Source organism: Lactuca virosa, chromosome 6 (genome assembly GCF_052849685.1).
Source record: "Lactuca virosa cultivar CGN04683 chromosome 6, Lactuca_virosa_CGN04683_v6, whole genome shotgun sequence".
Lineage (NCBI taxonomy): Eukaryota > Viridiplantae > Streptophyta > Magnoliopsida > Asterales > Asteraceae > Lactuca > Lactuca virosa.
In genome coordinates this window covers 196,945,692-197,017,780 of record NC_136431.1, presented here as the reverse complement: position 1 = coordinate 197,017,780, position 72,089 = coordinate 196,945,692, and the positions used below count along the sequence as shown (strand labels likewise).

The 72,089-nt window shown below is 35.3% G+C and overlaps 4 protein-coding genes and 1 long non-coding RNA gene across 5 annotated transcripts; 1 reads left to right on the top strand and 4 right to left on the bottom strand.

Annotated features, from left to right (window-relative positions):
* Positions 1-30,302: 30,302 nt before the first annotated feature.
* Positions 30,303-31,338, bottom strand: LOC145118939 (uncharacterized). Its single transcript, XR_013713551.1, has 4 exons — positions 31,208-31,338; positions 30,956-31,108; positions 30,805-30,855; positions 30,303-30,733 (listed from the first exon to the last, which is right to left on the bottom strand). It is a non-coding gene; the product is annotated as an uncharacterized LOC145118939 (long non-coding RNA).
* Positions 31,339-32,197: 859 nt separating this feature from the next.
* LOC145118558 (SMAD/FHA domain-containing protein) lies at positions 32,198-33,718 on the bottom strand. The gene is made up of 5 exons (XM_079054248.1): positions 33,361-33,718; positions 33,204-33,268; positions 33,066-33,126; positions 32,692-32,838; positions 32,198-32,582 (listed from the first exon to the last, which is right to left on the bottom strand). The coding sequence occupies exons 1-5, from the start codon at positions 33,611-33,613 to the stop codon at positions 32,455-32,457; spliced, it is 654 nt and encodes a 217-aa protein (XP_078910374.1). The 5' UTR covers positions 33,614-33,718; the 3' UTR covers positions 32,198-32,454.
* Positions 33,719-35,920: 2,202 nt separating this feature from the next.
* Positions 35,921-40,605, bottom strand: LOC145119904 (protein SPA1-RELATED 2-like). The gene is made up of 8 exons (XM_079055670.1): positions 40,415-40,605; positions 38,425-39,481; positions 38,194-38,351; positions 37,433-38,114; positions 37,188-37,334; positions 36,803-37,120; positions 36,612-36,671; positions 35,921-36,407 (listed from the first exon to the last, which is right to left on the bottom strand). Exons 2-8 carry the CDS (start codon positions 39,430-39,432, stop codon positions 36,216-36,218), a joined length of 2,565 nt encoding a protein of 854 aa, XP_078911796.1. The 5' UTR covers positions 39,433-39,481; positions 40,415-40,605; the 3' UTR covers positions 35,921-36,215.
* An 11,217-nt stretch (positions 40,606-51,822) lies between these two features.
* On the top strand, positions 51,823-55,172 carry LOC145120363 (uncharacterized). The gene is made up of 4 exons (XM_079056190.1): positions 51,823-52,017; positions 52,102-52,164; positions 53,107-53,290; positions 53,367-55,172. The coding sequence occupies exons 3-4, from the start codon at positions 53,197-53,199 to the stop codon at positions 54,767-54,769; spliced, it is 1,497 nt and encodes a 498-aa protein (XP_078912316.1). The 5' UTR covers positions 51,823-52,017; positions 52,102-52,164; positions 53,107-53,196; the 3' UTR covers positions 54,770-55,172.
* Positions 55,173-57,151: 1,979 nt separating this feature from the next.
* On the bottom strand, positions 57,152-60,870 carry LOC145120364 (mitochondrial adenine nucleotide transporter ADNT1-like). The gene is made up of 8 exons (XM_079056191.1): positions 60,545-60,870; positions 59,599-59,647; positions 59,255-59,418; positions 59,137-59,174; positions 58,420-58,532; positions 58,164-58,277; positions 57,737-58,075; positions 57,152-57,597 (listed from the first exon to the last, which is right to left on the bottom strand). Exons 1-8 carry the CDS (start codon positions 60,697-60,699, stop codon positions 57,514-57,516), a joined length of 1,056 nt encoding a protein of 351 aa, XP_078912317.1. The 5' UTR covers positions 60,700-60,870; the 3' UTR covers positions 57,152-57,513.
* Between the last annotated feature and the right edge of the window lie 11,219 nt (positions 60,871-72,089).

Here is a 72,089-nt window from a genome sequence, read left to right as displayed (position 1 = left end):
GATCATGAGACGATAATATCTTATATTCTTGAAACCAATACTGTGAGTTGTAATTTACAAGTCAGTTGCACATTGACATATGTAAATGCATCAGTAACTTGGTGTTATAAAACATATCGTTGTGTGTGATTTGATGAGTAAGTACAGAAGTTTATCCGTTCCTTTTACCCCATGTGGATAAAAGCGATATTTGTGGGCCCCTCGATGATTTAGTGATGACACCAGGCCTGGACTGATTTGATTTGTTCAATTAGTCGGTCGTCATAAATCGTAAATCAGGAAACAACAGATGGACAGAGAGAATGATCATAATCCATGTCTCAGTCCATATGATATCTAGAATGGAGGAATATATGATCCCTTATCTAATGGACACGTCATTGACTAGGTTAGAGTTCGACATCGGCTTTTAAGAGCTACGATTGCTAGTCGGGTTGGAGTCATGCTTGCAATAATATTTATTAGACTTATCCAAGTAGGAGACTGTTGGATTAGGTGTCTAAGCCCATAACTATTATTGGTATATACTTGACCCGAGAGTAGCATGGTCCATTTGGGTTGCATGGCATCAGAACAATTTGGATAGACTTTTGTGAGAAGAGGATATTTATGATTTATTAATATATTATAAGTTCTAATATATTAATATGAAATCATATTATCTAACTAGTATTGATCAAGAATTAGTTTGGAATTAATTTTGTGATCAAAAGAGACTAATTAAATAAATGGGGATTGATTTGGTAAATCATTCATTCTTATAAAGTGGACTTATGATCCATAGTTCTTCATGTTGGGCTAAACCCATGAGGTGACCCATGGATACTCCATGGAGGTTAAAACCCATGGATCATGAGGAATGTGGAAATTCATGAGTTACATGGTGTAACCCTAATGTGCACACTATATAAGAAGCCTCATAGCTCATGAAATGGCACCTTTTTAAGGGACAAAAGGTGAGGGCTGGCCGATTTGTGAATCAAGTGTTCTTCTCTCAAGTTATTCCAATTGTTGGTGGTGTTGTGTGATTCCATTTGAGGTGCAACACTTGGGGCACTAAGTTCTTAAAGGTCCAAGGCTTCCAACTACAACAAAAGGTATGTCTTCCAACTTGTTTAATTACCCAAGTATCAAAGTTTTGTATGCTAGTTAGGGTAATACCTTGGATAGATCAAGTTTGCATGTATAATAGAGAAAACATAGATCCAAGGTACTTAGGGTTGCAAGTACACCTTAGGAGTGTTAGAATGCTCAAAACCCAACAGGATTGACATGTGGTTTTTTTCCAATTTGTAGTTTAGAGTTTGTACATGATTTTAGACTATAATTTTCTCATTTTTTTTGTTTAATATTCAATGACTTACAGTCCCCCGAAGTCGGGATATCAAAGCTGAAACTTTTCAACTTTTCAGTTAATTGTTTTTGTACTTTGAATTCTGTGAAAACGTTAACACATGCATATCTCATTCTAAGTCGGATTGACATGCGGTTTTTTCCAGAGTGTAGTTTAGAGTTTGTACATGATTTTAGACTATAATTTTGTCAATTTTGGTCTCATATTCAATGAGTTAGGTCCCCTGAAGTCAGGATATCAATATGATATTTTTTAAAGTTCAACCCACTAAGTAGTAAGTAATTACCAAAAAATTATGGTTTTTTCGGGTTTTCCGGTTCTAAACCTACTTTATCCGGTTCCAACCTACCCCAATTTGATGTTTCCGGTTTTCCGGTTCTAGACCCGCTTTACCTGGTAACGTACCTGGAACCGGTTCCTATATACCGGTCCGGTTTCCGGTTCTACAAAATCTCGTTAACCGGTTCCGGTTTTTCCCGATCCAAGTCCATCTGGTCCGGGTTTGGACTCACTTTCATCCCTAGTCCTAGGGTAGGTATTGAGTAGATCCAGTGAGATGATTTCATGGATTTACTGAAGCATTGTCGGCTGCAGCATATTGTTAAGTCATATTTTATGTTGTGTCAAATAGTTGATTTCGGAATTATGTCTTGCTCCGATTCCAAAATGGGGCATATCCATTTTCGGAATCGTTATCTTATTTGGTCTTTATATAGAGTCTGTATTTGTCTTTTATGTAACAACTTTTGTATCGTTCTCTTCCAGCTAGAAAGAATAGTTCCTCCTTACGAACTGTTCTATTGCTGAGATTAATGGAGTTCATCTTCTGTTTAATCATCATCGTTCCATTTCATTGATTCAGTTTCGTAATATAGAATCTATCGGTCTTTTATTATTTCTATCAATTGATATCAGAGCGGGAGATAGTGTAATCTAATCCCTATTCTTCTGTCGAGTTGAGGGTTTTCCTTGAGGGTTATCCAGTTTTCTCAGATTTATTCTTGTTATCTAAATCATTTCCGCATTTTGCATTCTGTTTGTTGTAAATTGATTGTAGATCTCAAATATAATTCTCTTATTTTCCCTTGAACTCGATTCAAGCTTATACATCTGATTTTATATTTTGTTTCAACGAATTTTTGCTAAAATGCCTAACGACTATCTTCATTCTCTCTAATTCAATCTCCCAAGCAGCATTGGATCAATAACAAGGTTTACTATCCTTTTTCCTGAAGATTACGAGGTTTGGGCTTTTCACATCGAAGATTATGTGCCAGGAATCGAAACACATGGATCTAGCATTTTGCATGCTTTGACGGTTGAAACGTATAAGTATTCAGGTATCAGAGAAGCAGTCAAAACTCAAGCTGAATATGATGCAATCATTGCTGAAAATACATAAATTCCAAATGATGAGAAGGACAAGATGTTGTGTAATTTGAAGGCAATGAGAATCATTCGATTTTCTCTTCCCCCTGACACATTTCATCTTGTCAAGTCATACGACACTCCAAAAGGAATATGGGACAGACTAAAGGAATTATATTCAGGTGATGACGACTTGGAACATTCTCTACAAACGACACTTTTGTCAGAGGTTGGATCCTTTGTGCAAAAACCAGATAAGAATCTATATCAGACTGTCAATCGATTTAATCACTTGTTGAGCAGAATGCTTATATACAAGCATAAACGACAAGTTATTGAAGAAAATGTAACATTCATGAATGGTCTCATATCTGAATGGAAATCAATAGTTTCTATTGTTAAGGCTCATGAAGAGTTCAAAAACTATTCTCTGGCAAAACTGGTGGGAATTCTGAAATCTCATGAAGATGTAGTCAAAAAAGAAGTGAAGCTAGTATCTGGTGTTGGATCGTTAGCGTTGGTTGCTAAAGCTGATAAGAAAAAAGAAGTCGGTTGTTGATGATTCCGAATATGACATTTCTGATGATGATCTCTCTAAGGAAGATAAAGCACTGATGGTGTCTAATCCAAAGAAATTCTTTAAGAATAATTTTTCTCATTTCTGAAACAAGTATAAGCAGGGCAATTCCAATTACGAGAAGCCAAGAGAGGAGAGTTATAAGAATTCTCAGAATGACGGTGAGAAGAAAGAGAAGAAGTTGCTAGGTGATTCTGGATATGAATGCAACTATTGTCATGGCAAGAATCATTTCGCAAAAGAGTGCATGCTACGTAAACAGAATGAGAAAAAGGAGAAGGATAAAGACGAAGCTTACTACACTCAGAAAATCGAAGAACCCCAAAAGAAAAATGCAACATCTGCAAAACCTGTGCTGATAGTACAAGAGGATAGTGATGATGGACATGTTAAAGTGTGGTCCACTAACTCAGAAGATGATGAAGTAAGGAAACCTATTGACGGTGAGTGTTTCATGGTGAAATCCGAAGAACAAGTCTATACAGGAAAGAGTTTGATGGTTCAGACTAGCAGTTTAGAAGGGAACGGATATGCAACTAATGGTGGAAAAGCTTCAGATAAGTGTTTTGCTACGAAAACAATCAAGGAGCAAGTGAGTGAATGTGTGAGGTTTGTCGACAAGGTACACTCTATTCTTAAATCTCTTAATATTCCTACATCACGATATGATTCTGAATTGAATGATTTGCGTTATATGATTTCTAATTTTAGTGATAGCTTGAAAAGGACTCGTATCAGTAATTCTAATATGAATGATAATCTTAATAGGATAACACTTAAGAATGAGGAGATACGAATAAGAATAGAAGCCTTGAGGTTGAGCTTAATAGATCTAGAGATGATGTTATTTTGCTTAAGAGAGATAGCAGAGTACTTTTGAAACAACAAAATATTTTCTGTTTAATTGCTAAACATTTGTATTTCAATATAACACAACTTCACTTAGATTGCGAAATAGGTAAAGGTTTGCGTAAAATGATTTTTCCTTTTCTTGAACTGAAAGAAGATGAGATTGATGCTGAATGTTATAAATGTGAATCAATTGTGTCTCCAGATGATGTTTCTAATTCTTACAGAGTTGGACTTGAGAAAATTGAAGAATATATTAAGTCCAAAGAACATAAAAACATGTTGAAAGATATCTTAACTGAAGAAGATAAACAAGAAATCAAAATGAGTGCTATGCAGAAATATGACTTATTATGAAAGAAATTGAATTCGGATAATACTCTTAATTCTAAGAATATTTTTGAATTTGATGAAAGCAAAATGAGTGAAATATCTATAGAAGACAAAATTGATTGTTCTACTTTTGTGAAAAATCTTGATGAACCAAAGAAAAATTTAGTTTCTCAAAACTCAATTGAATTTGTTCAAATTGTTGAAAATAAAGGTTCAAAATTTTTGAAAGAAGAAGCAACAGTTTTTTCAAGAATTCGGAAAACACCAAATAAAGTTTTTGTAAAGAAATGAATGGACAAAAATGACACTTATGAATTAACGTCCATGGTTGCTCTTGATAATGCAAAAGGGTGTGATGAGTATTTCTGGTCAAAGCCAATTGACAATGTTGATGAAACGAAAGGTCTCTTAGAAATGACCTCCTAGAAATTAAAAGGAAAATACGTTTCTGAACCATTGAATCGTGTGTGTTATTGTTATGATGAGGCTGGACCAAGTGGTACAAAAGAAGTTTCAAGTGAAACTTCATTGGAAAAGAATGAAACACCAATTAGAAAAGAAAAACCTAAAGCAAACAATCAGAAATCTGTTGGGGAGTTAATTGCAAAGAAAAGACAAATGAATGTGAGATGCAAAAAGAATTTGATTAAAAGAAAACATGTTTGGAAGAAAACTGGAATGAATTCAAATCAAAGTTCTGTTAATTCATCAAGATCTTTTAATCAAAATAATGATTCATCTCATATTTCGAAACCAAAATCGAGTTATTCACGAAAGTCACAATTTTCAAAACCGATTGCTAAATCAAAAGATTTTAATGTTGAAAACAAAGTTGTTTCGGATCTTGAAATCACTCTTGAAGAATATGAAGCAAAACTGAAAAAGGAAGAAAATGAGTTTTCGGAAAAGATGTGACATCCCCATTTTCACGGCCATAAAAGACCGATTTTGTTTATTCTTTGTTTAAAAATCAGAGTAATATTTTAAGTAAAATTGTTGCGGAATTTGTTCCCAGAAAAACATGATAAATACGTTATCAAAGTATTTCTGAAAATATGTATTTTTATCCATTTTAAAACATTTGGGATGCCATCGTCAATACAGAAACATAAGCATAAACAGAATTTACATTCATTTACACTAGTGATCTACATCTCTTTTAAATCCCTCAGTGTAAAGTAGCTTCATATCGACACCTGTGATATAAATAAGCTTGAGTGGGTCAGGTTGGGAAACCTGGTGAGTACATAGGGTTTTCAACCCACAATAATATAACTATTATGTTAAACATCAAACAATCAACCCAATTACCCATCCCCATTATCTTCTTTACTCTTAAGGATCTACCCTAAGATTCAGCTATTCCTCGTTCATTCATTCCTAAGGAATTGGCACTAAGTCTGCATAGTCGCCAGGGTTTATCTCGTTTATTGACAGTATCGTTTTCGAGAGTCCACTTGTAATACCTGTCAATGGGTTTTTAGAGTACACCGGGTGAACACATCGTTCACAACACCTACAGGTTGCGAGCCTGCTAGTGTTCCACTAGACTGTCTAGAATAGTCCGTGGTTGTCATCCATACTCTGCTAGATGACGGGGCCATCGCTTGGGTCATCGTTTAGCTCATCGTTTGGCTCATCGCTTTGGCTCATCGTTTTGGCTCATCGCTTTGGCACATCGCTTCGCACCCTATTTTATCACTCATATATCATCGCTCATCATTCATCCCATCTTTCATCGCTCATCATTTACTCACCTCTAATCTACCCATGTTTTACCCAACACATTTTGTAGATATAAAATACATATACAGTTTAGATCATTTAAAACATGTATAAAACATTTCATCCAGCATAGACAGCAAGTATTCAGACAGTATACACACATAGCACGTAATTTATATAAAATACTTCATATCTATGTGTAAGATGAAAGTAACTATGCACTCACTTGTTAAAGTGATGATTCCAAACTCGGGCAGCGCTTCGCTTTTAACGATTCTATTTTCCTTCGACAAAACCTAGCATTATTATTGCTAAGTTTTAGTCTAATCTTTATTGCGACTAATTATTAGTCTAGATTCATCATTAAATCAAAGTCTACTTTCATGATATATCAAGTAAGGAACAACCAGGTAGGATCATATCGGAGGTAGGGTCCGTTTGGTATACGAAGTATACTGTTTGGAAGACCCACTTTAAACACCTCACTAAATCACAGCCTAGACATCATTCTCGTAAGTAGATCAATCAGTATAACGACTTTGAATCACTGATAAATCTTATTTATAGGTTCATAATAACAATATTATATTTAAACCACTGTTGTAAAAATCCCAACTAAGTCCCGATTAATCCATAGGCGCTACTCGATCGATTAGAGAGCGCCTAGCGATTAATCCCTGCATAGATAATGAGTGAAACATTATAAAACGATGAAATTTTCACATTTTGAAGAAGTTTTATCTCAATGGAAACTATTTGAGGCATGATTAGTGTTGTATTAATCATATTAACCTATTCTGTTATCATATTAGTGGTATTCACGAACTTTGATATGATATTAGTCATATTTAATTTTTTAAAATTCAACAAATTAGCAATTAATGGTCCCCGATTAATCTCCGCCTAGCGGATTAATCCCTTGACCCCAGTCCACCGACTAGCTAACGTCGATCGTTTTTTACAACCTTTTTTAAACATAATCTATACTTAAAATAGGGTAGGCGTATCTTACTTACAGCGGGTTTTTATTAAAAACCGGGCTTCGCTGGAGCAGCGTTTCCGAACCGAAAAGCTCTTTTTCTCGGAGCCTTCGTGCACTCCGGGGCTTTCTTCTAGCGCTAGGGAAGTTTCATAGGCTTTAGGGGGGTTTAGGGAGTCTAGAGATAAGTTAGAGAGAGAAAGAAAGGCTTATGGTGTAAAGAAAATATGAAGAGTTTATCTCTTATTTATAGGGGTTTTCTCGTAGAGTAGACCCTAAGTTTCGTCTGTATCTTCCGCGTACGAGCTCTGTTTTCTACGTTCTTTATATCCACACGTTGGTATTTACGAGTACTACAACTTTCATTTAGACCTCGTCGGCTAATTCTCATTCTATCTCCTATTTGCAAAATTGTATCGAATTTATCGCGCTCGAAGAGTAGGGACTAAGTTTCGTCCATATCTTTCGCATACGAGCTCTATTATCAATGTTCTTTATATCCACGCGTTGGTATTTACGAGTACTACAACTTTCATTTAGATCCCGTCGGCTAATTCTCACTCTATCTCAGATTTACAAAACTGTATCGAATTCGCCGCGCTCGCAGAGTAGGGATTAAGTTTCATCCATATCTTTCGCATACGAGCTCCGTTTTCGACTGTCTTTTTATTGTTGAGCTCCTATTAACGAGATATTCAATTCTCGTTTAGACTATTTTGGTTAAAAATCAACCGATATAAAATTCGAATTTCGGACTGTGCACTGCTATGCTAAATCTTAGAAAAATCATAACTTCCTCATACGAAGTCAGATTTGGACGTTCTTTTTATGCACACTCTCGGTTTAACATATACTACGACTTTCATTTCGATCGCTAAGGCTAGAAAGTATTATATCGTAATTTCACTTTTTACGATTCCCGGTGTCGTGTCGGTTTTGTCGTAAAACTTCGACGGGTCATAACTTCTTTGTTATAACTCGGATTTCAGCGTTCTTTATATGTACGGAACCCTTGTTACATATACTATAACTTGGTTAATATTAATCCTTCTAAATAATCTTCCATCAAAAAGTCATTTTTGACGCTCATTGTCTCTAAATTGACTAGCCCGAATCTGCGGGCGTTACAAAAGATTGCTTCAAAATACAAAGAAACTATTAAAAGAAAATCTAATTTTGTTGAAATAAATCTTTGTGATAACAAAATTGAAGTGTTTAAAATGGAAAAATGGATGAACAATACTTTGATAAGAAAATCATTTTGGGTTGACAAAACAAAGAGTTTTCCTGTTTAAACGAAATTCTCACATGGGCCCAAATCAGTTTGGATTTCTAAATCTGTTTAAATTTTGCAGGTTATGCGTGATAAGCAGTATGATTTTGAATGGTACATCGATAGTGGTTGTTCTCGTCATATGACAGGAAGGAAATCAGAATTAAGAGAATTTCGGACTTTGAAAGATGGAGGAAAAGTGAAATATGGAAACAATACCACTAGAGAAATAAAGGGGATATGACATGATAACTAATGGAGAATTCACAATTCAGAAGGTAGCTTATGTTGAAGGTTTGCAACACAATCTAATTAGTGTTTCTCGATTGGTTGTAGGTATAGATCTCAAAGTATCTTTTGATGACAAAGGTTCAGAAATCATTCAAAAGGGATCTAAAGCTGTTCTTCTGAAGTCAAAAAGGAAAGGAGAAATGTATCCTCTCAATATAAATCTGATTCAAGGGATTTGCCTGCTTGCGAAAGCGTATTCGGATGATAGTTGGTTGTGGCATAGAAGGCTTTCTCATTTGATCTTCAAGGACATCAACAAGATTGTAATTGGTGATCTAGTTCAAGGACTTCCTCTTCTGAAATTTGAAAAGGGTCGAACACTTATGTGTTGCTTGTGAGCTCGGAAAACAAAGTAGAAAGAGTTGATCTTCCATAATGAATACCAAGATCATTGAACCACTGGAATTATTGCATACTGATCTATGTGGTCCTTCATCTATCGAAAGCATTGGCGGTAACAAATACATTTTGGTTATTGTTGATGATTTTTCTCGATTTACTTGGGTATTCTTTCTTAAATAGAAATCTGAAGCGACTCAGAAGCTGGTTGATTTCATCAAACAATTTGAGCTACAATTGCGAAAGCCAGTTCAGAAAATTCGAAGTGATAACGGTTTGGAAATCAAAAATCATGCATTTGAAGAATTCTTGACAAGCAAAGGAATTTCTCACAATTTCCTTTAGCCTTACACTCTACAGCAGAATGGTGTAGTTGAAAGACAAAATCGTTGCTATCATTTGCGAATCTTCCACTGTATTTCTGGGTTGACGCTATTGCAACTGCTTGTTTTACTCAGAATCGCTCTTATATTAAACAAAGTTTTCAAATAACTCCTTATGAAATTCGGAACAATCGTAAGCCTAATGTTAAATTCTTTCATGTGTTTGGATCCACATGCTTTTTATACAATTCCAAAGAACATCAGAACAAATTTGATGAAAAAGCTGATGAAGGAATCTTTTTGAGATATTCATTGACTTCAAAAGCATATCGTGTTCTGAACAAGAGATCAAAAAAGATAGAACAAAGCTATTACATTACGTTTGATGATAATTACATATAGAAATATCAAAAAAAAAAGATTGTCAATCTGAAGAAATTTTTCCATCAACAAATTCTAAGATTATTCCTCTTATGAATCTATATGAGGATTTTCTAAATTTGTTTGATGAACCTGAAATGGCAAGTTCTTCGGAATCAAATGCCAAGGATAATCATGAGGATGAATTACTAAATATTGTTGATGAAGCTGTTGAAGAAATAGAGAATCGTAATGAGCAACCTATTACGAATGCAACTGACATACCAACTCAATCAGAACCTCATGATGTTCCAATCCAGGGGGAGAGTTGAACTCCAAATATCAATTCAGATCTTCCACTCCAGGGGAAGAGCTCAAATACGAACGATGGGTCACATGCAAATTTCCAAGGGGAGAATTACGAAAATAATGATTCGGATGGTCAATCGGAATTTGAAAAAATCGTTGCTGAAATTGATTCGGTCCACGATCAGAAATTTCCACCACTGACAAAATGGAATAAAGATCATCCTCGGTCTCAAGTGATCGGCGATACTTCTTTAGGGGTTCTCACACATGCTCAACAAAAAGAGGAGCAAACTTCATTATTTTCTAAATTGGAATTTTGCATGTTTAATTCTTTTATTTCAAAATTTGAACCTAAAACCGTTAAAATAGCTCTTGATCATGCAGATTCGGTTCAAGAAATGCAAGAATAACTTAATGAATTTGATCGTAACAAAGTGTGAAGATTGGTTCCCACTCCAAAAAATGCATATGTGGTTGGTATGAAATGGGTTTTCAGAAATAAGATGGACAAAGAAGGGAATGTCATTCGCAATAAAGCACGTTTGGTCGTTAAAGGTTATTGTCAAGAAGAAGGAATCGATTACGAAGAGACGTTCGCTCCGGTGGCTAGACTTGAATCAGTTTGCATATTTTTAGCTTATGTTGCTCACAAAAACCTTGAAGTATATCAAATGGATGTGAAGTGCGCATTACTGAATGGAGAACTTGAAGAAACGGTCTACGTTGAACAACCTCCAGGTTTTGTAAATGAAAAATTTCCGAATCACTGTTCTGGAAAAAGTTGTATATGGTTATAAACAAGCTCCACGGGCATGGTATGAAACTCTGACTCATTTTCTTAAACAGTCTAAATTTAAACAAGGTTATGTTGATCCTACTTTCTTTCAGGAGAAAGAAGGTGACCATTTAATGATAGTTCAGATTTATGTTGATGACATTATTTTCAAGTAAACTAATCCCAACTTAACTGCTGAATTCCAAAAATTAATGGAAACAAAATTTGAAATGAGTTATATGGGTAAAATTAACTTTTTCCTTGGTTTAAATATAAGACAGAGCTCAGAGGGAATATTCATCAATCAAGAAGCTTTCACGAAGACTTTACTGGCCAAATTTGGAATGATGGGGGATTCCAAAGTCAATGTTCCAATGGCGTTCAGAACAAAACTAACTCCTTCATTAGACAAACCAGCAGCAAATATTACATTGTTTCGTCAGATGATCGGATATGTATTGTATCTAACATCTAGTCGTCCATATATAATGTTTGTTGTTTGTTACTGTGTCAGGTTTCAACCAAATCCTCGTGAACCACACATGATGGCAGTAAAGAACATATTTCGATATCTGAAAAGAACATCTTCATTTGGTTTATGGTATCCATCTAATTCGGGATTCTTTGTGCAAGCCTATTCAGATGCTAATCTTGGTGGTGGTGGCCTTGATCGGAAAAGCACATCACGTGGATGTCAATTTCTAGAAGGTAAGCTAGTCAGCTGACAATCTTCGAAGCAAATCTATGTGTCATTATCCACAGCGGAAGCAGAATATATTGCAGCAACATCATCTACATCTCAAGTGGTGTGGATTCAGAATCAACTAAGAGACTACGGAATCAATATGAAACAAATTCCATTATATTGCGATTCCGAAAGTGCCATACAAATCTATCACAATCCAGTACAACACTCCAAGACAAAGCATATAGCACTTCGATATCACTTTATTAAGGACCATGTTGAAGATGGGAATGTGGAAGTTCAATTTGTCCGATCCTCGGATCAGTTAGTTGATATCTTCACTAAAGCTTTACCAGAAGTATCATTCAATCGGATTCTACAAGGTTTCGGAATGATCGAAGCCAAATCAGTTCCTAAATCAACATCGTAATCATCTGTGTTACTGTAGCATTTCGAATGGTTCCGATCTTCGGAAGCTGTCGGAATTAAATGTTCATTTCCGACTTGTTCCGATCTTCGGAATAGGTCTGAAGTAAATGTTCATTCTGATTTCGGAATCTTCTATCTTTATAAGTCTTTTCAGAAAGAAAAAATCCAAAAATATTTTTTTATTCTTTTCAGAAAATCAAATTCCAAAAATATTCGTTTCTGTATTTTCTTTTTCAGAAATTAAAAAATCTCGAAAAGATTTTCTTCATTTTAGTTTTCTGAAATATCAAAAACTCAAAAATATTTTATCTTCATGAAATTGATGGTAAATTCATTCGTGAATTTTAGTCTACAACAAGGAATTGACGGTTGACATTATCATTTCTTTCTACCATATCTTATCACGAATTTCATGTAGTTCCCTTGACTATCGGAACAAAAACCAGTTTCAGTATAGGGCTACAACAATTCTTGTTTATGATCGCAATATCATTGCTAACATGATTGTCGTGAAACTCCCAACCATTCAACTCCCAATCTATTATACTCCATCTATTTCATGTTCACCATAGTAACCCTTTAGACTCTCAGGTATTACCATTGAGGTTTAGGTTACACAACCTCTGTGTTTATGATCTTGAAATCGTTATTACCATGATTTTGAGTGAAACCCAAAATCCGATTACCTTTTCTGAATTGACGGTGAACAAATTTTTGTTCAAGCTTTAACCACTAAATTGACGGTGAGCAATTTATTGTTCTAGATTTTTTTACCCAATGAATTGACAGATAAAACCATTTGGTTTGTACCTTTGCATGTTGAAATCTCATTTTTTTCTTTGTGTGATCTTAATGAAATGTTCTTGACACAAGTCATTTCTTCCCAACAGATCCAGGTTTTTTTTTTTTGAGATTTCTGAATGAACATTTTCCGAAATACCAAGTTACTTCAAAGAATATCCAAAGCTTACTTGTTTTTATGGCTACACTGGCCAAACAAGTACTTCTTTCAGATCTTCGGACTTGTGTTAAGTTTCAGAATCTATTTGAAGCTGAAACCACCCTTCAAGCTTTATAAAATACGCCTTTCATAGTTTCTCAACAAACTCATGATCGTAATTCAATAGGAAACCACACGAGCACTTCAGAGTCTTTCTTGACTCAGAAGGAAGAGATTGTTGCCCGGGATCCACTTGCTTTTCATATCAAACTTGTTTGATATCCCAAATCCCACATTTTTAAATTTGCTTAATTCTTTTTCTTTGGCACACTCTTGCACTAAAATCCTTGTGATTTTACAATGTATGGTTTCTGTTCTGATTGGTTATTTGATTTCTGAAACACAAATCTCGGTCGTAATTCCAATGGATATTGTTCTAGCTTATGCAAAGCTCGAGGGTAGATCAATGATTCCGAACATGATAATTCCGAAATTGGTGATTCCGAAAAGACATTGTCATCATATTGGCTAATTCAAATCTTGGCGCGACTTTTGAATTTCCCTGAAAACCGCGTGTCTGTTATAACGGTTTCTAACAGCAGATTGATGAGCTAGCACATTATTATTGGCTGATTTTTCGGCGCTATGGAAACATGAAACGATAGTTTCTCTCTCCACTCATCGTCCTTTATATATAAGGATTTCAAACGGTTTATTTTCAAGAAAAATCAAATCCATCTACTGTTCATCTTCTTCTTCACTCTTCGATGGCTACCTCTGAACACGTTTCATTTGCAGATCAATCCGCCTCTGTGATCATGTTGAATGTCAAACCAAACCAGAATCTTATCATTAACCTTGATTCTTCTCGATACAACATTCTGATCAGACCTTTGATCGAGTGTTTGAAGTTCTCACCATTGATAAAACCTCTAACAATGTCAGAAGATGTTCCTCTCGTTCATCTCTCCAAAACTTTCTCCACTGTGATCTACAACAAGTCTGAAGATGTCATCAATTTTGAAGTTTCAAACCACAAGACCTCGATCTCGAAGCCAAATTTCTACAAACTTTTAGGGCTAGTAACACCTGAAGTCAGTATTGATCCTGAATCAATTCCTGCCACATACTTGATCGAGATGTTCTTTCAAATGGGCTATACTGGTTGTAACACCCATAAAATTCAAGCCAAATTTAAAGTTTTTAACACATTTTAAAACCATTAAGTTATTACAGGTTGTTTTCAAAATAGTTTAGACATCAGAGTATTCCCAGAATCAATCATAAAAATATGAGGAGGTGCACGATCACGTCTTCTCCTTCCCGCAATCATCCGAAGTGCCTGAAACAAAATCAACAACTGTAAGCCCGAAGCTTAGTGAGTTTCCCCAAAATACCAACGCCATACAAACATAACCATATCATATAACCAATACAGAACAGCATGCATAATGAGTCATCAGCCTGAATGGACCGCCTCACAGGCCTTCAGTCTATCTGGACTGCTCTTCGAGCCTTCGACACGTCTGGACCGCCACGTAGGGCCTACAGCCTATCCGGACAGCTCACCAGGTATGTTGGCCTATAGCACAAAGCAGGACCGCCTCAACCCAACCCTCAATCAAACAAACATGTGCACATAAATATCATACGCTAGCTCATTTCATATAACAGTCAAACCGATCTAACAGATCACCAATCATAGCAACATCCCAATAACCGGGATACAGACCTAACCGGTCACTAACATAGCATCATCCTATAACCAGGACAATCATGTGCACATAGACATCATATAACACTAGCATGTATATATATAACAGTCAAACCGATCTAACAGATCACAAAGCATAGCAACAATCCCATAACCAGGATATCGACCTAACAGGTCACTAACATAGCATCATCCTATATACCAGGATACCGACCCAACCGGGTCACTAAAGCATAGCATATCACCATCCTTACTACCAGGATATAAATCAGTAAGCATAACATGCAATAATCCGAATACAATCCATAAAGGGTCGGCCTTGGTGCCTTAGACCCTGTTGATATAGTGGGGAGAACTCACCTGACACTGCTGAAGTCCCGCATGTACACTCCAGCTGCTGATTGACAGATTTCCGAACTGTCAACATCAAAAAATACCCACTTAATAATTGGGTTCCAAGCCCAAAGTCCAACTCACACCCCAAAACCCAAAAGTCAAATAATGGGCTTAAACCCAACATATGGCCCAATTTTCCAAATTGGGCCCAGACCTCTACATGGTCTTTCTTTAAGGCCCATCCCATTATTCCAATCCAATTCCCATGATCCAATATCACATAATCATGAAGGCCCAATTCAAGGCCCAAGTGAGATTAGGGCTTTCACATGAAATGATGATTAAGGTTAAGTGTTCCTACTTAACCCATTAATGACTTAATCTACTAAGGACTTAATCCATTAAGTCCAATGTTGCTTTTAGGTTAATTTTTCCAATGATTATTATTTAATATTTCAAGTTATTAAATAATCTCGTGTGTCCCGATTAATTCTCAAAATTAGGGTTTTTATGCCATTAGGGTTTTCCACACCCTAATTAAGGTTTCCTACCCAATATTAGCCCATTAATCATATGGTTGGCTTTTTAGGTCCATTAGGGCTTCATTGGGCCCATTAAGGTCTCATTGGGCCCACTAGGGTTTAGCCCCTTTGTCCAAACATCCAAAAGAGTCACAAACCAACAAGGCACATCGCCACCCGACACGGCGGCAGGAGGCGGCAGCCACCACCTCACGGTGGTGGTGCCGGATTTTATTTTCATTATTCCACTTTGTTACAATTTACAATACCATCCAATTAACACAAACACAAACACTAATGACACACACAATCACTAATAAACACACACACACAACCACCTCGTGGTCACCGGTGGTGGCATATGGTGGCAGCCACCACCTCACGGTGGTGGTGGTGGTGGCCTTTTCTTGGTTTTCCGACCAAGAGAACACACACACCCATACTATGTCCTGCGAAATGGACCCTGCCACCCACCTGGTGGCTCACAGCAACGACAGCGACAACACAAACGGCGGTGATGGCGGCGTAGCGGTGGATTGCGGTGATATCCACCACCTCACGGTGGTGGTGGCGGTTCTCTTGATTCTCAGCCGTGCAACCACACTCGAAACACGATCTGAAGACTGCAACACTCCCAACTCCGCCACTATAGGTGGCAACGACGACTAGAAACCCTAAAATGGCGGCCAAAGCCCACCGTCGATTCCAGTCAACACACACGACATCAGGTCACATAACGAACGAAGAAGAAGATGTAGATGGTGGCGGTGGTCCTTACTGTGAGCTCCCTATGCGCTTACGTCTAACACAGCGACGAACGCAACTTGTTCCTTCGGTCTCGGCATTTCTCCGGTGTACACAGCGCCTCCTGCAGCAGAGCAATTATGGTGGCGTTTCATCGACGAGGCAGCAGGCGGAATGGTGGCTGTCGGCCTTGATGATGCAGACATCGGCTAAGGAGGCTCCCATGGTGGTGGCGACTACTGGAAATGAAGAAGGAGGGTGACGGCTGTATAGTGAAGTAGGGTTGGGGTTCACCGGTGGTATTAGGCTTATATACCCGGATTCTTTAAGATCTATCCCATAATTACAGAAGTGGCCCCTCCTTCCATTATTCTTTCGAAATAAGGTCCGGAATTTACCTTTTTAACCCAGCCTCCTGAAATCCTTTACAAATTAAGTCTAATACTTACCAAATAGCCCCTTAGCCTCCAAAACCTTTTCAAAATAAATCCCAAAATTACTTTTTAACCCCGTATAATCCGACTTATAACATTTGGCTATAAAATAATATTAAATTTACATTTCGGGGTTCCGGATTTATTATTTACTTATTTTACTTTAAACGGGATGTTACAACTCTCCTTCACTTAAATTTGATTTCGCCCTCGAAATCATTTCTTATCATTCCTCACACGCCAGACAACTTGAACTACACGGCCACAATCCCAAGCATAACCCCAACCTTTCCAAGGCAACCGTAACCAACCCTTGCAGGGTTCTAAAACCTGAAAATAACGAATCCCTTGCAATATGATCACTTTTACTGGATCCGAAATCTGATGTCTCGAGATGGTCCGACTCTCTGACAGACCTCTCATACCAATCATTATTGTTGAGCCCAGTCCGCTTGTCTCTCATCTAACTATTCAACTCCTGATATATGAGGGTTCCAACATCGAGATACTTCCCATACACCTGAAGACCCAATTTGTCAATACCACCCTAAACACGGAAAATGTCTTAACACTGATCTACCTGAAGCAGTATGCTGCCATATGGCTGCTTTCCAAAATCTACCGAGACCTCCCTGGTCTCATTTCGTTCACCAATCATCTAACATACCGGGTTCCGGCTCGGTCGCGGAGCTAAAGGACTCCCACATAGTTGCCTCACACGACCTCCGAACGAAATCCTTCCCTGGAACTAGTTGCCACTAGTTATCATGCCACTGTGACTTTAACAACCTCTTGATCCAACTAATTGGATCCATGCGTCGAATCCCGTCGTTACCAAATCCACGGCTAAAAGTGATTGCTACATGACCAATGGTAGCCTTACATCACAAGCAACCTTAAGCAATCCATTTCTTCCTTGACCTCATAACTGTAGTGACGTTCCTACAGTCTTATCACTAGCTTAACCAGGTCTAATCCGGTTCCCAGAGCCTGAACGACATAACATTCTAATCCCAAGCCTTCCTAAAACTGACGGATACCCATTCAGATCTACTCCCGGTCACCTAACTGGAGTATTACCTGATCCAAACAGATTAATCCCATGAGACACTCCGAACTGATGAGATCACCAAGATCCACTGTACTCTATCTGATTTCTAATAACAACTCCCGATCAACCCAAAATATACCGGAGTCTTCAGCCTACTCCAGCAACACGTTCGATACTTGGGAACAGACCTACTGATTGATATAGCATAGCAGCATACTCAATACCCGAACATACATCTACAAACACATACAGAGTCTTCAGCATGACTGGACCGCCTCACTAGGCCTTCAGTCATCTGGACCACTCTAAACTATTGAACATCTCCTTGGACCACCCCCTGGTGATCTTTCCCATGCAGACTGTTCTCACCCACTTAGGGTTCCGAACTCCTAATCCATTTCGTGGACTCTAACCCCGGCCTAACCCTAGGCCTCATGTCGATCGTCCATCCCCTCGTAAATCTGTGGTCCGTTCCCTGACCTGCATGTCTACCGCATATGCTAATAACCCACACACCTGTGCTGAATGTACTGTCGAGTCCTGGCAGCTATCAAAACCCTTAACCTATCAATCCAAAACCTTCAGAGTCGAGCACACCCTCGACCGAATACTCGAACTGAACACCATTCATGACTAGAACTCCAACCTGGTTTCCCGACTTCTGCTATCAATCACCAGGAAAACGTGATACACATGCTCAGGAGTTTTACCGAACTCCCAATTCACACCACCCACAAACCAAACAGCCACTTAGGTTGTCTTCCTGCATGACAATGATGCGAAACTTATCCTATTTCCAAAACCAATCCTGCCTCTATATCACGGGACAATTCTCCCCCACTTAGATTCGACTAAGTCTTCACAATACATGAAAATTGGAGAATTTCCAATCTTTCTCACTACCAACGATTGATCCAAATACAACCAACTCTTACCAATTAGTGCTCCATTACCAGCCAATCCCCAGTGATCACACACTTCTAACAACTAGCTGAACACTTTCTGAATCCCACGGACACCAACAGTCCCCAATGCTCGAATGATCCCACTCCCAAATCTTAAAGTCCAAAGATAGATACTCCAACTAATGTCGCAACAACGAGCTACTTCCCTTGGTGTTTTCCTCCGTCAATCAATAACGCTTACTAAACCCACTGAATCCTGACAATGTTGAATAACCATCATGTGGGACCCTGTCCGTAGACCTCGCATATAATACCCTTCTTCCCAAGGTACTCCAACAAATCTCCCGCTCTCGGCTCTAGAATTCATATCATTCAGGGCCTCGCACCCTGACTCACTCACCAGCTCAATCATCCACAGCTGAACTGCAGTAGCTGAAACAACCTTTGCCCTAAACCAGGCTACAACCACTCCCAAGACATAGTCTACAATCCCGAAAGTGCAATAGATCACACAATCAGTCCTTACCGTCCGATACAAGAGATCCAAGGCGAAATGGACCTCCAAAATGCTTATGCCACATCGACCCACCTGCGCTTACCCGCACTAAACCACGGTCGCCAATCCCCACGACCCACTAACCCCGAGTTAGAATACAACCTGATCCTGGGGTCACAAGCCTGCTTAATCCTTCGAGCTCGTAAACTGAAAGGGCACAATCATTACCCTAGAAAACGACATTCCAATCCTATCAATAAACCATTTTTAATTCCAGTTGCATAACACCAGCTGAACACAATCATTACTCCTTTCCGGAGTCCCCGCGACTCACATCCGACCTCGAGCAAAACCCCCGAGCAAAACCCCCGAGCCTCAAATCTAGAAACTAAGGTGTTATCCTCTCCCGCTCACCCGCGTAAATATAATGAGTACAAATTGTCTTCCTGATCCCAGATAACTGTAGCCCTCTGCTCATCAGAATATTTCCCAGTAACAAGTCCCGGTACTGAAAAGCTCGACCAGCTCCTCCCCCTGCCGTCGTTACAGCTGTTGAAGCTGTTACGACAGCCGTCTCAACAATGGCTACATAGCGCTCATCAAGGTATTCAACCATGGCGTTCTTGATAGACCCAAACATCTTCGGAATCTGACCCCGGACAAATCTCGATCACCTCCTCCTGGATGATCTCACTGACACCATCCACTGACAATGCTGGCCTATCCTGGCTGCCAGCAGCCGATCCTAACTCGAATCCGCTCTCAAGACGTCTCGTAACCACCATTCTGGTAACACACCAGAAAGGTCTCTGATAACCCATATAATGACAAAGAGCCAATTCCCAACCAAACCCTAGGGGTTGTGACTTCCTTGCTACGCGTATGGGTCTTGTGCTTTCAGTAGTACGGGCCCATACTACCTTCCACACCTACCCATATTTGTCTCAAGTATCATCACAACGCCCTAACAATATACATAAACATAGCGAGCGGTCAATCCTCACTCCTAGAGGAATGCTAAATATCTCATAACTGGCCTCCCGGCCTCACACAACCCACCCATCCATGAAACTTCCATCAACCCTGCAGCACTAGTGTATGCTAGCCATAAATAACGCTGGACCCCATAGACTTTTGAATATTCGATCCTACCCTAAGCCCTAATCAATAAGAATAGAGCATAAGGCCAAATCAAACATTCTCAGGCTATAAGATCTTAATTATATACAGCCGTGATGCATACACAAGTAACTACAGTAATGATGTCAATCTCATATAAGGAAACCCTAGGCTAGCAGGCATCATGTCATCAGGCAATTCTATCATGCAATTCCTGAAGATCCCTAGCCAAGTACTAGCATGTTGTTCTAACATATCACATAATCAACTAACTGTATGATATTTTGGGGTCTACTTACTGGCTCTGGCTGATCGTACACCCTACATCCTCCTTTACTTATTTTGAAAACCATTTAAAAATTCATTTTAAAATCCTTTCCTTGATTTGAGACTGGATTCACACGAGTGTTCCTCCTATTCACTCAAACCAAGGCTCTGATACCAACTTGTAACACCCATAAAATTCAAGCCAAATTTAAACTTTTTAACACATTTTAAAACCATTAAGTTATTACAGGTTGTTTTCAAAATAGTTTAGACATCAGAGTATTCCCAGAATCAATCATAAAAATATGAGGAGGTGCACGATCACGCCTTCGCCTTCCCGCAATCATCCGAAGTGCCTGAAACAAAATCAACAACTGTAAGCCCGAAGCTTAGTGAGTTTCCCCAAAATACCAACGCCATACAAACATAACCACATCATATAACTGATACAGAACAGCATGCATAATGAGTCATCAGCCTGAATGGACCGCCTCACAGGCCTTCAGTCTATCTGGACTGCTCTTCGAGCCTTCGACACGTCTGGACCGCCACGCAAGGCCTACAACCTATCCGGACCGCTCGCCGGGTATGTTGGCCTACATCACAAAGCAGGACCGCCTCAACCCAACCCTCAATCAAACAAACATGCGCACATAAATATCATACGCTAGCTCATTTCATATAACAGTCAAACCGATCTAACAGATCACCAATCATAGCAACATCCCAATAACCGGGATACAGACCTAACCGGTCACTAACATAGCATCATCCTATAACCAGGACAATCATGTGCACATAGACATCATATAACACTAGCATGTATATATATAACAGTCAAACCGATCTAACAGATCACAAAGCATAGCAACAATCCTATAACCAGGATATCGACCTAACAGGTCACTAACATAGCATCATCCTATATACCAGGATACCGACCCAACCGGGTCACTAAAGCATAGCATATCACCATCCTTACTACCAGGATATAAATCAGTAAGCATAACATGCAATAATCCGAATACAATCCATAAAGGGCCGGCCTTGGTGCCTTAGACCCTGTTGATATAGTGGGGAGAACTCACCTGACACTGCTGAAGTCCCGCAGGTACACTCCAGCTGCTGATTGACAGATTTCCGAACTGTCAACATCAAAAAATACCCAATTAATAATTGGGTTCCAAGCCCAAAGTCCAACTCACACCCCAAAAGCCCAAAAGTCAAATAAAGGGCTTAAAGCCCAACATATGGCCCAATTTTCCAAATTGGGCCCAGACCTCTACATGGTCTTTCTTTAAGGCCCATCCCATTATTCCAATCTAATTCCCATGATCCAATATCACATAATCATGAAGGCCCAATTCAAGGCCCAAGTGACATTAGGACTTTCACATGAAATGATGATTAGGGTTAAGTGTTCCTACTTAACCCATTAATGACTTAATCTACTAAGGACTTAATCCATTAAGTCCAATGTTGCTTTTAGGTTAATTTTTCCAATGATTATTATTTAATATTTCAAGTTATTAAATAATCACGTGTGTCCCGATTAATTCTCAAAATTAGGGTTTTTATGCCATTAGGGTTTTCCACACCCTAATTAAGGTTTCCTACCCAATATTAGCCCATTAATCACATGGTTGGCTTTTTAGGTCCATTAGGGCTTCATTAGGCCCATTAAGGTCTCATTGGGCCCGCTAGGGTTTAGCCCCTTTGTCCAAACATCCAAACGAGTCACAAACCAACAAGGCACATCGCCACCCGACACGGCGGCAGGAGGCGGCAGCCACCACCTCACGGTGGTGGTGCCGGATTTTCTTTTCATTATTCCACTTTGTTACAATTTACAATACCATCCAATTAACACAAACACAAACACTAATGACACACACACTCACTAATAAACGCACACACACAACCACCTCGTGGTGGCCGGTGGTGGCAGCCACAACCTCACGGTGGTGGTGGTGGCCTTTTCTTGGTTTTCCGACCAAGAGAACACACACACCCATACTATGTCCTGCGAAATGGACCCTGCCACCCACCTGGTGGCTCACAGCAACGACAGCGACAACACAAACGGCGGTGATGGCGGCGTAGCGGTGGATTGCGGTGATATCCACCACCTCACGGTGGTGGTGGCGGTTCTCTTGATTCTCAGCCGTGCAACCACAATCGAAACACGATCTGAAGACTGCAACACTCCCAACTCCGCCACTATAGGTGGCAACGACGACTGGAAACCCTAAAATGGCGGCCAAAGCCCACCGTCGATTCCATTCAACACACACGACATCAGGTCACATAACGAACGAAGAAGAAGATGTAGATGGTGGTGGTGGTCCTTACCGTGAGCTCCCTATGCGCTTACGTCTAACACAGTGACGAACGCAACTTGTTCCTTCGGTCTCGGCATTTCTCCGGTGTACACAGCGCCTCCAGCAGCAGAGCAATTATGGTGGCGTTTCATCGACGAGGTAGCAGGCGGAATGGTGGTTGTCGGCCTTGATGATGCAAACAGTGGCTAAGGAGGCTCCCATGGTGGTGGCGGCTACTGGAAATGAAGAAGGAGGGTGACGGCTGCATAGTGAAGTAGGGTTAGGGTTCACCGGTGGTATTAGGCTTATATACCCGGATTCTTTAAGATCTATCCCATAATTACAGAAGTGGCCCCTCCTTCCATTATTCTTTCCAAATAAGGTCCGAAATTTACCTTTTTAACCCAGCCTCCTGAAATCCTTTACAAATTAAGTCTAATACTTACCAAATAGCCCCTTAGCCTCCAAAACCTTTTCAACATAAATCCCAAAATTACTTTTTAACCCCGTATAATTCGACTTATAACATTTGGCTATAAAATAATATTAAATTTACATTTCGGGGTTCCGGATTTATTATTTACTTATTTTACTTTAAACGGGATGTTACACTGGTGATATCTCCTTATTGTCGAAGTTCAGGAAATCATTCTTACCTCCAATATGGAATGGATTATTTACTCTCCTGTTCAAAAGCTTGTCCAAAAGGATTTCGGGTTCTGACAGTGCTAGCACGATCTTCTACACATTGATTTATGGTTATACCATGGTATCAACTTGGATTTTGGGTCAGTAATTTGGGTTCAATTCATTCAAAGCACCAGTTCATCCACCCATCATACGGAGATGCCATGTGCTCGTTTCTGGTCAATCGTTGTCAAAAGAGCACTTACTCACTACAAATTTCCTCAGATGCAAGATTCTCTTATGGCTGAAAATCCAACGCTTCAAACCAATACATTCTTCATGTCGGATCCCAAGAATTTTGAATTCGTTGGTTCAATTCCGGACGCATTGTTGGAGAAAGTTCCGCTTGACAACGTAATTATTAGGGCTTATCGAAAATTACCCTCTTCTCGTGTTCGTCCCATGCCTGCAGAATTAAAGAAGATCATTGATGAAGGTGACAAACCGAAACACGGAGGTAAAAGGAAGGCCAAGGCTGCTCCTTCTGAAGGAATCAAAGTTCCAAAGAAATCAAAGAAGCCGGTTCCAAAACCACAGTCTCCCTCTCCGATGATTCAAGAAGAATCTGAAGAACGAACGAAATCAGATGTTTAGAGGAACACTATTTTACGAAATGATGAGGCGGATACAGCTACAAATTCCAAACCAGCCAGTGTTGAAACTATTTCTAATGTATCTTCTCCTCCAATCTCTTCCATTCCAGAACCTGATATTTTTTAAACTATCATGCAGAATCCACTTCTGAATCTCACCACTCCTCTACCCATCCTACATTCAATCCACCAACATCACAAATGACAACCTCACCAATAACCTCATCAATTCCGATAACCTGAATCCCTCCTCTACCACAAATGAGTTCTATTGAAACATCACTTCCTCCAGTTTCAATCCCAATCTTCATAGACTCAACCATACCTACAACATCAACTATCTCCACTCCACCAGAAGATCCTATTATCAAATTCGTTTTGGAGGAGATTAGGACTTCAGGAATCCCTGGTAACACATCTGACGTGGGGCCAAACGCCAACATTGGTGTGACTTCTGAACGACCTTCTTCTTCTGTTCCTCCTTTTGATGATGATGCTGAAATCATGTTCGGAGATGATTAAGAACCGATTGCAGACTTTGTCTTCAACCCATTCACTGTCAATATCAACAGTGATGATGATGAAGCTCCGATGACGAAAGGCCAGTTCAAACAGCTAAATGAAAAGCTTGATTCCATTTTGGAATATTCAAACGCCTTTTCTTCATCCAAATGGGAATATATGTTGACAACACATAAAGTCATTGTGGAAATGCTTGCATCCACCAATGCAAAAGTGCTTCAAGAAACAACCAAGGCTAATCAAGCTTCTGAACAGAAAACATCTGAAGCTACAGAAAAAGTCCAACAATTGCAACAGGAAGTCAAGGAGTTCATGACTGACTTCCGGACTTCTTCTGACAAGAATGTAGCCGATATGAACAAAGTCATAGAAGGATTTCAAACTTCACTACAAGCTGAAAAAGAAGCTCTCTCATCCCTCCGATCAAACATTCAAAATGACAATGCTGAACTCAATTCGTCCATTTCTGAAAAGCTCACCAATTTACAAAATGACTTGGACGCTGAGAACAAAATCATGGATGCATTGGCTGAGAAAACTTAGAAAACGAAGGTTCTTCAAGAAAAATTGAAAAATGCATCGCTTGATATTGCCAAGCTTGAAGAAGAGAAACTTTTAGTTCAAGGTCGCAATTCTAAAATCAACCAACGATTGTTGCACATCGTTGAGTCTCGAGATGCTCCGTTCTCTGACTTTGTATGTCAGACTCTCTCCGAAAAGCTCAAACTTGTGTTCGCAATGCTGAATCAAATGCAGGGTGTTTCGGGAAGTGGGGCTTCTTCGAAACAAGGGGAGAAGCGGAGGAAAACTTGAAAAATACATCTGATCGGAAGGGTAATGTATCTTCCGGATCAGGAAAAGGCAAAGGCAACATTGAAGATGATATTGAAGAGGACCAAATGATGATTGAATCCGAAAAGGCAGCAAGAGAGAAAAGAGATAAAGATCTTGACGAACTCAATGCCCTCAGGCAAAAACTTGATGCAGAAGAAGCTGAAGTCAAAAATTCAAAATTGATCCTTGAAAATCAGTACCTTATTTCCATCTTGGAATCTTGAGCGAATACAGAAGGAAGCGATCGACGATCCAAATCTGTATTGGTTGGAACCAACAACCTCCTTTAACATAAATAATGATGTAGACTGTCAGTTGGATTTACCCATCACTCCAAGGGCGTTTCTCTTCAGATGCTTTGAAAAGATTGAGAAATCCTTGATCTCCAACAGTGTTGTAAACCGAAAGATCTTCTCTTTTATTTGAAGTATGCAAAACTGCAATACGAGTCATGGAGTCTTAAAAGAATTATCGGACTGAAGGTTGGCTTACAGAATACTTTTTGAATGTACAATTTAAAGGATTCCGATGTTCCAATCATGTTCTTCATGAGATCACTTTGGCTGATCTGCCATTTATGAACCCCTTTGATTGGATCTCGTTCTTTAACATTGTTGCGAAAGATGTGAAGAAATATGAGCCCATCTTTGAACACTTGAAAAGGATGATTAAGTGTTATATTATGGATATTGTGAATATGGATGTTGAAATAGCTTATGTTTTGAAAAAAAAAGACCAATTTGGAAGTCGTTTGATCAACCGGAAGACATCCAACATCTAAAGGGAGGATTCATTGGCAAAAAGCACTGGAGCATCGTCTACAAAATGAAGGAGGGTGAAGAAATTAAGAATTGCATGTTCTTTTTTAGGGATAAGCATTTGTACTCTATAAGTGCTCTGAACTCCATTCTTACAAGGGCAGAAGCGAACAGGTCCAACTCAGTTGCGGATGTAAAATGTGTTTCGGACATGATTTGTTGGTATATATCTGTCTGGGCATCCCTTCTGAAGATCATGCCGAAGATTTTCGACGCTCAAAGGAAATAAAGAAGACCTCCTTCCGATTTGACACAAATTGGGAGATTGTTAAGTCATATTTTGTGTTGTGTCAAATAGCTCTTTTTGGAATTATTTCTTGTTCCGATTCTGAAATGGGGCATGTCCGTTTTTGGAATCGTTATCTTATTTGGTCTTTATATAGCGTTTGTATTTGTCTTTTATGTAACAACTTTTGTATCGTTCTCTTCCAGCTACAAAGAATAGTTCTTCCTTACGAACTGTTCTATTGTTGAGATTAATGGAGTTCATCTTCTATTCAATCATCATCGTTCCATTTCATTGATTCAGTTTCGTAATATAGAATCTATCGGTTTTTTATTATGTCTATCTGATACTCCGGATAGATTGGGTTGGCTCGATGATGTGTCGGATGCTTTTTCGGTTTCTTTAGTTCGTTTTATTATTGATTCTAGTCTCCTTAGTGTGAGTGGTACGGAGACCAGGTGGAACAACAGGGTTCCTATCAAAAATTAACATTCTCATTTGGAGGATCATGTAACATCCCCAAAAATCATGACCAAAAATTTTGTTTTTATTTATTAAATAAACCATAGTTACCAAATCATTCCATCACAAAAACATAAGTCGTAGTATCAAATCAGGGTATCATATCAAAACACAAGTCAACATATCAAAGTAAAACATCCCAGGCTAAAATCATGGTGTGTGCACCGCAGTCATCCCGAGCTCTTCTCCTTGCTACCGGAAGCACCTGAAACCAAAACTGAAACTGTAAGCACGAAGCTTAGTGAGTCTCACCAAACTACCACATACCATACATAATCACATAATCACATAATAACATAATCACATAATAACATAACATGGGCCTTGCCCGCTACATCTGGCCCTACCCAGCATCGGGCCCCACCCGGCATCGAGCGAAGCTCCGTATACATATAACATATCTGCAAATTCACATAAATGGTCACATAGCATAAACATATAAACATTCCTCGGGCCCCGCCCGACATCGGACCGAAATCCGGAAACATACAAGCATTCATCGGGCTTTCCCCGGCATCGGACCGAAGTCCGGAAACATACAAAACAAGCACATGCAAGAATCACAAAGACATCAAGCATACAAACATTCCTCGGGCTTTCCCCGGCATCGGACCGAAGTCCGGAAACATATAAACCTACATCGGGCACTGCCCGACATCGGACCTTAGTCTGGAATATACTAACATACATAAACGGGCCGGCATTGGTGCCTTCGACCCGTTCCTACAGGAGGAAACTCACCTTAAATGCTGAAAGGTAGCTGAACGGTCCTCGGCTCTAAAATCAACCCCTCTCAAACTCCTACATAAAACATTTCCTTTAATTACTCTTTTCATACTCATAACCCCTTGAGGGTCAACTTGGTCAAAGTCAAAGTCAAAGTCAACACTCTGGGTTGACTCAACTCACCGAGTTCCATAAATCATAAAACCCTGAAATCGCGATCCAACTCGTCGAGTTCCTCCTATTACAAAATCGGGACTTTCCAACCCAGCTCGTCGAGTCTGTCCTTGAACTCGTCGAGTCCTTCCTTTTACAGAATTGGGACGTTTCGACCCAACTCGCTGAGTTCCTCTATGAACTCGTCGAGTTCTTCAGTCTGTTAAACTTTCTTAATGTATTAAGCCATTATTCTTCGAGTGTAAGCCCCATATTCTAGATCTGGGCCGAATACACCTCTAGGAGGGTAAAGTTTTCGACTTTACCCAATAAGACATATCCTAGAAGAGATGAGCTCTAACCCTAACTCAAAATGGCTTAGTTTCAACTCCAAAAGCCATCAAAACTCCAAGATAAGCCAAAGGATCATAGATTTGGACTATAGTGACAGTTTGGACACGTAAAGTTCCTATCTTTAGTTGCATGCATGGTCCACTTGGTCCAAAAGACCAAAAAGATGGCCTACAAGTTGCATGGGACTTCCATGGTCATAAAGTTGGCACCTTTATGCCATGAAGTCACCTAAAGACCCTAGATCTAAAGGGTTTGCCCACATGGGGCGTCCAAATCCCAAAATCCCTCATTCTTGGACCAAAAGATGAAGAAAACAACCTAAAACTAGATTTAAGCACACTATACACAAGGTACGAGCTTTATACCTCAGATGAACCAGAAATGAAGCTCAACTTCTGGATCTACTCTTCTCCTACACGACCTTGCTCCTTCTTCAAGTATTATTCTTCTTCAAAATCAAAAAGAATGCACAACAATGGCTCAAAACTCTCAAAAGTGAATTAGGGTTTCGTGGATAGGGTTTGGGACAATGGAGGATGTAAATGAGGCCAGCTTATTGAGGTTAAGATGTTTAAATAGGGTACAAAACCGTGAAAATTAGGGTTTCATTCTACCAGTCCTACTCGTCGAGTCGAGGCTTCTCAACTCGTCGAGTAGACTTCTTAACCCGCGTCCCATTCCATCTCTACTCGATGAGTTTGGGGCCTCCAACTCGTCGAGTTTCTATACAAAAATGAATAAATTATGAATTAAATACATACCAGGAACCAGTTGTTACAGATTAGACTTGGTAGCATCCCGAATAGGGAGAGATTTGTCTATTCGAGGGTTGGAGCTGCATTTGATTATGTGCCCGATTTTCCTTAATGTTGTGGAGACTATTGATCATATTTTTCTAGGGTGTAGGGAGCTGACTGATATATGGAGTAGGATTGCTATTTGGTGGGGAGTACAACTTCCTGATCAGTCTTCTATTACAGATCTTATCTCTTGGTCTGATTCTATTCGGTTGCATGGTGGTCAACAAAAAGCTTTTGAAACAGTGGTGTTTTCAGCCTTTTGGTGCTTGTGGAATTTCATAAATTCATTTATTTTTGGAACGAATTCTCCTAGGAAATCCATTATTTTTTATGAGGTTGTTGAGCGGGTTTTTTTTTTGGATTTCCAGTAGGTGTGGTAAAGCTAAGCTTAAATGGACTGATTGGCTTCACAATCCTGATTTAGCTTCTATTTTGTTGTAATGTGTTCTTCTTAGCACCTTCTTAGTTTTTTAATAAAATCTCTTGCCATTCTAAAAAAATATAACTTAAATAAAATGTATGTTGAAAATATTTTTGAGTCGATTTTGAAAATTTTAAAGATGTTAAAGAATTTGACAAAGTTTGTTATTTTAACCACTAAGACATTAATAAACAAATTAACTAATAAGCATTCTTATATGTTGTAATTATCAAAATTTCCAAAATGATGAAGTTATTTTGAATAAATTCGATCAGTTGTTTGAGGTAAAATTAGAATAGCCATAGAGTGACCAAATTGTATTTAATACGAACAAATAAATTGTCAAAAGCTGTTGTAATTACTTTGAAAGTGAAAAATTACAATTCTGTCATAAGAACAATAATAATAAGGGTAGCAGCTAAAGAAGATTTATATTATCTTAAAGCTAATAAAATTGTATTCTTTTATAATTCATACTAGCTTACAACCTGTGGAAACCACGGATAAGATCCTTAGATCTTCATATAAACACTACTTGCAAGTCCCATCAAAGAAGTTAATACTTTCATTTCATGGATGGGTAGGCAGGCTGTAGATAATGTTCTTTGGGGCTTGGACGATATAAACATAGTGGTACCCGTTATATAAACATCAAATGATGCAACTAAAGATGGAGTTTGAAAATCAAACTAAAATCTGTAAAATCAAACATGAAATATGGGAAAATAATATAAATAAATAAATAAACTGCAATTGTGTTGTTGTCACACAGGAACAAATCTAGAAAATTAAATAAATGGAAAGGTTGTAAAAACAATATAAATAGCTGTTAAATGCTTGAAATAGCAACATATACTCCTTAAATGCTTGACAAAGCAGCATACTGTCAAAATCAAGCATGTAAATAGGTAAAACATTATCACTTTGACATAATGACACATTACAAACATACACACACACCTATACACACAGATACACACACCTGCATACATAGATACCCATTGACAAACGTTATCAAGCCAAGATACCAGAATCTCAATCAAGATTAATACATAAACATAGATTTCTTAATTTTAGTTTTTTAGGTGGTAGAATCAACGATCTATTCAAACCAAAAAATACTATAAAGTGGAGTACAATATACCAACATTAGACATGTCCAGATCCCGAGGTGTTTCTATTGCTGAAATTTCAAAGGTTTTCAGATAGGCATCTAAACAATCCATGCTTGAGAAAAGGAATATGACAATCAACCAGTACCTGAATCACCACAACCTGTGAATTCATGGTTCCCAAAATATCCAAAACTTTAAATTGTTTGATAAGCTTACTCAGGATCCACTTATTCCCTTAATTAACTTCACAATCACACATGGTATCACCTACATCCAATTAATGAGAAAACACTTAGAGAGAAAAAGAAACAAAACAGGAGGAGGAACATGATTGCGAGAAATAAGACGAAGGGAAAGAAGAAGCAACCTTGATTCAAATCAAAAAATAGAATCGTATTCAATGAATTCATGCTCTTTTTTTGTTTTTCTTTCTTTTCACCCATAAATCAATTTTTGGTTTATGGATCTTGATTAATGATGAACCTCCATCGATTATGTATTTTGAATACCCCACAAATCGCTTGAAATAAAAAATAGAAACTTATATAAATCGAAATAAATTGATATAAGGTGGAGAAGAAGATAGATTCATTGATACATATATTAATTAAGGGCTCACCATCTCAGCAACATATCTAGCAGATCTCTAGGTTAGAGAAGAAGATTACCAGCGAATAGAGGTTCAAATGAGATAGGGTGGCGGTGATCGTGATTTACCGAAATTTTGGGTTCAATTGATATAATCCTGATTTTAAGGTGTAACGACATTCGAGTTTAAAAGATCATTAAGGGCATATTAGGTACTTTACTTTTAAAATTTCTTGGCTAGAGGAGATGCCACGTGGCAATAATAGAGTCTTTTAGTAAAATAGGGGATTTTATATTTTTATGCAAATACTTATCATTTACTTGCATCTCTTTGAACATTATCAATTATTTTATTTATTTTCCTTAGATCCTAACTATTTTCCAAATTCATTTAATTCTTATGTTTAAATTAGTTTAATAGTTTGGTTTCTATTACGTTATTTTGTTATTTTTGGATTGGTCTAAGCCCGACCCACCACATGTAGCCCACTCGACTACAACATATTCGTTCTTTCCTTTTTTAAAGTTCTTTTCACTTGGTTCATAACAAACAATACTCTTCTCCAAAAGATAAAACACCATAGGCGATATTTACCTCATTCTTCCATCCACCTCTCATCTAGCTCTAGCCTTGGCCTTTGCTATTGTGTCTTCTCATACATGGAATTACCGAAATGGTCCTCCGTGAATTTCTGTTTTTAATTTTTTAGCATCTAGAACTTTGTATCATGCTCCAACAAAACCTTGCAACTTTGTCATGTTTGTCTACTTATCTTTCTGCTAAAAGGTGTGTCACTAAAACATGGGTTTGTTTAAGCGTATACACTATGATTTATTGACATCTCCTATTGTGAAAATGAGTGGATATAATTTTTTTTTTTTTTTTTTTTATGATTACTTGAATTTCCTATGGGTTTCCTGGTACGTGTAACACTTGAGGCAATCTTGGTGTTATATATTCTAATGATAATTCTCAACACCCCTAGAAGAGCTTTCATATTTTCCCAATGCTCAACAAACATTAGTAATTACAAACATTATAATGGTCATAAGTGGATGTACAAATTTTTTACATAACTCAATTTGTATGCCTCATGTCAAAGGCCATCCGACATTTTGCAATGCCCCCGGTGATTAAGTTTTCTGGATCCAACACAAATTAGGGTTACATCTTTTTGTAAACCTTCTACAAACCAATACAAATGCTAGATTCTTGGCTATAAAGCCTCAACTTATGCACCTTTTTTACATTGACATTTAGGCAAGACATGTATCAACTTAAATGTTTTGAACATTGCTCGCACCTTCCGTCTCTAATTCAACTTGGGATTCGGACTCACTTGATTGTGTGATAGGCTTCACGTTTTTAATCTTTGAAACACGGAAGATTGCTAGATTGGTGTCTCCTGAAGAAAAAAAAATGATCAATGATAATCTTTAACTAATAATCAAATATATATAAAATACCCTCTTATAAAAATTGTAAACCATAAATCTTTTTTAGGAAGATTATACCGAATGTAACGTATCTCCCAGGTGTGACAACTGATTGCACACCAGGCGTAAGCCTTTTTTCATCAATGAACGTCCCATTCGTGCTGCCCAAATCGGTCAACAATAGAGCACCACCCTTCTTCTGAAATCGGGCATGCGTACCGGATACTAACATAAGATACACAAACATTTATCAAAAATAGCAATGTACTTTCAAAAACTGTATTATAGCATCCTACTTTCATATCATTCTATTAAAGCGTGATTCTTTGAAAAATAAATTCTTACAAAGTCGAGTTTTATGTAGATGAAATTGCTATAATTGTTGCTATTTCTTGCATTTAACCCAAGAAAGTATTTTGAATTTTGCCATGTGTGGCATAACTAATAAGTACCTGTAGCAACCGGGATTACTATATCGGCTTTCTCAGGAACACGTCCAACAGTCACCTCCTTCTACCTCATATCATGCCCGAAAACTTTCAAAGTCAGAAGTCGGATTTTCAGATAATGAGTCTAAAGAAACTACTTACAGATGAAATCTCGAATGCAGATGGCATAGCAACCTTAAAACCGATGTGTCTTGAATCTCCATCACCTATTTGACCAAATCCAAAAACCAAATTTTGATTTAAACAAGTATATGCTATAGCGTGGAATTGAACATGAACAAGGGATAAAATTACTCACCCACGGGTTCAAGAAGCCATGTATATTCATCATCGGTTGGATTGGTTTGACCAGCTATGGAAGCGTTTATGGTGGCTCCGAACCTCTTTCGTGAAAACAATTTATCGTTAAAGTGATATTGCAATTTCAGAGAGGATTGAGAAGAGGGGAAATTAGGTCTAAGATGGAAGAACGATTGAGGAGATTGGGATTTTAATGAAGGGTTTTTCAAATTGAGACATGGAATGGAGTGGGATGTGATCAAGGTTTCCATTTTCGCAGAATGTTTGCTGCAATTTTAGTCGAGAATTTTGGAGGGAATGTAAGATAGAAGAAGTAACAAGACAATCAACAATGTGATTGAAAGCTTTTGGGGTAGTCATCAGTCATGGTGTATGTGTGGCAGACATTTAATGATGTGATGACATGGATAATCCCAGAATCCAGATTGATTTATTTATTTAAAAGTAAATTGATTTTCTTTGTAGCTAAAAATCCAAAAAAGAAACAAGTTAATCGTGGTTGAAGTTATTTAGAGGAAAAATCATAAAAATAATCATAACCGGGTGGAGGTTTTAACAACCTGGCCATTTTTTTCTAGCAATTGAATGATTGATCGTATATTTCACAACATTATCAATTGATCGACCATTTTTTTTCTAGCAATTAAAAGTTGTTTTGCAATAATATTGTTACGGATTATCTGCCGGTATGGTCTTGGCCAACATATGTCTCCTGTGGAGTACCGAACTATCATTCGTTACCGCCTCATGATTCTCATATTCTCAATTGACGAGATATGCCCAGTTTGCCGCAAGGCATGTTTGGATACCTTTGGGAAACACGCGGTTCATTGTAGAGAGCTCCCTGGTTTCAAGTACAGACATGATGTGGTTCAGGATGTTCTCTTTGATGCTTGTCGGCGTACTGGTATTTCTGTGAAAAAGAAGCACCAGTGAACTTTTTGACAGACCCGCAGGATGGAAGGTTCACACTTAGACCGGCTGACATTTTGGTCTTTGGATGGATATGAGGGAAGCATGTGTGCGTGGATCTTACTGGGGTCTCTCCTCTCGTTGGTTTGGGGAGCGGAGGTTTCACAGCTGGGCATGCCGCTTTGAAAGCCGCTGCGTGTAGGGGTGGGAATCGGTTCGGTTTTTTGGTTTTTCGGTTTCCTCGAATCGGTTTCTTCGGATTGAAATATTTTTTTGTCCAATTCGAAAACCGAACCAAATCGAATTCAAATTCTCTAGACCAAACCGAAAACCAAATTCTAATTCGGTTTGGTTCGGTTTGAAAACCGAGGAAACCAAATATTAACTTAAAAAAATTCAAACATAAATTAAAATATTTTTAATATAGAAATTTAAAGTTGCAAACAGAAAGATCTAAAGTTTCATACGAAATGATCAAGAGAGTAGATGGGTTAAAATGATTTCTAGTTTATAATTAATACTTTTATTTAATATAAAATATAAAATATATTTTTTAATTAATTGATTTATGAAATTCGGTTTTTCGGTTCGGTTTGATTTAAATTTCATGAGACCGAAACTCGAACCAAAAACCAAATTTACAATTCGGTTTGGTCTCAAACCAAACCAAAAACCGAATTTGAATATGGTTCGGTCTGAAATCGATTTCGGTTCGATTTGGTTTTCGTGTTTTTCGGTTCCGGACCAAATAATTTCCACCCCTAGCTGCGTGTAAAGTGGTAAAGCACGAGAATGCATGTATAGAAAATCAACATGTGTTTGTACCTTTTGCATTCAATACATTTGGTTTTCTCGCACCAGAGGCGGTGGAGCTCCTCAATAGAATCCAACAGGTCATGCATTCTAATGTCATATCTCCTAGATCCACAAATGTTGTTTTCAAAAGAATTGGTTTTGCCATCCAGAAAGGGCTAGCATCACAGCTTGTTGCCCGTTTGCCGTCGATCGATATGTATTGAACTATATGTTTATCAACTGAAACATCATCCTAATCTAAAGTACACTTTAAGAATTTTTTTTAGTATCTTAAAATTAGGTTCCAAAATGGACACTGCAAATGTCCAAGATCATCTTGAAAGCACATATATTTACCTATAAAGGTTATAGATTTAACTTCCGATATATTTTTTGGAATATCTTCATAAAAATCATTATATTTTTGTTTTATATTCGATTTTATTCAATTAAGTTTGAAAAACCGACAATTGTATTAATTTTGCATTTTTACAAGGTCAACAGGTCATTTCACCTTTATATTTTATACTTTTAGCCCGAATTTTAAATTTAATTACAAATTTGGTCTAAAATTTACACTTTTAACCAATATTTCAAAATTTTGTTACAAATTCATCATAAATTTAGTTTTTTTACATCTTTTTGTTTTCTGCCGTATAAAATCATATTACAAAAAAACATATTTCACATAAAAAAAGTCTTCTCTTTTCTTTATAAAAACTTTACTTTTTAAATATTTTTGTATGCAAAATATGAAATGAATATTTTTTTGATGTGACATTAAAATGTATATATACCACTAGACTAACACTTCAACCCAACTATTTAGATACGTAAAACGAATGCTAAAATGTATAAACCTTTCTCAATTGAAAACTATCTGGTATAGTATACATATCAACATCTACCACAACTTACATATATATAAAACTCTACTTCCAAATTTCATCCAAAAAAAAAGCACAAATAATCACCCTATCAATCTCAATTTCAACCATATTCAACACCCAAAAAAAACTGCAAAATTCTCGACCTCATCTCAATGTACACGAGCAATCGAATTAGCCCAAAAGGCTCGGGACTCGAAGTTTTCTTTATTTTCAAAGATTTATATATTTATATACACTTGATGATGTCACAAATGGCTTAAACCATCTGCAACAACTTCAAGCAGCCACTGGAGTTGGCGGCAATAACCATGTCCGACTTCTGCCGCCAGCAAACACTTGAAACAAACTGGTTGTTTGCATGGTCGGTTTCTTTGCCGGAAACCGGATCGATTGAGCCGAATTTGTGGGCGGTGATTGGCATCGGAAGTGATCGGTAATAAGCAAACACCTGTGGCAAAAACGTAATTTTTTTAGCCCTAGATTTTACCCGTAAAAGAGCCCTTAAGGAGAGAGAAGGTAGACTGTAACACATGAGACTGTGTCTAGCTGATGTGAGACACTGACAGTCCTTATTTGACTTTTTAAAGTCAAACATAGACTAATATATAGTTATATAAAATAAGAAAAATATAAAGAATAAACTAAAGGGTACCTCGTTTGTTTCTGAACCACATGCAATGTATCCATCAGCAACAGATAAACCGACAAAATTCTGTAGACAAAGATTTTCCATAAAAGAATAAACAATAAATAAAATATGCAACCAAATTTTAAGTAATAACTTTTACAATAATATTTGAAGTATTAACTATTTATGAAAGCAATTGAGTTAAAAACACGAACCTTCTCATTTGTATGTCCTTTGAAAGTCATGATGCAAGCATCACTCGATAAGCAACCAAATTTTGTTTTCTTGAGATCCCAAAGCTTTAGTGTGTTATCAGTGGATGCTGAAATTACGGTTTCGCCATCCAAAAACTTCACATAGCTAACTGCTCGATCATGTCCTCCCAATATACACAATGGAGTTGTAATATTCCGAAGATCATAACAATATGTTCGATAATCAGCAGACCCAAAACACACCAAATGAGATGAAAACGGAGAGAATTGTACACAACAAACATTTGCAATGTTTCGGATTGTTGATAAACTCTTCTTCTGTATAAGGGTAAAATCGTCATTTACATTTAAAATCTTGAAGACAAAGGAAAAAGAAGAGGCTTACCTCATTAATGCTCCAAAGTTTGACATAACAATCGTCACTCCCACTAGCTAATTTTGTGGGGTCCACCCGAGAAAAGTCAACTGACCATGCTCTTTTTTCATGCTCAATATGATGAGAAACTGTTTGACCAGTTCCTGCATCCCATATCTGGAATCATAGAAAATTAGAAACAAATTAAAGTAAGATGATATAAATTTATAATAAAATAAAAATAAATGAAAGTGTAGAAAGTACAAAGTAGAAACCTTCACTGAGCCATCATAATCTGTAGAAGCGAGATAATTCTTGATATAATTATTCCAAGAAATGCAACTAACTTTTGATTTATTCACCATTTCAATCGCAGGATAATGAATATCAACCGAATCATCCAATAATAAATGAAAATCATAAACTTTAATCTTTTTAGAAACACCCGCAGTTGCAAAATAATCTTCATCTCTATCAAATCCAAGAGAGCATATAACATTTGCAGAATTACTAAAATCACCTCCCCTTAAATTACCACGAACTTCAAATCTACTATACCTTGCATACTTGCATAAACCGTTAAAAAACATTCCAAGTCGATCCAACGGTTTATTATTTTCTTGATCAATCGTGTCCATTGGATCATTCTTGATGCTTGATCTTATAGAAAAGTAAGCACTTTCAAGATGGATTAGATTGGCTTTTAATCTTGATTCATTAATTGGTTGTTTGTTGTTTTCTTGAATTGATTGTCTTGACTCGACCTCTTTGATATCGGATTTTAAGTAGTTGATGTCTTTGATTAAATTTGCGGCTTGTTTTTGTTTTTGGTCTTTTAAAGATGTGAGAAAATGTAATAATAATTCGGATTCGGTGTCTTCTTGAGCTATGGAGGATAATAAATCGTCTGTTGATGTTTCTTCTATTTCACTTATAAGCTTGGATTTTAGAATATCCCTGTTGAATTGAAATCAATATATATAAGGGAAATCTTTTTTTTTTTTAAAGTTGACAACCAAATTAATTTCATAATTACCTAGTGGTTGGTCGAGCTGAGGCTTCAGGGTGAAGTAGCCAAAGACAAAATCCTGCTTCCTTGGGATTTTCAGACAAGAATCTAGGAGGAAGAATCCTTTGTCTTAAATTCATCATTGCAACTGCATGTTCTCTAGAAGTAACAAAAGATCCAAGAATCTGGAACATGGAAACAAATTATAAGATCACTTGAAAAGAAAATTTTATAATCTCAGATTGTTATATTTCACACCTCAAATAGAAGAACACCCAAAGAGTATACATTTGAAGACATCATGCAAGGCCTCTCTTTAACATCCTCAGGGCCCACATACCATTGTTCTTCTAATAAATCACCACCAAAAGAAGTCAACCCTGGTTGAGTTTGAGTTTGAGTTTGAGTTTGACCATGGTTAGAACCAGAACGATTTGGGAACTGTTGCCACATACCAAAAGAGTTCAAATTTTCACCATGTTTTCTTCTTTTCAAGAACTGATTAGACAAAAGAACATCATCTCCTTTGGTTTCTGTTAATTCCTTCATGTATAAAACTTGATTTGAAGGTAGCAATTTGAAGAATGAAGGTCTTAAAGCTTGTAAAGCTTCTCCTTGAGAGTGTGATGAATCCACCAAATCTAATATTTGTTTAAATATATAAAGACTTTTCGATTTATCAACTTTATTCTTTCCCATTTTCAACCATTCTCTCAAATTTACACTTTCATCTTTGGGAGAGTTAGGCTCGGGAATGACAGCTCGGGCATCGGTTTGACCATCTCGAGGTGGACCTCGGAAAATGACGCCTTTGCCCTTGAGTGTACTTTTCACGAAATACTCGGAGAATCCGGATTTAGAAAGAATCTTTGTTCGAATACTTGAAGTGGATCGGTTTTCATCATGGGGTGAATTGTCATTTGTCTCCTTTTGATTTTGATTTTGATTTTCTTGTTTGTTTTCAAGAAATCCTGGGAAGAAAATGGAGTCTGAATCTTCCCAAACATCAGGCTTTGAAGCACCAACTATTTCTAAATTCCCATGGTTGAAATTTCTTACGACTAATTCTTCAACAATACCCCTGGAATTATCATTGTTCTTTCCATCAATGATATTTGTAAATGTGTCGGGATTGTTTTCTTGAAAACTAATATCTTTAATTGGATTCACTACATTGGAACTTGTGGGATTTAGAGAGAATTCTCTTTCTTTGCTTTGTAATCTTGCTCTATTGATGTCTTCAATTGCATTTGCTTCATTATCCATCACTTCATGAAGATCCTTTAAGAAGTTTCATCATCACTTCATGAAGACCCTTTAAGGAATTTCATTAAGTTAGATCATAAAGACAATTAGCCTAATTGTAGGATTATACTTTCATATCTACCAATTATAGAATACTTATTTTAAAGAAAAGAAATGAAAGTAGGATGCTATAATACACAAATATATAAAAGTACATTGTTATTTCTTGTATTTAGCCCTTCCACAAAAATATCAGGAAAAGAAATTAAAGCACAATGATGTAGTTGTGTAGATTCTTCAAAGTACAATGTAGTAATAAGAAGAAAACAGAAGTACCAATTTGTACAGTCAGCATCAACAGTCAACACAAACACTTCCCCACATGATCGAAATATCACCTAAGGTTTCAATTGTCAAAAATCAGGGAAAATGATGCATATGAATGTGTTTGTTTGATGAAGCAGTGTGTGGACCAAATGTAAATCTAGGGCATGTGCAATCTGACCATTTTCATGAATTTCGGTGCCCTAATTACAGAAGCCAATAAAAAACCTAAATTCTCGATCATAAAACATATGAAATCGAACAAAATTGCATACCCAATTGGGAGTAGACAAATAAGGCACGATTTCCCAAAATAATTTCAGAAACCAGGACGAAATAAAACAAAATCAACTGTCATCTTCCGACTCGCTGTGTCAACTCCTTTCGAAACAACTTCCGTTCACAGAGCATATATTCAAATAACAAATAACTTAATTGGAAGTTCCTGTGTTGAACACCTATTTTTAGTCAAAACAATTCAACTCATTTACCCCAAAATTCAACTCGTGAGACCGTTCTACTATCGTGAACTTCAAATTGAGCTTAATCCCAATCCAATTAGAACCCATAAAGTTAAAATTCTAACAAAATGTATAGGAATAGTAGTTACAATCAAAATATAACCAATGCAATTAACTCAAAATCAATCGAACTTGATCTGGATGTGATTAGTTGATACCTTTATTGACCCAGAGAAGAAATCGAGCAACAATGTGCTGAATTAAAAAGGGGAAACGAGTATAAAAGTGAGCGAATTTCTAAAGGATGGAGAAAACAAAACCCCTGGAGAGAAAAGGTGAAATTTTACGGTACTTTTCAACTGTGAAGCGGCAAAGATATATCTCTGCCACTCGATTGCTTCTTCCAAGATTTTCTTTTTTTCAGTTTCTGAAGAACAAACATAACTTTTTAGAGTAAATTACAGAAATAATACTCAAACTTTGATTAAATTTACAATTTCAGTCCAAATTTTATGAACACAACATGGACAGTTCTTGTGTGGTTATATTTTCTTGAATAGTTGATTCCTAGAACGGCCAAATCAATAAAAACTTTACAATGACCAGAACCCCCCAAAAATCAAACATAAAGCTAAAACAATTATAGGGACCAAATAAATAAAACCTCTGACCTAATTCCTATTTTTTTTATTTTTTAAAACGGCAAGTTAGCATATGTATGAGATTGAACTTATGACCTCCTTGTTAAAAACATTTTGCTAGACATCTCGTTAGTCAAGTGAACTAGCTCCAACTTGTTTAACTAATTTTTACTTCCCCCCACAATTGTTATCAAAGACAACCATATATATCTCTCTCTCTCACACATACACATCGTCGCTTCCCCACCCATTATATATTTTTTTCTTTTTTAACCCTCAAACAACATGTCACCATCGTTGTCCATTTAATATCGTTATCTCATCACTACCCATCTCCCAACGCATGGCGTATAACCAAGGCCCACCCCAACGAACCTAACACCAATTCAAATCGAAGTTGAATTTCATACCACCATCATACTAAGACCAAAATTGGAGTTGAATTCCGGATCACCATCGTGTAACGATTATTCATAAAGCTACCATTTATGCTTGATTCCACCAAAGTTAAAACACATCCTCACAATTACCCACAACCAAAACCGAAGTTAAATTGAAGACCACTATCACCTCAAATTTATCCTTATGGTTGATTTAATGTTGATTTAATATGTTAATTGTTATATTCAAATAGATATAGACAATAGTTGCAAGGATAACGGCGGACCATGGTTGGTTGGTCCCTTCGATATTTAAAAAAAAATTAATATAATTAAGAAATATTAAAAAAAAAATTGAGGGTATGTTGGTCAAATTATATGCACTTAAAAAAAATAAAAAATAAAAAATAAAAGAACTAGTGATGCAAGATTTAAAAACCATAAAAATCCAACCTATCAAATTTTTGAAAGTTTGATTGAAAATATAAATTTGAACAAATCATAAGGATTATTTCTCTAATTTACTCTACTTTTATCATTGCCATTTTTTCGCGTCTTTTATTTTGGAAATGTTTTCCTTTATCAAAAATAGTACTTCTGGAAATGTTTTCGTTTATCAAAAATAGTCCTTGCGTTGTCACTCGAATTGCATTCTTCTTCCTTTTCTTTAAAGCTTTATTAATAATAATTAATAATAATTCGACTAAATTACAAAATCGTTCATGTGGCATAGTATAATTTATGGATATTCTCGATATTCATTTTCTGTTTTCGTTTCCATTCATAAAATAAAGTGTTTTGTTATATTAGTTATTTATGGACCATCTAACTTTACAATTTAACATTAAATCAACAAAATACCAACTTTAGGGTACTATCCTTCAACTTCTTGTCTTCTTCAAGCACTTTAGAATCAAAACCATTTACATAATTCAATTTAACCAACCCCCAACCCCCCCCCCCCCCTATATATATATATATATATATATATATATATATATATATATATATATATATATATATATATATATATATATAAAATCAAACATAAAGGTAAAACAATAACTAAGGTTTATTTCTCTAATTTAGGTGGTTTGCTTGACTTTGGTTTTGTAATTAAGTTTGATAATAAGATGTTTAAAAAAGAATTTGAAGCAGACAACATTATAGTAGTTGTTTTCATGGATTTATAGTTGGAACTTAAGTCAAACGGGGCAAGTAAAATAACACAACAAATTCTATTTTATGTTTGAAAACAATAACAAAATTTATAGTATAATTCCGTTTTACTATATAATTTGGTCCGTCAATTTACTAAGGGGTGGTTGTACAAAGTAGTTAAGAAATAGAAGTATCAATGGAGGAGGTGGGGAGTTATGTGAATAATGCTTGTTGTTGACTGGTTGTAGGTTTAGGTGTAGCACCTATCTCGTTGGACCTCAATTTGGGTCCTCCAAAAGATAGCTCAATATGTGTTTCAATTGTGGCCGCGAACGATCATAGTTTGTAAAAAAGATTATAGTCTACTGAAAATTCAACAAACCTTTATATAAACTAGACAAATTCTTAATGTAATCAGTGTATATAAACAACCCAAAGATAGGTTCGGGACCACTAAGATATTACAATACAACTACAATAGGTGTTACTAAGATCGGAGGGTGTACTCAGAGTGTGTACTCATCCTTCACCACTCATTTTTTGAGTATCACATCAACTTTCACTCACCAAAAGACAGGAAATTGTCATCTTTCAGTAATTTTTTTTAAATATATTTTATACAAATGCTATACTCATTTTGTAAGGATTAAAAATCATGAACTTTAATATAATTTTTATAATTTTTTAATATATATATATATATATATATATATATATAATTTTATAAATATTAAAAAACTGAAAAAAAAAATTTAAAAATAATCATAACAGGAGAGAGAGGGCGGGGCAGCCACCCCTCACCGCCTCCCTACGCCAGGTAAACCGCAGTGTCGGTATAGTGTCTTCGGGTGCAATTTCGTCCCCCACACCGCACCTCTCTAACATAACATAAATATAGCAATAAAGGATACGGTTTTCTTTCGATCTTGGCTTAATGATTAACATGTATTGTCATGCTAGCTTGTTACCCTTTCATAATCAAACCACTATTCTCACCCTTTCACGGTCAAACAACCATTCTCAGAATATTAATATAAATGGGTCTCACCCCTTCCTCATCACCACCACTACAACCACAACCAACACCAGTGCTATCTCAACTTCAAATCAAAACAATCCTATAAATTTTTTTTTTTTTTGAAACATATTAAATCCTAACCTCAAATCAAAAGTAAATGGTAAAAAACACCCCATGATGCTCAAATGAAATGTTGAATTTAAAACCTTAAACATAATGGAACAAGGGAAAAGGTGAGTTCGTCTGATTTCATCATTTTCCATTGGGAATCAAAACCTTACACCACCAATGGTAGATTTAATGGAGTTGTTTGCTTTCATTATCATCGCACATAAATCCTTGGTTCAGTAATGGTATAAGAGAGGAGGTGGGTTCGAGATCCACAAATGGTAGATTGGGTAGTGACGACAACAAAGTTTTTTGTGGGATAAACCATAGTGGGAACCACATATTGTTCTAATTCACTTCATGTGTAATATGGAACTACATATGTAGTTTTCGTCGAAAAAGTTAACAGTGGTCGGTGGGTGATCGTGGGGTAGCCAAAGCTTTTCACCGGAGATGGCAGTATCTGGAGAAAGATAATGGCAAAGCACAATGTTGAAGAAAGATAGTGGTGGCCAGAGAAAGATAATGGTGGTAGGTTACAAGATGATAGTGGCAGAGAGATGGGAATGATGGCAGGAAAAAATGAGGTTTTTTAAATTATGATGGTGTGGCAAACAACACAACCAGTAAGACTAGTTAGCTTCCAAATTTAAAGATGAAAACATAAAAAAATTATCATTCTAAAAATTTTCTTGTGAAATTCATTACAACATAACTTGGAAACCTATGATAACAAATAAAAAAATGGTTATAAGGCACATAAAATAATTTTAACTTAAAACACTTTTTTAAAAGAACAAATAATTAAAATCGTCTTTATGGTTTGCCAAAATTTCATATTTGGTCCCTAACTTTATTTTGGCACTTGGACCGTCCTTAGGTTTTGATTTTGTTATGGTGTAAGTTCCTGTCTAATAGGAAATGAATATAATACCCTTAATATTTTCTTTTTCAGTTTTTTTTTATTTTTCTAATTAAAGAAAATGACTTAAGTAATTTAATGGCAAGTGGGACCCACTTGCACTCCCACTCCGGCTCTAATCCTACCACTCCCATTACCACCACCCGTCATCGGCCACCATCAGCCACCTCCAATGTGACATCCCCATTTTCACGGCCATAAAAGACCGATTTTGTTTATGTTTTGTTTAAAAATCAGAGTAACATTTTAAATAAAAGTGTTGCGGAATTTGTTCCCAAAATAAAATATGATAAAGATTTATCAAAGCATTTCCGTAGAAATGTATTTCATTAAAAACCTCGGGATGTCATGTTCGATACAAATCAAAAGCATAAACAGTACAATATAAGCCTTACTACATTTATTCATATCTACAGACCTATATCTGTAATCTCTCATCTCAAACATCATATATATGCTCGTGCACCACTACCTGTAATACAAGAAACTGAGTGGGTCAGGCTTGGGAGCCTGGTGAGCACATAGGATTTTCAACCCATAATAAATAAGTTTATTAATTTCATCAACCAACAATAACCCGATTATCTGTTCCCGTTATCCTCACTTTACGTCCCTAAACACCTATCATAAGGGACCTAGCCTAAGGATCATCACCGGGATGGACACTACTGCTAAGGGGGTTCCTCAGCAATAAATGTCCTAAAGGCAACCATAAGGGGGATGGCGTACACCGGTGAACACATCGTTCACAAACACCTACAGGTTGCGAGCCTGCTAGCGTTCCACTGGACTGTCTAGAGGAGTCTGTGGTTGTCATCCATACTCTGCTAGATGACAGAATCAACAACAACAACATCGAGGCCTCTCATCATTTTATCACACATCGTTTATTACATCTACCCATGTTTTACCCTAACATTTTGTAGATATAAAATACATATACAGTTTAAATCATTCAAAACATGTATAAAAATCTTTCATCGGCATAGACATCAAGTATTCAGTCAATATGCACACATAGCACGTAATTTATATTAAATACTTCATATCTATGTGTAAGATGAAAGTGACTATGCACTCACCTGAAAAGATGGTGACTCTGCACTCTAACAACGCTTCTTTACTCTTAAAACAATTTTCCTCGACAAAACAGCGGGTTTTTATTAAAAACCGGGCTTCGCTGGAGCAGCGTTTCCGAGCCGAAAGCTTTTCTTCTCGGAGCCGTCGGGCGCTCCGGGGCTTCCTTCTCGTGCTAGGGAGGTTCCCTAGACTTGGGAGGGGTTTAGGGAGGCTAGAGAGAAGTTAGAGAGAGAAAGAAAGGCTTATGGTGTGAAGAAAATATGAAGAGTTCACCATTTATTTATAGGGATTTTATAGTAAAGTAGCCCCTAAGTTTCGTCCGTATCTTCCGCGTACGAGCTCCGTTTTCTATGTTCTTTATATCCACGTGTTGGTATTTACGAGTACTACAACTTTCATTTAGACCCCGTCGGCTAATTCTCCTTCTATCTCAGATTTACAAAAATTGTATCGTATTTATCGCGCACGAAGAGTAGCGACTAAGCTTCGTCCATATCTTTCGCATACGAGCTCTGTTCGGACATTATTTATATCCACGCGTTGATAAAAATAAAATCTACAACTTTCCTTTTTACTCCGTCGGCTAATTCTCGACCGATCTTAAATTTAACAGTATGAGGTGATTACACTTTAAATGTCCGCGTAAAATTCATAACTTTTACATACAAACTCCGTTTTCGTTTGTCTTTTTGTCGTTGAGTTCCTATTAATGAGATCTTAAACTCTCATTTAGGTCGCGTAAGCCAAAAACCGCTCGAACTAAAATTCGAGTTTCGGGTCGTGCAATGCTATGTCAAATCTTAGAAAAATCATAACTTCCTCATACGAAGTCAGATTTGGGCGTTCTTTATATCCCCGGAATCCTTGTTTCGACCACCACCACTTTATGTAAAGATATTGGGTTTATCTCACACTTTAATTTTGACGCTTATTTTTATTCTTTATTAATTATACCTTTTTAATTAAGTATAAAGCACATAAATTCACATAATTCACATAATACTCAAATAATTCATTTTTATTACTTCAAAAAGAGTTACAATAGTTGACCTAGACTATTACATCATCTATTAATGTTTAGCCCCGAAACCCGGGCCTTACATCCAACCACCACCATAGTCGAACCTCAAACAATTATCAAACTATAATATACCCAAAAACCTGAAAATCGAACTAGAATTCAAACCTTAATTTGGGTTCCAACAAAGTGAAATTTGCGTTTTTTTTTTTCCAAAAACTTGAAACTTGCTTGTTTGATGGTGTCGGTGATCTTTTAAGAGAGATGTTGAGTAGAGCGAAAGAGAAAGGTTCTCCGACGGCACCTCCACATCTGGCAACCTCCATTTAACAACAATAGTTAACCTCGTTCTGACAGCACCTTAGGCTAACCCTCCTATTTCACCCGGTCACCCAACCAAATCAAAAGAAATAAACCAAAATAAAAAATAAAAATTAAACCCTCCACGACTACTCTCATTAACTAACACCCTAAATCTACTCATAATTTGGGCAAATCGATGGAAAAAGAAGAGAAAAATGCATCAGTGTTTATCGTTTATCGTTGCCTAAATCTAATTAGAAAAACACAAACCATAAATTGGAGTCTACATCTAGGTGTACCGTGGTAGGTTTATTTTGAATGGAGAAAAGAGAAGAAGGTTGATGGCCACGATGGTGTTAACCAAATCGAACCCCATATAGAAAATCATTGTCCAAATCAACGTGCACTTGGGCGGAGCTTTCAATAGGCAGAGTGAGAAGGCAAGGGATAACAACAGAGATCAAAGAAGTCTTAACCTCGCATCTGTCGGCAAATAAACAAATATTGAAAAAATGGAAACCCTAGGGCAACAACGAGTTTAGACTTGTAGTTTTCTAGCGACGACGATGACTCCAACAGAAGAGTTGAGGTGGAGATGTGGCTTCAGGTTTGAGTTTAGAGAAGATGAAGATATGCTTTGAGCAAGTCGATCGTGGATATAAAAGGGAATAAGTGAGAGAGTGTGTGTGTGTGTGTGGGGGGGGGGGGGGGAATGGGGGTATGTGGTACCCAAGCCTAAAATAAAATTTCAATATAATTTTAAATATAAAAAAATATAGTAAGGGTATAACAATCTAATTATGTCGGTAAAGGACGAAAATTATAACAAAAAAACCTAGGATGGTCCGAATGCAAAAAAAAAAAAAAAAAAAAAAATTAGTGATCGAACACGAAAATTTTAGCAAACTACAGAGTCGATTTCAATAATTTGTCTTTTGAAAAACTGTTTGGTTTTGGAAAACTGTTTTCATTTTCTAAGAAAATGTTTTCAGAAAATAGAGTTGAGTTGAGTTTTCAGTTTTCAATGAAAATTTTAGAAAACGTGATTGGTTAGAACCGGTAGAGTTTTCATTTTTCATCTTAGAAATTTGGAAATTTTGAAAAACTATAAAAAATCGTTTTTCTAATTAAATACAATTTAGAAAACTCAAAATTTTCATTTTCTTAGAAAACTGAAAAATTTTCATTTTCTTAGAAAACTTTGAAAAAACTAAACGAAACAAACGCGTTTTCAAAACTTATGTTTTTTTTTATTTTCCTAGAAAACTAAATTTTTTTCCAATGGCCCAAATACAAACCTAAGGGTGCGTTTGGTTGTGAAAAAATGTTTTCATTTTCTAAGAAAATGTTTTCAGAAAATAGAGTTGAGTTTTTATTTTCAGTTTTAAATGAAAAATTAGAAAACACGTTTGGTTGGAAGCGGTGAAGTTTTTATTTTCCAACTTAGAAATTTGGAAAACTTTGAAAAACTGTAAAACTTGTTTTTCTAATTGGGATATATAGACTAAAGTCCCAATATTTTCATCAATTTGACAAGATAGTCTTAAACTTTATTTTTTTTACAGTAAAGTCCAAATTACCTGCAGTTTTTGACACTTTTACCCTTTTTTTTGCGGTTAGCCGGTAATTAGGACTTTTTTGTCAAAAAAATAAAGTTTAGGACTTTCTTGTCAAATCGTCAATTAGGACTTTACTGTCAAAAAAATAAAGTTTAGGAAATTTTTGTCAAATCGTTGAAAATATTGAGACTTTAGTGTATTTTCGTAACCCAAAAACTTTTAATTGTGACTTTTGTTGCAGCACCACTGTTTTTCTTACCATCATCATTTCTACCCTGACACAATCACGATCAGGAGAAACATATGCAAAAGTGAGAGCGAGAAAGGGTGAAAAGACTTGTAAAACTTTCTTCTTGCTTCGCCACCAAATCTTGAACTAAAAAGTGGGGACAGATTATACAAACACAAACAACACATGCCTAGTCAAAAATGTGTGAATGTGGAGAATGGAAAGAAGGGAATTTCGTTTTTTTTTTTCGGTTTCTTATTTCTCCATTTTGGGACTGCAAAAAGCCAACACAACCCTGGTTCTTTCTTTCTTTCTTTCTTGATTATCTCCATTTTTTTCAATGTCGGTTTGTTGAAATTAAAAAAACGATTTAACGAGAAGCAAACATTAAGGATTTCAATAGGATCTAGCTGATTAGAGAAGGTTTCAATAACTCTTATGCTTAAAGAGTATCATACCATTAAATTTCTAACAAAAAAATATGGATATATACACTAAAGTCCCAATGTTTTCAACAATTTTTCAAGAAAGTCCTAAACTTTATTTTTTTGACAGTAAAGTCCTAATTGACAATTTGACAAAAAAAGTCCTAAACTTTATTTTTTTGACAAAAAAATCCTAATTACCGGCTAACCGGAAAAAAAGGATAAAAATGTCAAAAACTGCCGGTAATTTGGACTTTACTGTAAAAAAATAAAGTTTAGGGCTTTTTTGTCAAATCGATGAAAATATTGGGACTTTAGTGTATATATTCATTTCTAATTTACATATAATTTAGAAAACTGAAAATTTTCATTTTCTTAGAAAACTTTGGAAAACTGAACGAAGCAAACGCATTTTTCAAAATTTTTGTTTTTTGGAAAATTTTCCTAAAAAACTAGAATTTTTTTCACAACCAAACGCACCCTAAATGTTTGGATGACATGGATACAAAATTAATCTCGCTCTCAAAAATAAAGATATTCTCACAAGATGCCCAATAAACTGTGGCAAAATTGTAATAATCTTAGGTGCTGTTTGTTTTTTTTGAGGCAAAATGTTTGCAGTCTGCGGACCACATCTGTAGACCTCTGCAGTAGAAGAGGTGGACCAAACGTCTGCAGTCTGAAAAAAGAAGACTGTTTGTTTTTTAACATCTGCGGGCTACTAAAATAAACTGAAATCTAAATAAACTGATTTTTTTTAAACTTCAAAGTGATTTTTTAATATTTTTATGGCTTTGTTATAAATAATTAACGAATCTAGATCAACTTTTATGTATTATTGTATAAAAAATAAAAATAAAAATGGTATGAATTAACGTATATATTTGATAAAAACCAACAACTTTGGTTGCAAAGTTATAACTAAACATTATAATTAGTGATCAAAGAATTTGATACATAAATGGATGGAAATAAACTTCAATTTTTTCAATTAAATCCATTAAAATCGTACCATAAATATTTTCTCGAGAAATTGACGATACTGTATTAAATAATGTTTTACAAAATTTGGCAAAAAAATATAAGAATATATTATGATTTTTTTTTCATATTTATGTACTATTATTATAATAAATATTTATTTATAAATTTGTCAAAAATATCATGTTTGAATCGTCGAACGTTTTTTTTTTAAGTTTTGTAATTTTTTTTTCAAATTGTTTATCATTAATAAAGTTGGAAAAAATATAAATTAAAAAAAAACTTTAAAAAAATAAAGATATATATGTTTTTTTAGGCTAGAAGATATCTGAAGATGTTAGAAGACTCTGGTCCACATCTGCACCAAGAAGAGGGTGCGCAGACATTTTTAGGTCTGCAGTCTTCAAAAAAACAAACAGTCCGCGAATGCTAATGTCTGCGCGTGGTCTGCGCGGCGCAGACAGAAGAGGCCACGCAGATGTAGAGACAAAAAACAAACACTAGCTTAAAGTTGAAGGAGAAATTTCGTGTCCTTAAAATATGTCGCTGTATCACCTCAGTACTGTCTTTGGAGTCTCCGAAGTACGAAGTCTAAATTTGTTTTTGCAAACGAGACAAAACCATTTTTGTCTTCACACCCAAGTTCGCAATTTTTCATCCAGCTCCCCGGAAATTGTATCAAATCTTATTTACACTATTGATAACAAAAACTTCACAATGTGAAACACTATTTTATTTAATTACCTGAAAAAACATGTTGACAGTTATAAATAAATGATCTTATTTACCATAAATGGACGTTTAATAAATAAGTATATAACCAACCAACAATCCAATATATCCATTTTTGTTTACCTTACCAAATTATCTTTAAAGGGTGTTTGAGATTTCATTTTGATCCTTAAAATGACTTTTAGAGAAAATGATTTATTGATTTATGGTGGTTGAAAAAAAAAGTTTTTTAGAAACACGTTTGGATTAGTTTTTGTGATGAAAAAAAATAAGTTAATAAATTGTTTTTTTTAAAAGTGTTTATCTTAACTTAATGGTATTTTAAGGTAATATTGTTTTTTACGATTCAAAAAGTCATAAAGAGTTTAAAAAGTTATAAATTTTAGAAGTTGTTTTAAAAGTCATCTCAAACACCTTCTAATAGTAGCCATGAAAAACCATGTACTTTTTTTTGAATGTATTTTTATGTAATTTTATATATTTCAAAAGTTTAATATTATTTTTAACAAATATTTCTACAACAAAACAACTACAAACTTCAACTTCTAGTTATCAACTATTAGTTACTTTTGCCGAGATACCCTAATTCTCAAGTTGTGCCATGTTTTCCCTGTATGCCTAATTTTATTGTACATATTATATCAATTATCAATTGTTAGAGTCGGTAATTTTGACCAATTTACTTATTGATGATTCATTTTGATTATCTTTTAACTTAATAAGTGAAAATTGATAAAGATGAAAAAATAACCAAATAAAATGAGTCAAAAACCGACAATATAATTTGATGCATATAACCTCATAATTGGTTTTATCCTAAAAAATATTATTATGATTATATATTTCTTGAAATCATGTTTAATATGCTAGATAATTATAAAAAAAATCAACACCATTTTGTTATTTGAATTGATATGATATATATTAGATTTAGTTCTAACTTGGCATTCTATATGTTTGGTGCTTTTATATGACAAACCATAGGGGTGTAAATTGACCATTTTGAATATCCAAGGGGTCTTATTAAATTCATTTAAAATGGTTGGACATAGAAAAACGAAATCTTATCGATTTTTTGACGGGTCAAGACTCAAGGCTTCAAGTTTCACACACTCTCTCTCTCTCTCTCTCTCTCTCTCTCAATCATACACCAAATAGGCAAATATCTTGACGGAGCATTTCAATTCAATCCATTGGAATCTTTGATTCCATGTAGAGTCAGAGATTCAGGAAGTTTTTCAAGCACTGTTCGATTCAACAGTAGGTCGGTTGATTTCTCATCTATTTCTTCATCATTAGTTAGAACTTGTTACCTGATTTCATCACCTAGTTTGTATCACAATTTCAGTTTCTGCAAGCTCCGTGTAGGATCTGAGATTTTCGAGGTTTCAAGCTCGGATTCAGTTCACAGGTAATTCAGTCGAATGTTCATAAACCTCGTCATCGTTAATCTAGCAAATTCTGTGTTTTACTCCGATTAATATCTGAAAATCGTTTCTCAAAACTGGAAACATTTGATCTTCGACCTTTTGGCTTCGCCTTATATGGTTTTAGACTTTTAGTGGAGTGTGACTGGATTTGTAACTCTGTGTCAATCGATTTTGCTGATTGTTCGATTTCAGTTCGGTTGGAGCCCTATCGTTTCTTATTCAATTTTGTTGTATTTGCTTTCGTATTTTGAAGTTAATGAGCTTGAATCATCAGTTGTAAGCAAATTCTAACTTCGTAAATTTATTTGTATGTTGATTTCTTTTCAGACTTCAGAGTTTGGAATTCGATTCTCTATTGAATCTGATTTTCTTACATTTCTGAAGTTAAAAGGCTTGAATCCCCAATTTGCTGCGATCGTTCTTCTGATGATCCTTTTCAGATAGTTTCCAAAAAAAAATAATCCGATCAGATCATTGATCAACAAGGATCATGCCTGTAATTTGAAATTTTAGTTTCCTTATATTTTTCCGTTATTAACCACACAAAATAACGTCATTTCTCTCTCTCTAGCTTCATCATACTATTAAAATTCTTAGCTGTCCTTTTTTAAATTCTAAAATTTCGGCCATTTGTCAAACTCTTAAATATGTTACTATTTAAAAAAACAAAATCCTCCTTTTGCTTTTCCTATAGCCACTTTTCATACATTAGATAAATACCAACAACACTTTTTCTGGTCAAATGTCATACTTTTAGTTTTATTGTAAGAGTATGTTGAAGTTTGTTAACCTATATTTGTTATTCTATACTTTTATTTCCCTCAAGGATATTCATTACTTTATACATAACATCTTTCATCTTTTTGGGTGGGATTCACCTTTCATTTGAGCTTACTTTTCTCATGGATACATACCTTTTTCAGGATCAAACTCAATTGTGTTGAAGATGAAGACCATTTTCTCTTGTTGACAAACCCCACCTCCATTTTCTTCTTCAAGATTTCAAGAGAAAAATGAGGAAGCATCGTTTCAGAAATAGAGTTAAGTCAATTGTTGGAAGTCTCATTGATCCTGACAAAGATGAAGAGCTTAAAAACACTAATATAGGTATATACTAGTATACTTTACTCTACATCTCTTTCCTTTTGTTTTACTTTAAATTGTCTTATTTTTTAATCTGTAGAAACGGAAGACAACTACGAGAAGATTCTAGAGCTTCTAAAAGATGAAAATCCAGATGATAAGAACAAACTCGCTGGATTAATTGAGGAATTCCACACACGTTATCAATCGATCTATCAACGTTATGATAACATCACTGGAAAACTGAAGGAGAAAGTTCGTTCAAAGAAAGAAAAGGAAGACTCTTCTTCTTTATCATCAAGTTCAGATTCAGATTCAGATTCAAATAAAAAAGAAAGTAAAAATGGGAATTTGGACATGGTTGCAGATAGCCTGAAAGTAGAAGTTGAAGCAGCAAATAGAGAGATTGAAGAACTGAATCGAAAGTTGAAAGCTGAAACAGAAGAAAAGGAAGCATTAAATTTACAATATCAGTCTGCTTTAAACAAGGTACAAGAAACAGAGTACATGTTTAATGACTCGAAACTCCAATCTCATAGATTCCATGAAGAAAATTCTAAACTTTTAGCTGAAAAAACACACCTCAATTCCAAAATCGAAGCTATCAACATAGAAAAAATGGAAGCTATAGAAGAATTAAGAGCCATTAAAGAGGAGAAATCAAACGCGATTCAAAAACTAGAAGCCACTGAAGCAGAAAACAAATCTCTATCCCAAAAAGTTTCAGAATTATCAGTAGAAATTAAACGACTAGAGATGAAAATTGAAGAAACAACAGAGGAAATCGAAAATGGTGTGAGGTCAAAAAAACAGATAGTCGATGAACTTGAAGAAGCCATTGAAGACCTGAAAAATGATCTTGAAATCAAAGGAGACGAAGTCAACACATTGACCGAAACAGTCAGAAACCTCGAAGTCAAAATCCGGTTATCAAATCAAAAGCTTCGTATAACAGAACAGCTGTTACACGAAACAGAACACGATCACGCAACAAAAGAACAAAAGCTCCATCAACAAAACAAAACCCTAATCGAAAAAATCTCAACATTATCCGAAACAATCAGTTTCATGAAAAAGGAAGTTCAAGAGAAAGTCAGCGAGACATTGAAAGGGTTTGACTTGTTAACCGTAAAATTTGAGGAGGATTTCGGGCATGTGATGACGCGGGTTTGTGAGATTAGAAACGAAGTGAAAGCTGTTGAGATTCAAGCGAGGGTAAATCGGTCAAATAACGAGTATTTGAAAGGGAAAGTTGAGGAAAGGGTGATGGAATTGAGTGGTTCCTTGGAGGATGTTAAGGGTAGGATTTTGGAAAAAGATGAGAAGATTAAAGAACTTGAAGATGTGATTTGTGTGAAAGATGAAGAGATGTTGTGTGTTTGTGAGGATAAAAGAGAGGCGATAAGGCAGTTGTGTGTTTGGGGTGATTATCAACGTGACCGGTGTGACAGTCTTCTAGAAGTTTTGAAACCGGTACTGGATAACATTAACAGCAGACGGTGAGGTAAGTGTATTGCAATGTTTACTGTCTGACATGCGTTTAGGAACTGCTAAAGCTCTTAAACGCATGTCAGAAAGTAACTGTTTTGATTTTGAAGTAGTCAGCATTTGCATTTTGTGCATGTTGAGGGTTCTGGAGTGTTTGGAGTCGAAGTTATTTGTTTTGGTATTACACCAAATTGGAGGAGATAGTGTGTATAGGAGTTTCACAAGTCATTTTGGTCTTTGTTTTTGTTTGATTTTTGGTTCGTGCTTGTTCAGTAGTGCTACTTTTGGGTATGGTTTGAATAAGAAGCAAAATTGGGGTTGGGGGTTGGGTGGGGGATCTTTTGGGTGTGCATTTTGTGATTATTGCGACGTTCATCAGATAACTTGACTTGTTGTAGTAAAATGATTAAGTAGATAATTATCTAGTTATAAGTAAATGTGTAATTGCAAATTAAGTATTTTTTTATAGTTTCTAATTAAACCATCAAATAGTTATAATTACATTCTCAACTTACGAAACCATGAGCCTTCTTAAAATCAACGTTGAACAACATTAACTTTTTATTTTTCGCCTTATATCACTCAATAATAATTTCGTTAACAATTAAAGGATCACCCAAAAAAAAAAAAAAAAAAAAAAATTACACCACTTGCATATCTTGTTTTTATGTGCGCTTCAACAATCAACATCCCATGAAAAAACGTTGAGTTTTCAACACCCTCCACCTTCAAATGATCTTGACTTTTTGAGCTAAATATGTAGCCTCCAAAGTGATATCATCTCGAAACTGAAGTAACACCACCTTCGGTTCTAGTATCAATCTTATCAATAACCTTCTTTAAATAAACTTTCTTACAAAACTGAAAATGATTCCTATTAACATGCCAAACTTTAAGATCATTTTTGAGACATTGAATCATCTTATTAAAGATAATACTCTTATAAACCATTTATTCATGAGTATTTGCATTCCAAGAACTTTTTACCACCCCATCAAACTCTTCCATAAAAAAAAACCAAGAATGGAAGCGTTTGAAAGGATGTTGGCCTACAATCAATCACCGCCTCTTGTGGCAGTACACATTAATAAACGTGATTCGAACATTACAATTCCACCAAATACCTTCAATTACAACATAGTACTTCGTACATGAAACCCATTGCTTACACAATCTAGATAGATCCCATATAGGTTGAATACCACACCATCTACCACTAGGACTACTACATGCATAATCAAAATCGATGTTACCCCACAAATATCTAAGAACTTGAACTCCCAAAAAAATCACTCCATGAAAAGTCCATAACTTCTGAATCCATCCTCTTTTCCATCTTCCCCCAAATTACAAATATTTATCGAAAACGTATGCATTTAATATATGAATGTCCCTGTCCTACAAACAACGTTTCTTAGATCTTTTTCACACCCCTTCATCGAGTATCCCACGGCTTTATCTGGTTTAATGGTGTTTAACCTTCCATTTATCATCCAAATATCATTTTTTTTCTTTTCTTTTAGAAATCACATTCCTTGCCAACATGAGACATTGCCTAAACTTTGTTGCTTATCTTCCGAACAGGTGTTGTACTGGTGATGTTTGATGTTCAATTTGATCATTTTATGGCCTTAGTGTCACCTTCAGTGCCATTTTGTTGTTTCCCACCTTCATTTACACCATTAGACAATAGATTTTTCAACCAGGTAGGAGAGAATCACGAAGGGAACTCTTGGGTAGCCATTCTTGATTCATCCTTATCAACACCCTCATCGATTTGTTTTGATTTTTTTCTCATATTTTTAAAGATGATATATGATCTCCCAAAGGACAATTATTATCTTCCCCCGATTCCACCTTTTCCTTGAGTTCGTCATCTTTTTCTTGTTAATCGTTCAGATTTTCATAGTTAGAATCATTTGGAATCCCTTCAGAAAAATCATCATCATCAAACTCCTTTTCACTCACAATATCTTTATTCGACCGGTTATTCAAAAATTCACATTTAGAGGCCTTTTCATTGTCTTCGTTAATAGGAGGAACCCAACCCATCCTTCCACCTCCAAAAAACTCACATGAATTTCTTAATATGCTATAACTATCTGATTAGGTACAAATAACTTATCTGACTAAAAATAAACTTCACTAAGTTTTTACTTTTAATTCGAGTAAAATAATTTATTGCTGCTTGTAACTTCACTCAAATAAAAAAGTTATAACCGAATAAAGTCTGTTTGTTTATTTTTATATACTAGCAATATTACCTAAAAACCGCTTTGATGTCATTTATAACACCTCAAGCTCAAAGTTATAAACTAAACAGCTTAAAACCATGATGAAAGTTACTGATATCCCACAACTTAAGTCTTTACTTTATATCGATGTATACAAAAGAAATAAATAAGCAACATAAAAACTTTATATAAATTCACTATCATATGTTAATAATATACTAATCAAACAATAACTTCACTTCCAAGACCAAAAAAAAAAAAAAAAAAAACCACGGGACTCAGCTCTCCAAGCCTATCCTTATTAAATACTGTGGATGTGGGTACAAATACTTTAAAAACCAAACTACTACACCTGGTGCTATGGGTGTTGTTGTATATAAACATGGGCTACTCTTAAATCTCTAGACACTTAGAGAACAAAAAAAATTTCCACTTGGTAGTTTTTACCGTTTTACCCTTTCGCACACAAACTTTAACTTTAACTTTAACTAACATTAAAGTTTAGTAAAGTAGGATGCTATTTCTTTAATCGGATATCCTCATCTCTACATGCAATACGTCCTTCACCACCTCATACGTCACAAACGCAATAGCTATTGATGGTACCACCTAAACAAACAACAAATGCCAATCTACTTTTACTTATTTCTGTATCATTATAATTATACCATTTTACTTTCGATGTTTTTCTTATTAAGACATTGACTTTGAAGTTTGAAAAATTTTAAATGGAATGATGAAGACTGACCTTGACCGAGTTGGGGACGAGGCCTTTGTATAATGCACGGAAGCCCTCATAGCGAACGGTTTTCCTAAAGGCATCGACCATTCCGGTGTACTCGAGTCCTGACTTGCCATCTGCGGTTACAACCGAAGCCGCGTCTTTCCACCCGACCATTTGCATTCTCCGCCGAATCACATCAAGAGGATAAGCCACCGTTTGGCCCACGGTTCCGGCTGCGGCCCCACATGCAAGCTTTGTGGTCACACTCAGCTCCGTGCCTTCCGTTAGCCCAAATGGCCTTGTTTTCACCAACCAATCTTTTAACGATTCGTATACCGCAAAATTAAGCCCCACATATGGTACCTACAAACATCGATACAAATACTGTTACTGTTAGGCACAGGCACAGGCACAGAAGGGAGCCATCGTTTGTATATGAGTTTTAACTTACGACACCAATGACAGAAGGGAGCCATCCTTTGTATAATGCGCGTGGGCCTTCTTCACGGAGTACGGTTTTAAGAGCATGAGCGATTCCTCTATATTGGCTAGGAGATTTATCCGTCTGAAAAGATCTAAAGATTAGTAATGAAAATTTGAAAATAAATAAAAAGTTTTAATTTTTAGTTGGAGATTAAAGAATAAATATATATATATATATATATATATATATATATATATATATATATATATATATATATATATACCTGGACAGTAAGGCGACCACGGACTAAGTCCATTGGGTAGGTTGCTGACATGGCAATTATTCCAGCACAAGCACCGGCTCCAAGGCGTAAGAGAGGGGTGAGTTCAGCATCCTCTGGAAGAAAAAAAGATAAAACATAAAAAATTCTAACAGGGATTTATATTTGACAAAAATTTATGCATGTTTAAGTTAAGTGGTTAAAGGTAAAAGTGAATTTTTATAGAAATATGCAAAGGAACATTTTCATTTTTGGATAAAAAGAGGAGATAGTTTAATGGTAACCTGTTAACTGGTTGGTTGAACTATTGTTGCATAATTTGGTATAAAAAAAGTGTAGATTGTTGCATAAATTGGTAAAAAGGTGAAACATTGTTGCATAAATAGGTAAAACTTGAAATTATGTTAAATCAATTAGTCAAACGGTGATTTTTTTTTTTGCCTATATTGGTGAAAAAAAGTGGAACAAGTTTGTATAAATTGTTTAAAAGGTGAAAAATTATAGCATAAATTGGTAAAAGTAAGCATGGTTGCATAAATAAGCATTTATGAAATTAAATGTGGATGCATATTTCGTTTAAAAACCAAATTGTTACATAAACTGGGAAAATGTAAAACCTTGTTGCATAAATATGCATTTAACACTTAAGTTTAAAAAAGTATGTCCAAGTAACCCATTTCATAAAAATAAAAAAAATAAAAAAAGAATGTATAGTCATACCATTTCCAGGTTGCTGCTTATAGAGCCACAGGATTCCCCTGTTTATGGAAAAAGAAAGATGTTAAAGCAACCAACTTTGACTAAAGAAAGACAATTATGAGCATAAAAAAAGCATTACTTGGATGCCTCTTCATAGCTAAAGAACTTGACAGCAGAGTTTGGGACAATGCGAGCACAATTGGTGCCATTTCCTTTAAACATTCCTCTTAAACCCTCTGTTCTCCATATATACTTCAACCCCTGAATTGTTCCATTGTATTTGATTGCATGTGGATTTTGAACCTGTAATTTAACAAAATCATCTGTGTTTAGTATTCTACATGTATATAAAATCTTTAATTATACTCTAATGCAAGAAGCCATTATTGGGGTTGATTCAAAGACATAAAGATTGATGAATTCACTTTCTTGAACATAAAACAAGTGAGAAATTAAAAGAAAAAGATTAGGTAAGAGATCCACCTGGAGAAGAATTTTCAATCGTTCTAAAGGAGCAACAGCAGTGCGTGATCTGCAACATAAAGAAATCAAATTAACTGAAATCCAAAACTAATATCAATGTTTAGAAGTTAAGACTCACATTAAAGATTATCAAAATGTTGATTCTCATCTTACAAGACATAAATATAAAATATGTGCATGCTTTAAATTATTCAAGTAATTTTTACTTATATTCCCCCCTTTTTGCCTTTGTATTACAGTCACTTGTGTTCTTTCTGTAGTGTACCTCCTACTCCTAGTCATCCATATTAACTTCTTCATATCTTTAACTGACATTCAGTTTCTGAATAGCTTTTTCATAGTTTCAAAATATTCTAAAGTGTAAAGTAGTGGTAGCTCTAACAGCTATCCCACAGAATAATGCTTTTTAAGATACTAAAGCAACCACTTATGCCAAAAGCATAATATCCATTAAAAAGATTTTGCAGGCATCAGAAGTCATTTCCAAGTTCTTGATAGAGGTAAACAATGAACCGAAGATATAATACAACATAAATATGTATAAATTTTAACACTAACACTGATCATTTAATAGCTCCATTTAATAATTGATCTTTGTTTTCAACGTCCGGCCAGTCATCTTTGAATTTTAGTTTTTTTTTTTCCTTAAATAAGAATCAATCAGTCGTTATTCGTTAAAATCATCATGTTTCAGCTATTCAGCTAAAAAGAATTCCCACGGAACAAGTAACTAAAATGAATCAGAAGAAAGATTTCACATTCAAAAATGTAATCTAGAAAACAATCTAATTCACAAATCTTTCTATCTACACTTCTGCACACTCATGATTGATTTAGATTAAATTCAATCAGAAATTTATAGCACAACGTAGGATATAAAAACAAAATCAGTGAAAAACGAACAATTATTGATTGAAAACGAAACAGCGAGAACGGAAGAACTCACACTCCACCAGCAATGCCTCCGGCGGCGAGTGATTTGCAGATGCCAAGTAAAGCGAGACGACTCGGAGCCTTCACACCTTCACTCGCTATCTTTGCTTCTTCAGCGATATTCGCGATCGTAGCGCTCGTTTTCCCGACCACGTCCTCCGACGCCATGTTCAATAGCGCAGCTGTGAAACACAATCAAACGAGATATGGAAATTCACAGGAACCCTAGCCAAACTCAGCTAGATTCGCCGTCGTTCGTTCTCCTCCGGCGATCTTTAATTGAGAGAGATTAAAAGGATAAATAAACGAAAAAATGATCAAACATATAGCGAGTACGCACGTGGTGATGATGGTGGCGCGTGAATATTTTAATTGATTGGGATTGCGGGGAGCTGTAATCGTTGGACTAGAAATAGTGCCAATTGGTCCTATAAAATCGACATAAAAAATTAGGGTTTTCTCGGATTATTTATGGGTCGGGTCAAGTTATACTCGGATTAAAATCGGATCCAATCAGAACTAGGTGAAAAACAAAAAATGATATAATAATATATTTTTAAATAAAAATATTTTAGGACTTCATAAGTATGCAGATACATTTAAGTGATTTATACTGTTTTTATGTTTCTTTTTAACTCATTACCAATAGATTACAAAATAATTGTCGTATACATATGTTGAAATTTTTACTTCTGTGTTTTTTGTTTAGAACCAATTCGATCCCAAATTAACTCTTGAACTAAATGCATATATGAGTTTGTTTTGATTTGAACTATATAAGCGTTAAGCACAAAATAACTTGGTTTGCATCAAAGCTGGTTATAATGGTTTTGAATCTATTTCAAAAGGTGGTTATAAGGAATCTTTGAAATGACTTAAGAGAATAATTCTCGTTCATATTTATTTGTTTTTCTTTTTATAAATCATTTATAAGTAAACTTATTTTTTGTGTTTAAAAAATACAATTACAACTGGTTATCATAAGGGTATTTTTTTAACACAAAGTAAATGCATTAGTAATTATGTACATAAAAATGAAAGTGACTAAATCGAACAAAAGTAAAATTTTGTTACCTCATTTAATTGTTTAATTTTTGTGACCGGTATAAAGAGATTAAAAATGGACTTATGAAATCTTTTTTTTATAAAAATAATTTTTTATAAATTAATATTTTTTAAGTCCATTTTTTAATCTTCTTTTATACCGATTAAAATCAATTACGCAATTAAATGTTTGTTTTAATTTCATTAGAAACTTTAGTTTTCCAAGTTTTTTTACAAACCAGAATATCAAGGAGTTATGAAGATCAAATATTTGCACCAACATTTAAGTAAGACATAAAGTTCTAGGAAAGAAAATAAAAAGTTCTTAAAATTTTAAGATTTTAACAAGTGGTTGAAGTTTGATGTTTTAAAGGAGGAAATTATTTTTCTTGAACTTTTATGTATTACTCAAATATTTGTGCAAGCGTTTGATGTATATATCTATTTAATATCCTCACTTGTGAAACCTTCAAAAGTTTGAAGTTCTAAGTAAATATAATGGTTGAATAATAATCATATTAATTTTCATTTATTATAATTATGGATGTTGGTAAGTTACATTTTAATGTTTAATTATTTTCTATTAATATAAGAAAGTGATTTAAAATAGATTTATAAAATAAAATTTTATAAAAATAAACAGTTTACAAATTAATAGATTTTTTTAATATAATTAAAAAAAGATTAAGAATGAACAATGAATTATGAGATAATAAAATTTTTACTTTTGGTCATGGACATTTTTCTTTTTATAATTTACGTGCAAATTTATTTTTGGTGTTTAGAATATCATTATGACCTACAATAACCGATGATAATAGTATTTTTTTAACATAAAAATTAAATTCACTTTATATGATGTGCAAAAAAGAAGGAATGTAATTAAATACGAACAAAATCAAAAATTAATTATTCTTATAATTCATTATCATTAATTCTTCAACCATATTTTGTATTTAGAAAAGGTCTTGAAATTACAATTTAGAGATTTCGAATAATTTTATATTTAGGAGTTTTAAGCTAATATTTTTATGTTTATCTTAATGTGCATGTAACATTAATGTCCGTCCGATTATTATTGTAAATATAATGTTTAAATAATAATCATAATATTTTTCATTTATTATAAATATGGACGTTGGTAAATTACATTTTAATGTTTACTTATTTTTTATTAATATAAGAAAGGGATTTAAAATAGCTTTATAAAATAAAATTTTACAAAAACAAATATTTTACAAGTTAATAGATTTTTTAATTAAATTAAAAAATAGATTAAGAATGAATAATGAATTATGAGATAATAAAATTTTTACTTTTGGTCATGGTCATGGTCATTTTTCTTTTTATAGTTTACCTGCAAATTTATTTTTTGTGTTTAAAATATACCTACAATAACCACTTTAAATGATGTGAAAAAAGAAGAAATGTAATTAAATACGAACAAAATCAAAAATTAGTTATTCTTATAATTCATTATCATTAATTCTTCATCCATATTTTGTATTTAGAAAAGGTCTTTAAATAAAAAATTGAATCGGATATAGTGGGTTTTTATTGTCTAATTCAACTATTTTATTTTCTTTGTCTATATTGGCTCTCTCATTTTCTCATGATTCGTGGTGATCTTTTGACATTTGTTTCCTAATGATTATTATGTTTAAGAACTAAGAATTGGAAACCAAACAATTAATAAATTACAATTTGGGTAAATGTTCATGTAGCCCAACAAACTTATATGTTTTGGTTTAAAAGGTCTTTTTTTTTTTTTTGCATTCTAGAGGTACAAATTCATGTTTTTAAGATTTAAAAGGTCATTTTGAAAAAAAATGAAGGGGTCATCCGGTGAACCCCTTCCTAGTCAGCAGGTTGAATATGCAAACTCAATTATTAAAGTCTCCCCTCAATTGACACGGTACATGACCTACGATAACCCTAAATTCAATAGCGACGGCCATGAAATCAACGAAGACTCAATCTGCTTCTCGTTTTAGAGAAAACCAATAATCACGTATGAATTGCATCACAACAAATCGGAGGTTTAAATCAGAAAAGATAGCAGCGGTGTCTCTTCCGATTTCAATCAACATTCTTCACTCTGTTCTGCGTCTTCTTTGTTATTGACAGAGTAACCTAATCATGAACATCAAATCTTGATCGACGACGATTCTTCACTCTGTTCTCCGCCTTCCAATTTCAACAAGCCCTAATCATGAACATCAAATCTGATCGACGACGTTGATGCAATTTACCCATTTAGAAAAAAAGGAGTATAAAAGTTATAACCATTTTCCTCCAGATCACACACTATGATATCACTCTCTTTCTACTCCTTCCCTAATTCTTCACCCGCCCTTCTTCTTCTTCTTCCCCATTTTTTTTCTCTGAAATAAACAATGTGTGTATGTGTGTATGTGAGATATTGACCACAAGATGAGGTTCCTCTTCCTCCTACTGCTGTTACAGTGCATTCCTAACTCATTCGCTACCAAATCAAGCCGGTTGTCGGAATACCAAGCACTAATTTCCCCCAAACACGTCGTCTCCGACGACCCTCAGTCCTCCCTTTCCACCTGGGACTTTTCTACCAGCCACTGCACTTGGTCCGGTGTCACCTGCGAACAAACTCACATGCTCCATCCCTCCCAAAATCGGAAACTTAACAAACCTCCAATAGCTCTACCTTGGGTACTACAATGGTTACACTGGTGGTATTCCTCCAGAAATCGGTAATTTATCACGCCTCATTCGCCTCGACGCTGCCAACTGTGGTCTCTCCGGTGAAGTTCCTCCGGAAATCGGGAAGCTTCAAAACCTGGACACGTTGTGGTGATTAGAGGCCACCATTGTTAATGAAATTAAGATTTTTCCATTTCCCTATTTTGAAAAAGATAAAAGAAAAAAGGTGAAATCTTTTTTTTTATGTGAGAAAAAGTGTCAGAGTAGTGCTTAGATAAATTCCCTAAGTTGTTGACGATGCAGAAGTCTACTAGGCTCCAAGTGTTGCTGACGAGGCTACATGTCATCATTTTCTAACCTATTTGGCATATCTAACCGGTTATAATGAGTTGTTTACCCAAATTAGCAGGTAAAACACAAGTTAATGCCCTTAGAAAGCAAAAAAATAAGACGAGGGACCTTTTAAACCAAAACACGTAAGTTTGTTGGGCTACAGTGACATTTACCCTTACAATTTGGGAGCTGATCTGTACACAACAATTTTTCTCCATACACAACAATTGGTGCTTTAAAATGTTGTATTGTACAACTATATAATACATGAATTGTTGTGTATGGCAAAAAACTGTTGTGTACGAATCACTTCCCTTACAATTTAGAGATTTTGAATAATTTTATCTTTTAGGAGTTTTAAGCTAATATTTTTATGTTTATTTTAATGTTCATGTAACATTAATTTCCATCCGATTATTCTTGTTATAAACAATCAAAAACTATTATTATAATTTTCACTTAAAACCTAACTCTTATAATTGATAATCAGTTTATATATACATTCACGTTGTCAAATGGCTAGTGTTACGTGTCAGAGCTACAAAAATTGACACTACACCATAAATCGACACAAAATAAACATGTTTAGATAAGAAATTTTAACATATATCAAGTAAATAAGTTAACCCAACCCGACTCCAAAATTAAATGTGTAAAGTTAATGTTAAACTCTTCCATCGTGTTTTTGTCAACCGAACACGAACCCGACATGTTTACCGGCTCTACCAAGTGCCATACAAAATTGAATAAAGAACATCTAGGGTTTTTGTGTATGGTATATTGATAGGTGATTTAAATGGGAGTGCTTTAATAAACTTTTGAGTCAAATGACACTTTCATGCTTCAAAGCTCTAAGGGTTTTTGGAAGGCCTTTTCGAAATAAAATAATTACTATGAGGTTAAGCAGAAGCATAAATAATAAAAGAATCTCTACGGTTTTTTGTGTATGCTAGATTGGTAGGTGGTTTAAATGGGCATCACTTCAATAAACTTTTGAGTCAAATGACACTTTCATGCTTCAAACCTCTAAGGTTTTTTGGAAGGCTTATCGAAATCGACATAAAATAATCATTATGAGGTCAAGTACAAGCATAAATAATATCCAACTAGTTTAGATAACACAATTTTTTGTAAATAATACAATTGTGAAAACCATTATGTTTTTATGTTTTTAATTGATAAAGACAAACGAAGGAAATAAAAATAGTTAGCGCATTAGTATGTTATTTTTTTATTAACTCATGTTTCATGTCTCTATTAAATTATTTTATATTAATGTTATTCTTATATAACTATAAAAAGGTATTGGTTGACATAAAATATCTTCACCAACCATAATTACTATTAAAAACAATTTCAAGATCAAATGCATGAACTAAAAAATCAAAATACCAAACTAGAGAAACATGATAATTATTAGTAACAACTTACGAGTTAGATATTTGGAAGTAATAAAACACAATATAAAAGTTGAGGAAGTTCTTTGTTTAATGGTTATGTTTGTGTCTATTAGGGAAGAGCGTGAGACGGAACCGGTATCGACCCGTACCATTCCCGATTTCCCAAAAATCGAATTTTATCGAAAGTCAATCTCGAGTACCGAACCGAATTAACATCACTGGTACCGGTACCGGGAATGGTACCGGTTTTCGGTACTAGTACCAGTACCAATTGTACTGAATCCCGAATTTCATGTATTTGGAGTACAAAGTACCGTTCCATATTTTCAAATTCGGTACGGTTCGGTACCGGTTCCGATACGATACCGATACGGGATCGGGATTTGGGATAAACTGCTCATCCCTAGTGCCGATGAAGTGATTAACATCTCATATCTATTTGTTTGACATGTAGTAAAATAGGTCATTGTAGTTACAAAATTATATATATATATATATATATATATATATATATATATATATATAGTTAGGTTCATTTGAGACGGGTCTAATTTTGTAAGACCGTATGACCATTTTTTTCTAGTGAAATATTCTAATATTCTGTAATTTTAAAAAATATAATATATTTAATATTCTGATATTCTAAAACAATATCCCCTAGATTATGCATAGCAATGTTATATCCTCTAGATCTATGAATGTAGTCTTCAAAAGAATTGGTTTTACCATACAAAAGGGTTTAGCGGCGCAACTTGTTGCCCGTTTGCCTTCTCATTCGCTGTATGATGATAACTAAAATTCAAATAAAATAAAAACCATCTCTCAAGTGATTTAATTTGAAAAAAAGAAAAAAAAAGCAGGGATTATTTCGATAAATTTGTTTGATTGGTGTTCTTCTCCTGTCATTTTTATTGTATAATGGAACGTTTTTTATGCCTCTTCCGACGTTCAAAAATATATATACATTTTAAACAATATTTTTAACACATTTTACGTTGAAATATTTTAAAAGCATATAATGTTAGAATATTATACATATTATAAATTTACGATGACTAGATTATTAGAATATTATTTTATTAGAAAAAATTGGTCTTACAGTCTCACAAAATTATGTCCGTCTCAAATGAACTCTTATATATATATATATATATATATATATATATATATATATATATATATATATATATATATATATATATATATATATAGGGAGTGGTTCAAAATGAGAACCCAAAAAAGTTAAGAATCTTGAGAACCATTTTTTAAATGTTTTCATTAAAGACATTTTAGAAATATTAAACATTAATATTATATTAAGCAAAATTTTTCATTCTTTAGTTTACAACTAATTTTCACTTATTGTTTCCACTTGTTGGACAGCCGTCGAACTACTTTCGGGCCGCCGCCGGACCGCTGTCGGACCACCGTTTGACTAACAACAAATCAAATGCATTTCTGGTTGTATTCACAACTTAATAAATAAACATTGTAATTCTCATTTATTTGGTAATACTTTTAATAGATACAACTTTTTGCAGCCAAACATGCAAAAATTTTGTAAAAAAAAATAGATTTATTATTTAACAAATTCAATTTTCTCTTTTTTTCTAAATTGTAGATATAAGATATATTCACAATTTAAAATATTGTATTCACAGTTTAATAAACATATTAATTCAACACTACACAGTTTAATATTTTCATGTATACACTATTTCATATTTTAACACAAAATTTATATAAAATATACAACTTAATTGTAACACCCGGTTCCTGGTACGTATTTTAATTAAAGTAAACTCATGTTTTGCTCTGGGACTCGGCGAGTTGGAGGCCCAACTCATCGAGTAGACTCGACTTTGGATCGGCAGTATAAGTGACCTACTCGACGAGTCGGGAGACAGACTCGACGAGTAGGGCTGTCTGGATGAAACCCTAATATTTGGAGTTTGCCCTCTATTTAAACAACTTATAACGCCCCAACCCAGCCTCCATTGTTCCTCCCAACCCAGAGAAACCCTAACTCGAAACCCTAAGCCTTTATTGAGTGTTCTTGAGCTTTTTGGTGCCTTTTATGTGTGTTTGAAGTTGGAAAAGGAGAAGGAAGCTTGGGAGATCAAGAGAGATCGAGCAAGTAGATCTAGAAGTCTTGGCACATTTCCTGCTCATTTGAGGTATAAAGCTGTTACCTTGGCTATTCATTACTTAGATCTTGATTTGGGGCTATTTTATACCTTTTTCTAAGCTTTAGTGAAGCTATACTCGGATTTGTGTGTATATTTGGAGTTGTACTTCAGATTTGGAACCATTGAGGGTTCCCATGGCATAAAGGTGCCAACTTTATGGCCATGGGAGACCCATGCAACATATAAACCCATTTTTATGGCTTTTTGAGCCAAGAACCCCTTGCATGGACATCAAGTTAGTGACTTTACGTATAATATGGACCCTAGGAGGTCAGATCTATGATTTGGATGCGTTAAGATCGATTAAAATCGACTGTATAGTTTTGGACAAAGAGGGACTCGACGAGTCGCTCGGGTGACTCGGCGAGTCGGGTCGCAGTTTCCCCCAAAACGACTTCTGGAAGTGGTCTTTGGTTGAGTTGAAGGAAAACTCAGCATGTTAGGGTTAGTTATGGACTTGAAGGTCAAAGGACTCGACGAGTGCAAGTAGGAACCCGACGAGTTCAAGACAATGTCCCAACCACATGAAGACAGACTCGACGAGTTCAAGGATGAACTCGGCGAGTCATAGACTGAACACCTTCATACGGATGAAGATGGACTCGACGAGTTCAAGGATGAACTCGACGAGTCGGTTGAAGATAGTCTGATGTGTTGTTGAAGGCGAACTCGTCGAACTCTTGCTAGACTCGACGAGTAGGGACGAGATTGTGGCATTTTGTGGACGTGGGGACTCGACGAGTTAGTAGACCAACTCGGCGAGTCTGGTCAACCAGATGTTGACTTTGACCAAAAGTTGACTTTGACCAGGGTTTTGACTTTGACTTTGACTTGGACTTGAGTGACCATTGTAAGGGTCATGAGTATGAATTGATAACTTAGAAAAGTTGTCGTGTAGGGATTGAGGAGTCGAGGAGAGTCGATTTTCACGCCGAGGACAGTACACACACTACACGACATTGAGGTGAGTTACCTTCCAGTAGAAGTGCGTTTAAGGCACTAAGGCCGGCCCACTGGTAGTTGATTATAGTTAAGATGATTGTCTTTGTGATAATTGTCTGGTTTGCTACTACCTGATATGCTCTATATGCCAGTATGATATGCTATAAGTGTTAGTGGTAGTAGGAGGGGAATAGTCCCATGATTTGGTCGTTAGGACCGAAGGGTAGGTCGGACACCCCATATATGTCTGACAACATGATTATGATATGTTATTATGTGATAGTGGTAGGGGGTGAAATAGTCCCCGTGACCGGGTGCGATAGACCGGAGGGTAGGCAGGCACCCCAGAACGGCCTGACACAGGTAGGTCAGCACCCCAGAATGGCTTGACATGGGTAGGTCAGCACCCCAGAATGGCTTGACACGAGTAGGTTGGGCACCCCAGAATTGCCCGACAGTATGTATGATTGTATGGTATGTGGTATGATGAGGGAACTCACTAAGCTCTGTGCTTACAGTTTTTAGTTTTGGTTTCAGGTACCTCTTCAGCTAAGGGGAAGGAGCCGGCAGGGTAGCAGCGCATCGCACACGCATGATTTCTGCTTTGAGAACCCTGAGATTGTACTCTGACATTTTATTATTTGATGTTATGGTTTTCGAGACTTGTGATTTGTGACTTGATGTTTTGAAATGACAATAACGATGTTTTCCGTAAACTATTTTTATAAGTAATATAATTAAACAAAAAATGTTGGGTCTCGATTTTGGGATGTTACATTAATACAGTCAATTTTTAGTTTAATACATAAAATTTACAACGTAACATAATAAAATTCTTTATACACTAATTCACATATTCAGAGAAGTCAATCCAAACTCTATCACCAATACCACCGCCAACTACTACATGCCGCCATTAACAACCTGCGCCATCGTCACAATCATTCTTCTTTCCAAACCAGATAGTATATAAAGGCATGAATTCACAGCTTAAATATGATATTTAAGTTTAATAACACAATTAATTCAATAATTTAAAGGTTAATAAATAATTATGAAAACTCATACAAAAAATAAATATATTCACAAGAAATAAAACACAAATCATTTATATTTTAACATAAAATTCATTAAAAATTCACATATTTATACAGACAGCTTAATACAAACAATATACTACTTAATAAAGTCAATTCACATCTTAATATAATAATTTCACATTTTAATATACAAAAATTATACATTCACGACCATATTCTCAATTTAAATCTTACATTTATACTTTCAGGTGTATATGTTAGTGTTTCTTTGAAAAATTATTTACATAAATATTCACGGTTTAAAGTTTACAAACTTTATTCAAAATTATATAAAATCATATATGTGTACAATGTTTCTTTCGTTTGATATTTTAGAAGCAAAAAAAGTCATAGAAAATTCACAACTAAATACAGTCAATTCACAATACAGTCAATTTAAAACTTAATATAGTTAATTCGCATTTTAATACACAAAAATTATAAATTCAAAACCATATTCTCAACTTAAAACTTACATTTCAAGAATTTCATTCACAGTTTAATAAATCAGTTTAGGACTCCCATTCACAGTATTCACAGCTTAAAAACATATTTCACTTATTGAATCATTTTTCAAACACCTTGTGAGCACAATACAAATTCAAGTTTAATAAAGCAGTTTAGTAGAGTATTTCTGGACTCTCATTTATAGTTTAATAAAACGGCCTGACACAGGTAGGTCAGCACCCCAGAATGGCTTGACATGGGTAGGTCAGCACCCCAGAATGGCTTGACACGAGTAGGTTGGGCACCCCAGAATTGCCCGACAGTATGTATGATTGTATGGTATGTGGTATGATGAGGGAACTCACTAAGCTCCGTGCTTACAGTTTTTAGTTTTGGTTTCAGGTACCTCTTCAGCTAAGGGGAAGGAGCCGGCAGGGTAGCAGCGCATCGCACACGCATGATTTCTGCTTTGAGAACCCTGAGATTGTACTCTGACATTTTATTATTTGATGTTATGGTTTTCGAGACTTGTGATTTGTGACTTGATGTTTTGAAATGACAATAACGATGTTTTCCGTAAACTATTTTTATAAGTAATATAATTAAACAAAAAATGTTGGGTCTCGATTTTGGGATGTTACATTAATACAGTCAATTTTTAGTTTAATACATAAAATTTACAACGTAACATAATAAAATTCTTTATACACTAATTCACATATTCAGAGAAGTCAATCCAAACTCTATCACCAATACCACCGCCAACTACTACATGCCGCCATTAACAACCTGCGCCATCGTCACAATCATTCTTCTTTCCAAACCAGATAGTATATAAAGGCATGAATTCACAGCTTAAATATGATATTTAAGTTTAATAACACAATTAATTCAATAATTTAAAGGTTAATAAATAATTATGAAAACTCATACAAAAAATAAATATATTCACAAGAAATAAAACACAAATCATTTATATTTTAACATAAAATTCATTAAAAATTCACATATTTATACAGACAGCTTAATACAAACAATATACTACTTAATAAAGTCAATTCACATCTTAATATAATAATTTCACATTTTAATATACAAAAATTATACATTCACGACCATATTCTCAATTTAAATCTTACATTTATACTTTCAGGTGTATATGTTAGTGTTTCTTTGAAAAATTATTTACATAAATATTCACGGTTTAAAGTTTACAAACTTTATTCAAAATTATATAAAATCATATATGTGTACAATGTTTCTTTCGTTTGATATTTTAGAAGCAAAAAAAGTCATAGAAAATTCACAACTAAATACAGTCAATTCACAATACAGTCAATTTAAAACTTAATATAGTTAATTCGCATTTTAATACACAAAAATTATAAATTCAAAACCATATTCTCAACTTAAAACTTACATTTCAAGAATTTCATTCACAGTTT

Excerpts from the sequence above, each read along its gene's own strand:
- LOC145118558 (XM_079054248.1), bottom strand. The coding sequence starts at position 33,613 with ATGGAAACCTTGATCACATCCCACTCCATTCCATGTCTCAATTTGAAA. Across the intron at positions 33,269-33,360 it reads ATGGCTTCTTGAACCCGTGG|GTGATGGAGATTCAAGACAC; the intron begins GTGAGTAATTTT and ends TTGGTCAAATAG. Across the intron at positions 32,583-32,691 it reads TGGGAGATACGTTACATTCG|GAGACACCAATCTAGCAATC; the intron begins GTATAATCTTCC and ends TTTTTTCTTCAG.
- LOC145119904 (XM_079055670.1), bottom strand. The coding sequence starts at position 39,432 with ATGGATAATGAAGCAAATGCAATTGAAGACATCAATAGAGCAAGATTA. Across the intron at positions 38,115-38,193 it reads TCAGCTCGACCAACCACTAG|GGATATTCTAAAATCCAAGC; the intron begins GTAATTATGAAA and ends TCAATTCAACAG. Across the intron at positions 36,672-36,802 it reads AAGGACATACAAATGAGAAG|AATTTTGTCGGTTTATCTGT; the intron begins GTTCGTGTTTTT and ends CTTTGTCTACAG.
- LOC145120363 (XM_079056190.1), top strand. The coding sequence starts at position 53,197 with ATGAGGAAGCATCGTTTCAGAAATAGAGTTAAGTCAATTGTTGGAAGT. Across the intron at positions 53,291-53,366 it reads GCTTAAAAACACTAATATAG|AAACGGAAGACAACTACGAG; the intron begins GTATATACTAGT and ends TTTAATCTGTAG.
- LOC145120364 (XM_079056191.1), bottom strand. The coding sequence starts at position 60,699 with ATGGCGTCGGAGGACGTGGTCGGGAAAACGAGCGCTACGATCGCGAAT. Across the intron at positions 59,419-59,598 it reads GATTGAAAATTCTTCTCCAG|GTTCAAAATCCACATGCAAT; the intron begins GTGGATCTCTTA and ends GTTAAATTACAG. Across the intron at positions 58,076-58,163 it reads TCCCTTCTGTCATTGGTGTC|GTACCATATGTGGGGCTTAA; the intron begins GTAAGTTAAAAC and ends CGATGTTTGTAG.